The sequence below is a fragment of the Porites lutea genome, chromosome 2, assembly GCF_958299795.1.
Source record: "Porites lutea chromosome 2, jaPorLute2.1, whole genome shotgun sequence".
NCBI classification, from domain to species: domain Eukaryota; kingdom Metazoa; phylum Cnidaria; class Anthozoa; order Scleractinia; family Poritidae; genus Porites; species Porites lutea.
In genome coordinates, this window is record NC_133202.1 from 16,722,862 (window position 1) to 16,777,209 (window position 54,348).

General features: G+C 38.4%; 2 protein-coding genes across 2 annotated transcripts; one reads left to right on the top strand and one right to left on the bottom strand.

Annotated features, from left to right (window-relative positions):
• Positions 1-32,787: 32,787 nt before the first annotated feature.
• On the top strand, positions 32,788-42,777 carry LOC140926682 (adenosine receptor A2a-like). The gene is made up of 3 exons (XM_073376394.1): positions 32,788-33,082; positions 37,655-37,740; positions 41,599-42,777. The coding sequence occupies exon 3, from the start codon at positions 41,703-41,705 to the stop codon at positions 42,720-42,722; it is 1,020 nt and encodes a 339-aa protein (XP_073232495.1). The 5' UTR covers positions 32,788-33,082; positions 37,655-37,740; positions 41,599-41,702; the 3' UTR covers positions 42,723-42,777.
• Positions 42,778-49,881: 7,104 nt separating this feature from the next.
• LOC140926683 (transcriptional enhancer factor TEF-4-like) lies at positions 49,882-51,354 on the bottom strand. Its single transcript, XM_073376395.1, has one exon. The coding sequence runs from the start codon at positions 51,047-51,049 to the stop codon at positions 50,183-50,185; it is 867 nt and encodes a 288-aa protein (XP_073232496.1). The 5' UTR covers positions 51,050-51,354; the 3' UTR covers positions 49,882-50,182.
• Positions 51,355-54,348: the final 2,994 nt, after the last annotated feature.

Here is a 54,348-nt window from a genome sequence, read left to right on the forward strand (position 1 = left end):
GTAACTCTCATATGTTTGCTTTGTCCGATGCTCGTGATTATTCATTTTCGAAAGTACCATATTTGGAACGAGAAGAAGAGATAACTGACCAATCAAACTTCGTAAACAACGTGACGTAATTTTTCTTCAGGTTCCCGTGCCAGCTTAAAAAAATGGCCGACAAACGGGGGAAAAACAGCCGAAAGCCGAGAAAGCTTTCAAAGGTTGAAACCAGGAATATTACCGAAACACTGAACAGGATATTATTGCCTTACCACCCTGGCCAAACGTAACATTATGAAACCCATTGACGGCCTCGCAACTTCTTGAAGTTGTCACTTCAAAAAACGATGCCTCGTTGACCCTCTGCACAGTAAATATATACTGCAAATAGGCTTTTAAAATTCTTATGTTAAAAGTCTAGAATAAACAGTGAAAAATATTTTCGAATAAAATTCATTAGCTGCGTATCGAAAGTGTCCAAAACCTGAACCTGACATCTTCGCAAAAAGTGATGCTTGTAATGATTGTGAGAAGCAGTTTAAAAGCTTAAATTAAACTTAGATGTTGTAGTCACGATCGTGTTTTGCGTGTTGAGCTAATTTTATGACTGAACAAACTCAAAACAATTGACAGAGAAGCCGTTTCTTGCAAATTTTTATTCAAAGTCCAAAAAGTTAATCTTTTACAGCAATTTGGAAAACACTATCTGGATCGTGGATCCATTCACGCAAGTGACATCGGCTAAGCACATGGCAAAATTCAACACAAAATCCATCTCAAATCAGAGCACATTTTGTAATTTTTCTTTAGCGCCGAAGAGAAAAATTTATAAAACGTCTATGAAACATTCAAAAATACATAAATTCCCTTTCAAAAACGTAATTGTCTTGGCCATAGAGTGCAAAATGTACCTGAAAATTATGCAAAAGCTTCGCTGACTTGGTTGCATTTCAAAACAGACCATGGGCTCCGCCGTGAAGAAAACAAGGTTGAATTCCTCGAAGGACGATTTCTTGATGAAAAGCTTCCCTTTCTCCACAAAAAGAAAGCTGAGCATTCTTTTGAACTTTCTCTTTCCATTTTTTGTCTTTTAACGGTGTATTTTTAACCTTGAAATGCAGAACTCTTGTCTTAAAACATCTGCATGGTGATCGCTGGGCAGCCATTTTGTTGAAAATGGATATCCGCCACTAAGATTTCCAAATATGGTCAAAATGAATATTCACAAGCATTGAACGCGAGTTACACGTTTCAACCCCTTATGAGTTTCTGGCATCACGCAATAACCCTCGCAGAACTGGTGTTTTTTTTTAGTAGCGTCCTCAAGTTACGCCCTTTCGGGCGGGGTTAGGATTCTGATGGATAACCCACCGTGAATATCGTCACGAACGGCCCTACTTTGTTCTTTCTTTAAGTTCTTCTTCTTTTTTGCGTATTCTGTGGTGTAACTAAAACCTGTCCACGATATAAAGATTAAGAACATGCGAGCTATGGAGTGAAATTCTATTCGAATTCAATATTAAACTGGTTCATAACCCTTCGCGAGCGGATCAAATCATTTTCAGTCTTTGCTTCCGTCGTCTATGAAACGTTTTACTACCAAGGGAGAACAAACCTTGTCACACTTTCCAGAGAAGCTCTTTTAAATAACTAAAGCAATTCATCAATTAAATAAATACAACAAAGCCTGGATGAATACAAATTTAACCAGAACGCCGACTTTATTAACCTTAGAGTTCTAGGAATTGCTTGAAATATCCTGAGAAACGTATCGCTTTAATTCACGGGATTTTTTAACAATCACTTGCACTAATTCATACTCTTCGCTTACAAAAACGCAGCTTTCTATACAAAACAGGATATCTCCTGGGTTTTACGTTTTCCCCCTTGTGTTTTTTAGGTTTCCTTTTTGAATCCGATTGACTGCAAACAAAGTAGCCTCGATCTCGAGGAACAAACTTGAAATCGGCGATATACGAGAGTTAGTAATACGCAGGGTCGGGGTCAACTTTTTTTTTTTTAAGAATTCTGTTTTTAGGGTTAGGCTTGACATTAACCCTCACCCTAACCCTAAAAAACCCTAACCTAACCCTAACTCTAAAACAGCATTCTTTAAAAAAGACATAGACCCCGACCCCGCGTTTTACTGACACCCGTGATATACATACACACATCCAAAAGTCTCAAATGAAGCTGGCTTCGGACACAGGCAACCCAGGCTTGTCACGTACGCGACCTGAATTAGTCTGCTGCGAAGCCTGCTGGCTTCGCAGCAATTAGGCTAAAACCCTAATTTGCATATTAATTTGGATAATGGGTACCAACAAGAAAAAATTAATAAAAAAATTCTGCATCGTTCAATATTTTTAGCTGATTGGTGGTCTGTTTTGGTGGATAACTAGAGCAAAAATTTCTTTCAAACCAAGTATGATTTTTGAAAAATTACATTTTATATTTGAATTTTTGCACAAATAATAAGAAAAAGTATCTTGTAATTTTTTTCAGTGAAGTATTATGGGCTTTCAGACGGCAAAATATTTTGTTTTTGGAAAGTTTATTGTATGTCCTTTCAAATGAGGTATAGCTTTTTAAGCTATGGTAAATTACTGAGGAGATATAATTTTTTTAAAATGTGTAGTCAAATTGCTGTTTGCGCGCCCGTAATAAATGAGTTAAGTATACATATTTTAAAAGAGTTCACTCATTGCGAACCTCATTAGAACTGACGCCAGTAAGAACTGTCACCTGTGTAACTCTTAGAATAATTAATGAGGCGGGCAGGGTTTCCGAATTTGTTTATTTTAGTTTTTTTTTTTTTTTTTTTCGATTTTCTAATTTATTTAGGTAGTTATTGTACTTAAGCGTCTACAAAGGAATTATACCTCGTGTAAGCTAAGCATTTGACCCATTAATAAAGTCTTATTACTATTATTAGTAGAATTCAACACCCACTGATTGTGCGTATAGAAAAGCTGGTTTTACAGTGTATGATATTCGCTTAAGACATCCAAACAACTGTGTTGTTCTCCTTTTGTGAATTTTATGCTAGTTCACAGTTTAAACAACGAAAAGATTTGAATGACTTAAGCGGGGAGTTTAAATATAAGTCTGACATTTCTTATAGATGTTTTATTCTTCAGTTTCAGGGGAGTGAGACTCGTGTAAATTTAGCGAACGCTCATACTACTGATATTAACGACAAAAAGGAACGAGATATGTTGCGTGCATTTACTGTTCCTCTCGCAAATCTTAAACTCACAAAATGAAGGCAAAAAGTTTCGTCCAATTTGTCGCGCACCAATGTTGAGTTTAAATGCAAGGAAGATCATCGCAGTTAAATACACAACTTAAGCAGCTACGAAAAAAAGCTTGAAAAAAGCTTGAAAAATTCAGGCTTGCTGGCTTTCTTTTCGTAACTGCTTTGTAAGCTGCGTTTTCAACTGTAATGATCTTCTCTGCATTTATTTCTACATTCCCGAATGTAATATATGAAATTCATACACCCATCATTTCATTTTTGAGTTTGCAAGTTTAGATTGTTTGTGGTGCGACACTCTATCTTTCCCAACCGTTCTGAAGTGCTTGCGCACAATAAACGAGACCAATCATATCAAAACAGTTTCTTGCCGGACGTTAGGACTCGCGTTTGTGAAATCTACTAAAGAATCTTACAGAATTGGAGAGCATTTAATTCGACTCTTGCTTTTCGTAAAATTCATCCACGAATACGCTCACCACGCATGGAATCCTTGGAAATCAGAACTGAAAGAGCATTTGTCAACACCAAACACAAAGTTCGACAAAGCCCTCTCTTTAATTTGTTCGGCGTAACCGTGCTAAATACTTCCTAACGCGGCCGTTAAAGATGTGTTCAATTATTCTACTCAAATGCAAAAAACTGAAGGAATACAATCACGTTTGTTTCTGGCCTAATATTACATTGGCTTATTAAAATCTTTTTAAACGTTACGTTCCGAATAAAGTTAAAAATCGAGAGTGAAAATCATTGAAGTTTGTCCGGAACGTGTAGATAAGAAACTGAGCAAAATGGCGAGCCACACCCCATGATTCCGAGAAAGAAGATAAAGGACGCCAGCAAAAGGAACGGTAGGAAACTACAGAGCAAATTTCCTTTGCATTTTCATATCCTAACCTGAACAAGAAGAAACAGATTGAACAAGACTAAAATAACTTACCGACTGAAATGCAAAGAAGAAAGGCGAGACCAAACAGGATCTTCATGTTGCAAGTTCTGTGCAATTGGAACTGAAGCTGAGGGGACACTTCAAGTGGACGCAAATATCTCTGAACGCGTTTTATTGAAACACAGACGATGCTATCCACTACCCTACTTTTAAGTAGGGTAGTAAAAGCGCTTGTCAGTCTGTCAATTTTTAGTCTATAATGACCAATAGAAACTCAAGTCACTCTTAAATGTGATTAAAAATTGCCAATCATAACCAGGATAAACCCAATCAAAGAAGATCGCAACTGGGCAGTGCAACACGGTTATTTGAGCTTTCCTATTATTTACTTAGTACAGCACGTTGTGATTGGTCAACTATTTTCGCTTCATGCTTCCCTCGTGTCCTTACATCAGTAAAAAAGAAAATTCGGACCATACGAAACAGCACTGTCGCAATAAACGATCAATGATTACTCCTGAAGCCTGAACTCCTGTGATTATTAATAGTCAATGCTCTTCAATTAAATGAATTGAGCGCTCTACGAAATACGTTCTACCCAGAATAAAAGTATTCTTTCCTTTTTCTGTATGTTTTCCACTGTTTCTCCATGTGCTCCTCTGTTTTCTCCTGTTTTTCCACGTTTTACCATCTTTCCCTATGTGGCCCTATGTTTTCCTCTGTTTTCCTATCTTTTCCTTTGTTTTCTCCTGTTTACCTATGTTTTCCCATGTTTTCCTATGTTTTTCCTATTTCCCTATGTTTCACCCTGTTTTCCTATGTTTTCCTTTGTTTTCCTACGTTTTCCTTTGTTTTTCCATGTTTTCCCCTGTTTCTCTATGTTTTCCCCTGTTTCCCTATAGCTGTTTTCCTCTGTTTTCCCGTGTTTCCCTATGTTTCCTCTGTTTTGCTATCTTTTCTCCTATTGTTGGTTTTCACATGACGTCACTAAAATTCAAACTACAAAACTATCGATCCTACTGAGATTTTACTTTCATGGTGTATTAGAGCAGCTGAAAACTAATTTTCAAACAAATTTTCGCTTCAAAAGGGCTCTTGGTTTTGTAATAGAGTACGCTTGAATTTCTAAGCTTTTGCGTGACGCAGCATTTACATGACGGCCGAGAGAGCTGTAATGTAGGTTAAAAAAGCAAGTTTTTTCCGGGAATTTTGCTTTCTAAACACTCCATGTATTAGGAAAAGTATTACTTTAATGTTTATAAGTTCCTCTAGGGGTAAATTTACGCTTTTGTAGCAAAACTCGGTGACAGATGTTTCTGTTGGTTTCCGTCCGCCATGTTGGTGTTCATCCGGAAGGGCACCAGCATGGCGTCTCCATACAAATATCTATAAATTTGGGTAAATCATTTCTTCGGATATCTCGTATATACGAATTATTTCTTCGACCTAAATCTTGGCGAGGGTCTTTGTACATTTACGTCTTTACATTTCCCAGATTCTGGACTTCATCTATTTAATGATTTTGATTTTGATTTTGATTTTGATCTATTTTGAATCGCGTGAAACTCAAAACCAGCAATTTTATTATGTTTTACCATGTTTTCCTATGTTTTCCAGTGTTTTCCCCCGTTTTCCTACGTTTTCCTATGTTTCCCTATGTTTTCCCTTGTTTTCTGCTTCTCCCTGTTTTGCCATGTCTTTCTATGTTTTCTCATGTTTCCCTAAGTTTTCTCCTGATTTCGTATGTTTTTCTATGTTTTCTCCTGTTTTCCTATGTTTCCCCTTTTTTCTCTGTTGTTCCTGTTTTTCTCTGTTTCCCCTGTCTCCCCGATTTTGTATGTTTCCCCCTGTTTTCCTAAGTTTTCCCCTGTAGTTTCCTCAGTAGTTCAATTCCATCATAATAGCTCTTTCTCTTGGATGAATATTTGTGACTAATTAGTATAGGTAATAGCATGATTTGTAGTGATATTTGGCATAAATACCACGAGTGATATTTTGAAATTGTTATACGTAATTTCACTCGCCTATCGGCTCGTGAAATTTGAGACAATTTTGAAATATCACGAGTGGTATTTATGCCAAATATCACGTACAAATCATGCTATTATTTATTTATACTACTACGCGCGAAGGGTTTGTAATTTTCACATGTAGGTATTTCAACTGAATCTGAAATACCACTGCTCTAAGCCAATCAAATTGCAGAAATTTTTCATGTAGTGGTATAACATTCGTTAGTACACATTATAAACTGTTTTGTTTTGGCTATGGACCGGGGTATATAGTTATTACTTCATGGTTGGTGAGTGCGTACGATTTTTATTCACGAGTTGTAAACATAATAAAATGCAAGGGGCGACAGGCCGCACATCAATACCTTTTATATTTTAACTCTAACGAGCATGTCCTTTAGGGATTTTCCTTTTTTCGTAGGAAATGATAGGTGGTTTTTTAAAAATTTGGGGACGTAACCGTTGGTTTTTTATAAGATTCCATTTTTTCATTAAAACTTTCTTTTAAAGTAGACACTGAAGGCTGGTACTGTGTCAGAAACGGCAATATTTCTTTTTCCTCTTTATTGTTGTGTTTCAGTCAGACTTGTGGGTGCAGACTCCCTCTCTGTGAACTTTATATCTGATAGAAGGTTTTCTATCAAAGTTTGTGGATAGCCTCTGTCAATCAAGCGTTTTTTGAAATTTGAAATATTTTCCTCAAACATTTGGAGGAGTTTGTTCGTAGGATTCTCAAGGCTTCTCCTTTGACAAATCCTTTTATAACACTCGGTGGGTGAAAAGAGCTGAAATGTGTGTACTGGAAGGTTTCCGTTTTTTTAAAATGTGTCCTTTACATCAAGGATAGATTTTTCCTCGAATCTTGTGCCTTTGTATACAACCGTGTCTAGGAATATAGTCTCAGTGTCAGATATTTGGGCCGTGAATTTGATAGTTGGGTGATGTAAGTTTGCTTGTTCGATGAAGGCTTCGATGTCTCGTTTACTGATGTCCCATAGGGAAAAGATATCGTCAATGTAGCGTTTCCAAACTGTAGCTTTAAAGACGGTTCTGCTTAGAATTGTTGTTTCAATATGTGCCATGAAAATATTGGCAAAAGAAACTGCTGTCTTTGTGCCCATTGTAGTACCATGGGTTTGTAAGTAGTGTTTTCCATTGAACTGGCAAGAATTTTCTTTGAGGATTAGTCTAAACATTTCCCGCACGCAATGTGTAGGAATAGGAGGGCTGTCTTTGTAGAAGTTTCAAAGTAAAAACTTGCAAGGGGTGACAGGTCGCACATCTTCACCGGCGTCTTGAAAACCTCAGGTTTGCATATTGCTCCAGTAAGGAGAACTCTTTCAAAGATTTTACACTTTAATATTTGAACGGTGATATAGCTTCTATATAGCAGACCAAGATACGGCTCGGTACAGTTTAAATAAGGCGCCACTTTGATATGTTGCTCAGTGCTCACAAAGTTCCGTGGGTTAAAAAAAAGAAAAAGAAACTTGAAAGTGCGATGAATAACAGTGTAACCTTTTGTAACGTAAAGTTTGCTTAGTCTTTGTTTGGAATTTATTCGATGGTTTGAACTACTAGAGCTATTAAGTGCAAAGACGTGTTAGAGTTTTTGCCAAGTGTTCCTTCGTCTTGTATCATTTGTGTATTTTGCGCGACGCAATAATTAGCTGTAGCTGTAGTGAGTTTAATTCCGGGTTGTTTGAGAAAGTAAACAAGACGCTGATTTATTCATCGAAAAAAGATACATCCAGTTGGTGAACTTTATTACTGAACTCGTACCTCAAAAAGTCAACAAAAAGAAGTAAACAGCTGGCATAGTCATGAAATTTTATGGTAAAAAGCTAAGAAACTCTTGCCACCCTGTCACGGCTGAGTGGCTAGGCCATTACCGAGTTTCCCCAAGCCTCTGTTTCAAAACAAGACTAAGTGAAAAGAAAGAGATATGAAAATGAGTTTTTATTCTGATGAAGATGAAACCCATTATCACCCCTCATAGTATTGGCTTTGCAATCGGTGACACCGACACTAAAAATTGCTTCTTAAAATGCCTTATTTTCCAGATTAATGAGGAAAACTTCACATTTGTTACTTTCAAGACAGATGATTCTATCAAATGGAAGCTCATGTATTCAATAATTTCTTTTTGAGGTGAGATTTTACTTTTCAAGTAACAAGGGCCATCAAATTAACAATCAGTGCGAGAGACTGACATTTTTTAGTAGCCCGGTTTTCAAAAAACCAGGTATACTTAAGTTTTTGTTATCGGGAAAACCTACTCCTGATTTTAAAAATTATTTCATTTCAACGAGTTTCGCTATTTCACTTAATGTATCTTCGAGTGAAAGAAAAAGAGTTGTTATGTTGATGGGAAGTGTCCAAATTTCTCCATGCGGCGTTGTTTGCAAACGTGAGGAAGGTTATTTTAGCAAATTTCAGGTTTAAAATTAGGCCACTTTAAGACTCCGACAATTCGTGTATATTAGGGTCATTCATTTTTTCTGAATGTTGAAAAATGAAAAATGAAAATCTGGGTTCAATTTTCATTTTTTTAAAATTTAAAAATGCTTTTAATTTAATTTTTTTTTCAATTTTCATATTTCTCTAAACATAGAAAAGTGAACATCTATGTTTAATTTTTTCTATTTTTTTTCTGAAATTAAAATTCAAATAATAAAAAGCTATGTTTGATTTTCATTTTTTCGGAACATACAAAAATGAAAAATCTGTGGTCAATTTTCATTTTTTTCTGCACTCAAAACGGAAATGAGACTAACACGGAAGTAAAGAAAAACAGCCAATCACAATACGATTGCTGGTTTTTAGTGTCACGCCATTCAAAACATATCAAAATAAAAATCAAAACCGTTCAATAGTTAAAGTCCGGAATCTGGGAAATGAAACGAGGTAAATATACAAAGACCGAGTTTTGGTACAAGAGCGAAAAGTTGTATGAAAATTAGTTTTCAGCTGCTCTTATACATCATGAAAGTAAGATCTCAGTAGGATCGATAGTTTTTGTAGTTTAAATTTTAGTGACGTCATGTGAAAACCAACAATAGATTCCCGCCCAATTGATGTCATTTGCTTCTTTAAAACGGTTTCGATTTTGCTGTAATGAAGGAATATTATATTTTTTTTCATAGGAGAAGGAGAACGAAGAGTAGAAAGTCGAGCTAAAAAACGCAGGGTTACAGCGGAGAGCTTGGCACAAATATTTCGAGTAAGTCATACCGCAGATTATTGTAATAGAGCTGATGCATACTCACGGACCCCACCCCATCACATGAAACTGGAAAGTAATCAAAATAGTTGACGTTAGAGTTCCGGCATCATCAGCCTTTCAAGTTCTTCCATAGTTGTCAGATGCATTCCCCGCGAAAACACTTGGCAAACATTAGCTCAATTACAATAATCTGCAGTATGACCTACTCGAAATATTTGTGCCAGTCTCTCAGCTGTCACCTGCGTTTTTTTCGCTCGTCTTTCTACTCTTCCTTCTCCTTCTCCTGAGAAAAAAATATAATCTTCCTCCATTGCAGCAAGAACGAAACTGATTTAAAGAAGCAAATGACAGTAACTGCGCGGGAATCTATTGTTGGTTTTCACATGGCGTCACTGAAATTTAAACTACAAAACTATCGATCCTACTGAGATTTTACTTTCATGATGTATTAGGACAGCTGAAAACTAATTTTCATACAACTTTTCGCTTTTGTACCAAAACTCGGTAACAGATGTTTTTGTTGGTTCCGTCGGCCATGTTGGTGCCCATCCAAGTGGGCACCAAAAAAAAAAATATAATCTTCCTCCACTGCAGCAGAAACACTTGAACAAGATCGAAGCTGATTTAAAGGACCAAATGACAGCAATTGCGCGGGAATCTATATCGTGATTAAGGGTTGTTTGTTGTATGGCCTAAAACTGCTTTCCTTCGATTTTAATCCTATCCGTTTGTTTTCCTTTTATTTTCGCGACTGAAATAACACTCCAATGCGTTTTTTTATAGCAAGATTCGGACATGTCGAGAAACAACAGGCAAAAAAAAACACTCTATGGACTCTATGAGCTTTGTATTCTTGACTGATTTGGAAAGTATCCAAGCCTCGTACCGGCAGTTCCGCATTTCTTGTAGCCATCCCCGAAGTAGAAACATCTTTTTACTGCATTCACGTAAAAAAGGATGATAGGAGAAATGTCAGCAAATAATATGAACTGTTAGGAAAAAACTTGAAGAGAAGGGAAGAGTAAAATACTCCTTTGTTTTTGCATTTTGGGTGAAAGCATTGACAACCGGACAAACAGTAGTTTGACAGTTTGCATTACAAACAAATGAACGAGCCAGCCATAACACAGTCCCTGGTTGCTGCACCTGGGGTTAACTGTCACAACTGGGTTAATTTATACAGATCCCTGCGCGTTTATTTTTTGCATGTCAAGTTGTGTTAAGTTGGTGTACGCTTGCTAAAGAAAATTACTGATATTTCAGTTATATCATTTGCGGTCGCTTGACCCATCTTGTCAACTTCTGTAATGCCTTCAGGCTGTGTTTTATATCATAACCTTGACTAACGTGGTAGAAAAGCCACCCCGCTTCATTTTCTTCAGTATCTTAACGGACCCACGCCTTTTCATACACCTGAATCTGACTATGCTGAAAGAATCCTGAAAGATTCGTTTTCTTCGATTTAGAAACGAGATTTCACCTTTGTGTCACTTCCTGCTGTAATAAGACTGGGGACAAGAGGGAAGCACGAAACAAAAACAAATTTGGTAAAAATAGTAGACGAACTACAACGTACCGTACTAAGTAAATGATGGTTCTAGGAAAAGGCAACAAAACGTGTTTAAGAGTGACATGAGTTTCTATTGGTTTTTAAAGACTTAGAATTGACAGACTGACAGGCACTTCTACTACTCAACTTAAAAGTAGAGTAGTGTATAACATCGTCTGTGTTTTGATAGAACGCGTTCAGAGATATTTTGCGTCCACTTGAAGTGTCCCCTCAGCAGCAGTGGAGAATTGTACAGAACTTGCAACATGAAGATCCTGTTTGGTCTCGCCTTTGTTCTTTGCTTTTCAGTCAGTAAGTTATTTTAGTCTTGTTCAATCTGTTTTTTCTTGTTTAGATTAGGATATAAATGCAAAGGAAATTTGCTCTGTAGTTTCCCGCCCGTTCCCTTTACTGGCGTCCTTTATCTTCTTTCACGGAATCATGGGGTGTGGCTCGCCATTTTGCTTCTCACTTTCTATCCGCACAATCCGGACAAACATCAATGATTTTCACTCTTGCTTTATAACTTCATTCGGAACGTAACGTTTGATAAGAGTTTAATAAGCCAGTGTAATATTAGGAAAGAAATAAACGCGATTGTAGCCTCCAGTTTTTTGCATTTGAGTAGAATAATTGAACACATCTTTAACGGCTGTGTTGGGAAGTATCTAGCACGGTAACGAGCCAAAGAGAGGGCGATGTCGGCTAGGTAGCGTAACTTTGTGGAACTTTGTGTTTGGTGTTGACGAACGTTCTTTCAGTTCTGATTTCCAAGGATTCTATACGTAGTGAGAGTATTCGCGGATGAATTTAACTAAAAGCAAGAGTCGAATTAAAATGCTCTCCAATTCTGTGAGATTCTTGTCAACTTGTGTAATGCCTTCAGGGTGTGTTTTGCATCATAACCTTGACTAACGTGGTAGAAAAGCCACCCTGCTTCATTTTCTCCAGTATCTTAATTAACCCAAGCCTTTTCATACACCTGAGTCTGACTATCCTGAGAGAATACTGAAAGATTCGTTTTCGTTTTCTTCGATTTAGAAACGAGATTTAACCTGTGTGTGACTTCCTGCTGCAATAAGACTAAGGAGACGAGGGAAGCACGAAATAAAAAAATATTTGGTAAAAATAGTTAACCAATTACACAGTGCCGTACTAAGTAAATGATGGGGCGGTTTCTAGGAAAACGCAAAAAACCGTGTCGCATCACGGGTGGCCTTTTGAGTGCCCAAATGCGACATTCGTTGATTGGGTTTATTCTGGCTATGATTGGCAATTGTCAATCAAATTTAGGACTGTCTTGAGTTTCTATTGGATATTATAGGCTTGACAGACTGACATGCGCTTCTACTACCCAACTTAAAAGTAGGGTAGTAGATAGCATCGCCTGTGTTTTAATAAAACGCGTTCAGAGATATTTTGCGTCCACTTAAAGTGTCCCCTCAGCAGCAGTGGAGAATTGTACAGAACTTGCAACATGAAGATCCTGTTTGGTCTCGCCTTTGTTCTTTGCTTTTCAGTCAGTAAGTTATTTTAGTCTTGTTCAATCTGTTTTTTCTTGTTTAGATTAGGATATAAATGCAAAGGAAATTTGCTCTGTACGTAGTTTCCCGCCGTTCCCTTTGCTGGCGTCCTTTATCTTCTTTCTCGGAATCATGGGGTGTGGCTCGCCATTTTGCTTCTCACTTTCTATCCGCACAATCCGGACGAACATCAATGATTTTCACTCTTGCTTTATAGCTTCATTCGGAACGTAACGTTTGATAAGAGTTTAATAAGCCAGTGTAATATTAGGAAAGAAATAAACGTGATTGTAGCCTCCAGTTTTTTGCATTTGAGTAGAATAATTGAACACATCTTTAACGGCTGTGTTGGAAAGTATCTAGCACGGTAATGAGCGAGAGAGAGGGCGATATCGGCTAGGTAGCGTAACTTTGTCCAACTTTGTGTTTGGTGTTGACGAACGTTCTTTTAGTTCTGATTTCCAAGGATTCTGTACGTGGTGTGAGTATTCGTGGATGAATTTAACGAAAAGCACGAGTCGAATTAAAATGCTCTCCAATTCTGTGAGATTCTTTAATCGATTCCACAAACGCAGGTCCTAATGTCCGGTAAGAAACGTGAAAATAAGTGTAACAAGCAAAAACTGATACAGCTGTTTTGGTATGATTGGTCTTGTTTATTGTGCGCAAGCAAGATTAGAGCGGTTGTGCAAGATGGAAGTGTCGCACCACTAACAATCTCATTTTGCACACTCAACATTGAAACCTTCATATATTACAACTGCGGAATGCAGAAATAAATGCAGAGAAAGTCATCACAGTTAAATGCGCAACTTAAGCAGTTACGAAAAGGAAGCCAGTAAGCCTGAATTTTTCTGGCTTTCTTTTCGGAACTGCTTAAGTTGTGCGTTTGAATGTGATGATCTTCCCTGCATTTAACTATTTAAACTCAACATTGCTGCGTAACAAATTGGACGAAACTTTTTGTATTCATCTCGTATCTCAAATTTGCAAGAGGAACAGTAAATGCACGCAGCATAACTCGTTCCTCATTGTTGTTGATGTCGAATACTATGAGCGTTCGCGTTCTTGGTGTATATCATACACTGTAAACCAGCTTTTCTCTACATACAATCGGTGAGTGTTGTTTCTAGTATTCATTTCCGGTATCTATTCATTAAAAAAGGTAAGTCAGTACTGAAGTATTATTGCATTATTGCACGGACTTGATGTCTCTCTGAAAGTATTCGGAAACCGAAAAAAGGATGCGCATTCCAAGAAAGCACGCGGTCAGTTCCTGTTATTTTAGTGATCTGAGTCACCTGAGCGCCGTCCTTACGTAATATAGAAAGCGTTTATTTGATTATCGGTATAATACGATAGCCTGACTACTATAATATCCCAGACTTAAATTGTAGTTTACTGAATGAATGTAAAATTAAGGAATTTGTAGATCTTATGCAAAAGAAATATATCTCGTACTGGAATCATACCCTTCAACATTCACAAAAACTTAACTTTTATTACAAAATCAAAACGAATTATAGCTCCCCTGCCTAGCTAGATCTAACAAGAAAGAACCCTTTTAGGAAACCATCGGTGAAACTGAGAATAAGCAGTCACAAACTTAGGATTAAAACAGGTAGTTACGACAATATACCACGTGATGAAAGGCAATTGTGACAGAATTGAAGATGAAACTCACTTTTTATTAGATTGTCCAAGTTTTTCTTCCACAAGAGAGATGTTCTTCTCTAAACTAGAGCCTACAATACCATTTCTACGACTACAATCACAGGAGACCTTATTATCAAACCTATTGAATTCTACTGACTATTTCAAATTTCATTTATATCATCTTGCTTTGAACTGAGAGACAAACTTGTTTCTGAAATAATTAATCTAATTAATCCTACTGGTTGAAAATAGGTAATGATTAATATTTATAGAGGAGATTACATTGTTTCGAGGAGATACAAAATTTCTTCGAGTGTTGAAAATATATTTCAAAGGAAAAAGCAACGGTGATCTTTTCTCATGTGAAGATAACATGTTATTTTCAAGTGTGAAAATATCATGTTTTCGCGCGAAAGCTCACTAGGTATTTCACTGGTGTTTGTATAGTAATTAAAGTTATTTTGAATATTCAATTTAAAAAGGAATCAATAATTAAATTCAAGTAGCTTTTGCAATACTGTAAGGCACGGTTCAGACGCTGATCTTTTCATGAGCCGAAGCTAATACATTAAATTAAGTACGTGAAAAGCGTCTGAATCAATTAGGAACGCCCGTTTCAATTTGGAACGGCTCAGCCGTTCTTTTCGCCTAGCCCGGCCCGGAATTTCGCCTTTAGAGAATGGCTTTGATTCAGACGCCGAATTTTTCATGTAACGAACCTAATGCATAAATTATTATTACTTATTTTGCAAGCAGTTGACTGAAATGAACATTTTTCGCCTTTTGAACTTAGCTGAGCTGCAATTAAAATCGGCGTCTGAATCAATTCAGCCAGTCTAAATAATTTGGGTCCGCCTTAATTCCAATTAGGTTCGGCTTATGAAAAGTTCGGCGTCTGAACCGGGCCTAATACTTTGTTATAATCATACAAATAAAGCTTATTGTTGTTGTTGCTTAAGGTGTTTCGATACAGTTTTTCAGACGCTATACCGATATTTTTCAATCGCCTTGAAAGTAGTTTTTTCCTTGTCCGATCGCTACAAAATTTTCACCAGTAAATGGATATGGATTGAAATTTGTGAAAATGTAGTTTTCAGTAAAATCGATATTACTATGACAACAATAAACAGAAAACTTTGAAATTGATAAAAGACGAATTTTATATGATCTAGACCAGCTACTGAAAATCCAACACTAGGAACTTAAATTTCACTATACATACTGAAGTGTTCTCCGAGAAGACACAACATACACTCAAGATGGCGGATGCAAATGAACACACTTTATTCCAGTAGGCATGCGCTAAATATAACCGCTGACCTGATGCTACATCCCCCTTTTTTTTAAGAAACAAAGAAAACTGAAATTACTGAATTTAACAAACAAACGTAACAATAAAAGAAAGAAAACAAAAAAAAGAAACATGAGACAATGCTGCAACAAGAGCAATGTGTCCTTTCCTGAAAACTGGAAACAGAAAGCTTAACTGAAAAGCTGTAAAGTGTCTGCTTTGTATCTAATACTTAACATAGTCCTTAAATCTCTGAGGTTCCTTAATTGTCCGACCAGACCGCGTGGTAGTAGCCGTAGACATTCCGGTTGGCGGTGTTACAGGATTCTCGTGGGCCACTCTAACAGAGGATGGCTCAACTTCCGTGTCTGTCAGGTCCTCATCATTCGAGACTTCCGGTGTAGGGGTGATTTCTGGGATCTGAGACTCTTCAGTTCTTAATAAATGTCGACGGTTTCTTCGGTACTCTCCACGCTCTGTTTCAACCTTATAAGATCTGGGTGAAGGAAGAACCTGTATAACTCTAGCAGGTTTCCACTTGTTGCCTTCTCTAACTCTTACAACCTCACCATCCCTCAAAGGGGGCAGTTCCTTTGCTTTTCTATCATGCTGCAGCTTCTGCTTTCTCTGCCTTTCTTTTAACTTAGGGAGGACATCTTCAGGGTCATAGAGTTGAGGTTTCAACAAATCCTCAGTCACTGGAATTGAGGCTCGCAAACGTCTTCCCATTAGCATTTGTGAGGGTGACAGATTAACTTCCTCCAGGGGTGTATTTCGGTAAGAAAGGAGAGCTTTGTATGGGTCACCAGCTTTCTCCAGCATTGCTTTAACTGTCTTGACGGTTCTCTCTGACTGGCCATTGGATTGTGGGTAGCCAGGACTTGAAGTGATGTGTTCAAAACCCCAGTCTTCTGAAAACTTCCTAAATTCTGCAGAGTTGTAACAGGGGCCATTGTCAGAAACGACAACTGAAGGGACTCCATATCTCGCAAACTGGGATTTAAGAGCTGTAATTACTCCGGTGCTTGTCATTGACGGGAGTAAAGTCATTTCTGGCCACTTGGAGTAATAATCGACAGTAACGAGGTAGTTCCGACCATTCTTGTGCAGAATATCTGTGCCAACCTTAGCCCAAGGCAGTGGTGGAATCTCGTGCGACTTCAATGGTTCAGGCTGCTGACTTGGTCGATTTTCTAGACATACAGGACAGTTTTTAATCTTCTCGGTTATCTCCACACTCATCCTGGGCCAGAACAATACGTCCCGCGCTCTCGCTATTGTCTTGTTGATACCCAGGTGTCCCTTATGCAGTTTCTCAAGCATCTCTCCTCTCAAGCTACTTGGTACAACAATCTTTTGTCCCTTAACGATCAGTCCCTGGGCTACTGTTAATTCATCACGGTAATTCCAAAACTCCTGTGCATTGGGTGGGACTTGACCTTTGGAATCTGGCCAACCTGACAAAATAACTTGTTGCAGGTCAGACAAAATCGCATCTTCCTTAGTTGCCTCAGTGAAACGGGCCAACTGGTGGTCAGAGATAACATCCTCTACTAAGTTTATGTCCAATTGCTCAGCATTCGTCAGCTGTTCTTCCAAATGGGCTCGAGACAAAGCATCCGCTAAATGTAAGCTGTCTCCACGCTTGTATACCACATTGATTCCTGGAAAGCGCTGGAGTTGGACCAACATCCGTTGCAGCCGTAAGGGTGCTACGTGTAAGGGCTTCTTCATAATTGCCTCCAAAGGTTTATGATCTGATTCAACGGTGACATCACGACCCACGATGTACTCTGCAAATTTGGCACAGCCAAATACTACTGCCAAAAGTTCCTTTTCAATTTGGGCATACCTTTCTTGAGTGGGCGTGAGTGCCTTTGAGGCATAAGCTATTGGTCGGTCTTCCTGAATCAATGCTGCACCCAGTCCAGTTGAACTGGCATCAACTTGTAGCGTCAGGGATTTCTTTGCATCATAATATCCTAAAATAGGGGCGCAGACAAGCGATTCCTTGATTGCTTTAAAACTAGCTTCCTGCTGCTCTTCCCAGTGCCACTCAACATCTTGGTGTAGTAACTGTCTTAATGGTGCAGTAAGGTCGGACATGTTGGGGATGAATTTACTGACATAGTTGATCATCCCCAACAATCTTTGTACACCAGATTTGTCTGTTGGCCTTGGCATCTCAACTATGGCTCTGACCTTCTCTGGGTCTGTCTTCAAACCGTCATGGGAGAACAAGTGGCCATGGAACTTCACCTCTTCCTGTTGTATGTGGCACTTTGACTTCTTCAATCTGAGATTGTTATCTTTGGCACGCTACAGAACAGCCCTCAACCGTGTATCATGTTCCGGCCCAGTTCGACCATGTATGATTATGTCATCCATGATGACTTTCACACCCGGCAGTCCTTCAAAGACTTGCTCCATTCTTTGTTGGTAAACTTCTGGAGCAAACTTAATCCCCATCGGCATCCTCAGGTATCTATACCTTCCGAAGGGGGTATTAAATGTCAGGAGCTTGCTACTCTCCTCGTCTAACTGGATCTGGTAGAATGCTTTTTCTGCATCCAAAGTTGAGAATAGTGTGGCTCCTGAACAACTAGTTGTGATGTCATCTACCACTGGCAAAGGGTAGTGTTCTCTTTTAATGGCAACATTAAGATCTTTAGGATCTAAGCATACACGAATAGACCCATCCGGTTTATCAACACAAACAAGGCTGCTTACCCAATCGGCAGGTTCATTCAAGGGAACTTTCTCTACAATGCCAACATTCTCCATCCGATCTAACTCTTTCTTCAGTGGGTCTCGCTTGGAGTGAGGAACTCGTCTGGGTGGGTGGACCACAGGAGGAACAGAGGGGTCCACACTTATGTGATATTTCCCTGGGAGGCACCCAAGTCCTTGGAATACTTCAGGGAACTCATCAAGAATACTGACACTTTCAATGGCATTTATGCGCTGGATTAGGCCCATATTCTCACAGGATGATCTACCCAGGAGGGGCATGTAATTTCCATCAACCACTTGAAAACATACTTGATACCTTTCCCCACTCACCCAACAAGGCAGCTCACACTTTCCAACAGGTCTAATACAAGTTTTGGAGTAACTTTCTAATCTTGCCGAGGAAGGTTGCAAAGGGTTTGTTGTAATTTTGTCATATGCGGCTTTGGGCAAGACATTGCACTGGGCCCCAGTATCTAGTTTAAAGACTTCTTGAACAGTTCCAAAATTGACAGTTTCAACCCAGTCTTTGTCTCCTGCATTGACTGCTCCAATGAACATAACTTCAGAGTCAGAGTCACAATCATCAAGAGAGTTTACCTGTTTCTTTTGTCCATCTGAGGTACGACACATCCTTGAAAAATGGTTCATTTTCTGGCACTTGTGGCAGCGTCGCCCAGCAGCAGGACATGAATCTCGGGCATGTCGAATACTACAACTCCTACAGGGCATTCCCCATTGAGGCTTCTGCCCTTTGCCGTCTACTACATCCACTTTCTCAACTTTGCTACCCTCTTCTTTTATGCTCTTCATGTGCTGCTTGCTTGTTTCTGCGATGCGAGCTGCTTGCAATGTTTTCTCTAAACTCTGTTCTCTCTCCATCAACCTTTCTTTGGAATGCGGATCCTTAAGCCCCAGGACTAACATGGATGTAATCCAAGATTCTTCTTTATCACCGAGGTCGCTGTTCTTAGCTAGTGTTTTCAATGCGCTACAGAATTCATCGACTGTCTCTCCGTCTTGCTGTTTCCGTTCGATAAACAAATAGCGATTGAAGTGCCTCGAGGTCAGTGGTGCACAATGAGCTTTGAACTTTCCTTCGACGGCCTCAATTTTATCCCGATCATCCTCGGAATTCCACACAAAATTTGAAAAAATTTCCACACATTCCTTGCCAAGCACGTGGAGCAACGTAGCGACTTGAATCTTCTCATCCTTTTGATCGAGTCCGCTCGCAACTTTGTACAGGTCCCATGACATTTTCCAACGCCGCCATGCTTCGGCTTTATTCGTCGCTGTAGACAATATCAAAGCTTCAGGCGGTTTCAGGTGCTCCATCCCACTTCTGACACCATGAAGTGTTCTCCGAGAAGACACAACATACACTCAAGATGGCGGATGCAAATGAACACACTTTATTCCAGTAGGCATGCGCTAAATATAACCGCTCACCTGATGCTACACATACCTTCATGACTAGTACATTTTAGATTGAATTTATCGCATCTTTTGAATGTAAAACATTAACGATACTCACACTGAAATGTACTAGTCATTGCATCATTCTGACGTTACTTAAGAATAATTTGAGTCATTTATAACGTTTTTATTAAATAATCTATCACGGCTATTGAAAATTTAAGGTTTGAAATATATTTTCGTTTTAGTCGAATTCAAACATACAGAATTTTTTTACTTCTTACTAAACACCAAACTTTAAGTTCCTATTATTGGTTTTTCAGTAGCTGGTCTAGATCGTGCAAAATTTGGCGTTTATCAATTTCAAAGTTTTTTGTTTATTCTTGTCATGGTAATATCGATTTTAATAAAACTTACATTTTGACAATTTTCAATCTATAGTCAATCATTGGAGAAAATTTTATAGTAATCAGACAAGGATTAGATCACTTTTAAAGCGATTGAAAAATATCGGTATGGCCTCTGAAAAACTATATCGAAACACCTTAAATGTTGCCACTTTCCTTTAGCAACGCAGACCAAACTGAATTGTGTCAGTCCTCTACAAGTTTGTCCAACATTTCGCGCGTTTTTCCATGAGAAATGCTTGTCTGAAGAAATGAGGTGATGGACAAAGGTTCAATATCCATTTAATACCAAATGGTTTAAGCGTCGAAAAACAAAAATATTGAATTGTTACTATGGGATAGTTAGGTGTGTCGGCCTTCGAGATTCAGGCTATTAATTCTATTTTCATATTTGTTTCTTTTTTCCAGGTTATGCCCTGAAATGCTACCAATGTTTCTCTGTTAAGAGCTGGCATGACTGCCAAGACAGTAAAATACCGGTAATCTGTCTGGACGGTTGGGACCGTTGTGTTAAACAGAATGTAAAAGGTGAGATCATCTCAGGCGAGCCGAACTCTGAACTCTTTGCCAAAGGATGTGCCAAGTCATCTGCATGCAGCGCGAAGAACTGCACACGGGACAACCCCTCGGTGAACATCACCAAATGCGAACTCGACTGCTGTAAAGGAGACCTGTGCAATGGAGCCGAAGCACCAATGCTTAGCGCCATCATGCTGTTGTCATGCGCTATTGTAGCTTTTGCTCGATAAACTTGAAGTCAAGGAACTGAAATATAGCCTGCCGTAGTGAAAGAAACAACAGCTCTAAATAGACATAGATTTTTTTAAAAAATGAAGGGTTTTAACGGATGTTGTTAATTTTGAATCCCATTTGAGAGTTGATCTTCAGCTTAGTTCTATTTTGTTTTAGTTTTCCTAATGCAGTGAAATAAAAAAAAAAGATGCTGTTTCCTCTAATTTCCCACTAATACTGAATTTTAGTGTAAGGGATGCGTAAAGTGGGGTGAATCCGATACGGAGTAAGAAATTCACAGTTCATCAGGCATTTACAACATGATGACATTATCTCAATATATCAGGCTTTTGATGGCACTGATTATAACAATCACTTCTCTCGAGTGAAATGGCGGTTGGCAAAAATATTCTTTTAACATCTCTCTTCTATGTCGAGCTTTCAGCAAACCTAAGGAAAACACTGATTCGAGTAGTGCCTTCTAACAGGGCTAGTGGTCTTAAAGGAATATTACGGCCCATACAACTAACCTAACAATTTTCACAGGAAGTTTTCCGGGTGCATAAAAGCCATATCATCTAGAGAATGGAACAGGTCCATTTTAAAAGGGTGTTACTAGAAAGAGTAAGGGATTAACGAGGAAACTAACAAGGATTGCAATTATGCTAAACATTTGTGTTTTACTCCAAAGAATTCCTGATCCCAAGAATTATTCAACATAATTTAGTTGCGTGCCAGTTTTTTTTCGTCCAAAAACGCCAAAGTTAGCTTTCCTTTTCCTCCGTTGGCGTTCGATCCTTTTGCTCTGGCTATTATTGCTCCTTTCCTCTTCCTTTGCTACTGAGAGGCCGTCCACACGTATCTAGGCTCCATTGCCACCGCTCTCTACCGTCCGAGCGCGGGCTCATTTCCCGAACAGCGGCTGGTAATCGAGCTAACACATGGTATGACGTCAGATCGTGACAAAATCGTTACTCACTTTTCATGGCCCCGCAAACACTTCTTCGCTTCAACAATTGTTCTTCAAGTTACTGTTTGTTGTCGCCGTGGCGCAGGTTCCATCTCTTCGAATCGTCATGTCCCTCGTTGGTTTCATTGTACTGTTTTCTTCGAGGCACCCCTGGCCTTTCTTCATGTCGTGAAATTTTTCTTTCGTTATAACCTTTTCCTCAAGGCGTCGCAATGGGCTTGTTTCGTCGTTACGTCATTTTCATGTCCTTACTTCTTCGGTTCTTCTTTTCGTCGACGGAGCTACATACAAGACAGCAATAAGCTAAGTCAACTTTTCCCGCCTTAGTTGCACGAGGCTCACACAGGCCAAAACAATATGGCAAAGGAGGCTCTTGCCAAAATTGAGAATAAAAGTGAAGAACAGCAGTCATACTCCCAAAGGCTGATTTAGGGGCTGGCCGAGGGGACCGCGGCCACCCCTTTTTCTTTGAAATTATTGTATTATTTTTATAAAATGCTCTGAAACATAAAAAGTATCTATATAGCTGACAAGTATCCCGGCCATCCCTTTCCGGATTTTCTGGGTCCGCCCCTGCATCCCCTTTTGCATCCACACGATCCTTTGATACAGGCTCTCGAAAAAGACCTGAACCAAGTTAATATTCGAGTTATATTCATTATTAATAGATTGTCGGTTTTCTGGAAAGATCGAGCGTTAATTTTTGAGTGCTTGCTTTCTGATTACTTGTAAATATGAATTGATTGTTCACTCTAAAAAGCGGGCATTTCCTTCCATCTCTGGAGAAGGCAACAGATTACAAGCTCCTTTAAAGAAAGGGAAACGAATTACCGATAGAAAGCTGTTTTTATAAACCAGCAAAAACAATCATGAACGCGTGACTTCTGCTTATTCTCGGACGCAGAACAAGACAAGATCCTCTCAGCGGAAAAATTAGCAGTGTTTAAAAAAGCAAAGCTCGGCAAGAAAAAAAAGGTTTTCCCCAAACAAGAATGAAAACTTTTAGCATTGTAAAGATGTTCTTTAAATAAAAAGTGTTCAGATATGATTTGCTCTGTTTACACTTAACTGTTGATAAATGAAATGGCTATTTATCTGTTAAAATAATTAATGCTTTCTTGAATATCATTGTCCACTTAAGTGCAAATTAAAAAAATTTAACTTTCTTTGGCACTGGCATTTGCTTCCTCAGAGTTTTGTGGCCTTCTTAGAATTCATTCACCACAATTCTACAATATCTAGTGAAACACTACGATGTGAAAATGTGATGATCATTTTTGAATTTAGTTAATTTTCCAATGAACTTACCTTTTTTCTATGCTTTAATACATACTTTAATACGTATGTCAAAACTGGCATTCATTTCAATAGAAGCGTTTCCTTTTTGCGGATAATTTGTTTGTACGGTCCAGTTTTTATGTACTAAATTAAATACTAGGAGAGTGGGGGGGTACTCCGTATAATGGCCTATGTATATGGGGAGACACCGCCCGAAATAGGTTACTTTTTCATGCTTCAGGTATATGACGGGGTAGGGATTTTACTAAATGAAGTATATGAAAGGGTAGGGAAATCTGTCATTTCGGTCTGTAAAAAGGCCCAAAAGGATAACAGCTGCATTTTATGGCTGTGAAAATGTCGAGAAAACATTCTGGTCTTGTGATTTATTCGTATTTAAAAGAGAACGCGATTACAGCAGTTAAAAGAAATGCAGAGTTTCGAAAGGTTCTAAACTAAATATGTAGCAAAGTCGACGAAAGGAAAAACGGACGACACGAAGACATGAAAACGACGCAACCACGTAGCAACCGTCGAAAGGGAAGAAGACAATACGATCACACGAACGAAGGACACGACAACTCGAAGACATGGAACCGACGCTACGAAGATTCCCAGAGGAGTCCAGTGAATCGGTTTGAATACGTGTATCTGTGTAGGTGGAATTTTTTTTAAAACGGATCAAAAATGTTGTGGATTAAAAAATATCAGGATACGTGTTGAAGGGGGCTGAATGTGATGTTTGGCCGTAATTATCAGGCGCAAAAAATCCTGCCTTTTGGCTCTTTTCCACCTCAAAGTTGTTAATTTTTCTAGGCTCGTTTTCAAAAAATCCGATTGGATAAAATATGCCACAACCATAAAAAAATGTAGCTTGATGGTTATGATAACTTTCATGTTTTGTTGTTGTTATTGTTGATGTTATATTTTTCGCTAAAACGTTTACGCCATTTTAGGAATGAGTTTGCTGGCGTATGTAGAAGTGTCATTACCGTTCTAAATATATATGTTGCCAGCTTAATGCAATAATTTAATCTGCTTTCAGAACAGTAATAGCTGGCTGAAAGCATATTAAATTAGTGCATTAATTAAGCTGGCAACATATATATTCAGAGAGAGTCTGTTATGAGCTGTTGATTACTTTTCAACTCGCATAAAAAAGGAACACTAATGGAAAAGAATATAAGTTACATTAAACTAAGTCTTGATAATAAATTGTTAGTTTCGTCTCCATATATGATATTCAGGCACTGTTTTGAAAGGTTGTTTAGTAATTGAGAAGCACGATTTGATGGACGAACTGTTGTTTGATGCTGCGAGGTAGGTCACTAAGCAATACAATGTTATCACCGGCCCTTAATCGTTAAAAATCGTTGAAATCCACATGTTAGACCTAAACGGGTCTAGATATGGATGTCAAACAAGACTAATAACCTATAATTGTTATACCCTTTTAATACGTAAAGGTAACAAAAGAAGATTGATTTTGACTCGTTATGGGTACTGATAGACTGATTTGGCATGTCGATAATTTTCTAAAATTTCTTTGAATTTTACTTACAGTCAGTCATGTAGCCGAGCTTTCAAATGCAGCCAAAATACAGTAAAAACTCAACTCTTATGAATGGCCAAATAATACTTGACAGTTAACCACCGTCATGAAACATCTTGTTCTTTACTTGACAGTTCTTGAAAGCTGCCGTATTTTTTGCGTGCTGTACTGGACAGGGTTGTTCAAAGCTAGGTTATGGTAACCTAAGGTTAGTGTGAAATTTTAATTCAGATATGAAACCTTAAAAAGAAAATTCAGTTTAATTCTTTTTGTCCACACTTTGGTAACTGGATGAAATAAAAAGAATAGAGAAAAATATGCGAGAAGATTCTTTAAAGAAAAGATAAAGAAGCCTGGATTAACTTTAACCCCGGGTTAGCGCTAACAACTGGGCCCTAGGAGACAACTTGTAAAAGTTCAGTAAATAAAGCGGCTCGCGAAACAAAAAAAAATCGCGTTCATTTCAATACGGAACTCAGATTGGAAGTAAATCCATATTCCTTGATAGTTTTTTATCTTTTCATTCATCGATGTTAATGCCTAATCATCCAGTTTTGTGCCTATACTGGCTTATGGCAAGTAACGCACTTGCTAAAGCTTAGTTTCTTGGCCTCATTATTCCACGCGGCCTAGTCCTACAAAATGCATTGATCTAGAAGACCTGGGAAGACGTCATACCGACACTAGGTAAACGCCCTGCCTGGTTTTGATAGTTTGATAGGTTCAGAAAACATTCACAGCATTCACTGTTAATGTCGTTTACAATTCTCTACACTCTGCCAGCAGAACCTTTCTTTCCCTGCTTGATTTTGGCGTACTCGTTACTATCACATTGCCCATAATACACAATATTTACCCCCAACCTTTTGCGTAATTTTGTATGTTACAGTCCTTCCAAGGGAAAGCAAAAACAATGTTTATAGCGAGGTGCATTATGGGCAATGTAAAAATGGCGAATGTTACAATCAACAATTCAACAATGTTATGCACCTATCAATGTTAAGCTGCAGGGGGGGGAGGCCGGGCATAGGCGGGGGATTTGAACTCAGATCATTTTTTCTGTTCAAATGCCCGACCCCAGGGACGTTATCGCTGGTCAAAAGAGTGCAAATTCCCCATCCCCCTCCCCTTCCAGAAAAAGGTCAAGGCATTGGTCAAACAAGAATTAAAATAGGGATATACAGGAATTATAAAGTTGTAAAAAGCAAGAAGCAACAACTTCAAAATGTAACGTCCGTTTAATAGAAAAATGTCATGTAATTTATCTGGAAAGTATATAAAAATTTGAAGATTGTCTCAACTGATACTATTGAACAATACAGCAAAACAAGGAAATTCTGGTATCTTATCATGAAATGTTATGCTACAGATAACTTTTATTTGAATTGACATCCGTTTATAACTCATGGCCATTATTCATATTTACATCACCAAGTAAGACTAGTTTATTTCAACTTCAGTCCGTAACACTTTTCTGATTTTTAATAGTACCAACAGACCTATGTCCTAAAGTAACTAAAAAATGGAACTGCATACTTTGTAAACAAACCATGAATTAACATCTCATAAATATGTATTAAACAATTGTATTAAAAAACAAAAAGAATATCGCAATATAATCAATCATGGCACTGATGACATAACAAAACGCAAAAAACGGCCCGATGGGCTCTTTAAGCGACAAAATTTCACAGATTTCTTACCTTCTTCACGGAAACCGAAGCAGCCTCCATTTTGATGTCTGCTGGTTACCAGGTCTCAGTGCGCCGAAAATCCAAGATGGCGTCGGTGGAGCTCAGGCCACTAACGGTTAAAGTCAAAAGTCCCGACCCCCGGGACTCGACGAATGATCAAAAGTCCCTGCCACGGGCAGACTTGTTACGTCAAATCCCCCGCCTACACCCGGCCTCCCCCCCCCCTGCGGCTTAACATTGATAGGTGCATTACTTCGTTTACTATTCAGTACCGCTAAGCACATGTCCTCTAAAGGGACTAATTTTAACTACGAGTACGCAACGTCAGGAGCTTGTACTCGTTATCATCGTCGATCCTTGAATTCTCTATGAGCTAAATTGTTAACGGCGAACTGAAAACTCCAATCCTTGACTCGGTCACTGTGCTATATTTTTTTGAAGCCACCGTCCCGAATAGCTAAAGTCCTCATTAGTGGTTGGGAGTGTAAGGCAGCTTATGAAAGTATTTGATTTTTTTTTTTCGTAATGCTATTTTCATACTTTCTCAAGCACCGACAAATACAGAAAACTCATTCAGCTAAAATCCATTCAGTGCCACTTAATGCCATGTAATGGATAACATTAATTTCTTGATGTGAAAAGAATAAGAATAACATCGGATAGACGGATCGATTTCCCTATTTACCTCCCTCAAAAAGACTGCGAAAAGCTCAGTCGAAGAACATTATCCGCTGTTGAACAGATCTCAATGCAGTAATTCCGGAATATTTACTGCGTTTTATAATGGACCATTTCCGACTTTATCAAAGGTAATACTAAGATGTTAAAATGTTGCTAATAGCAGTTAAAAAAAAAAACAATCATAGGGTATACCGGAAAAAGCTTTTATTTACAAATTAATTAATTAATCAGTGGTTAATGAGAAGGACGGACACCCTTTACCTACTCGTTACAACTTCCGGGTTAACCGACTTAACTAAGCCCAAATGAGTTTTCTGAATAATGACCGCAAGTTCGCGATTCGCTAGCTCCGAATTCCAATAATAGCGGATATTGAAACCAGCCAGAACTCTGGTCAAAACCGGGTCGCGACTCTGAGGCGTTGCAATGCGTCTGTACCCACGCGTAAGGTCCTTGACATATTGCGGGGTTGGGGTCATTGTCTTGGTCTTTTTCAGTTGACTGTTGCCGGAAACATTAGGGAGTTTAAGAACGACGTCGGCGACGGAAACGTCTCTTAAAAAGGTGACTTCACGCCGTCTCAATATTTATCGCTCTTATCCCACGTCGTTCACTTTGTCAAACGTTGGTGAATTTCTCTGGAGTTGAACTCTAAATCCGAGTATCTGAGTTTAAGAAGATTGTTGTGTTGTGTTCACGTCCTCAACAAAACGTGAAATTTAGCAGTTTCACGTCGTAGATGTGCAAAGACGGCAGGGAATTGTACAAAAAAGCGTGAAAGTTTTGTTTTGTTTTTTGCCGTTCTCGTTGCATTGCCGTCGTCGTTGTTTATACTCGTCAATAATCTTCAGATAACAAACGGTATATTGCAATTAACGTTGATAAATACCTAAACACAGACAATCAATAATAATATTCACTAAAATCAGTACAAGATATTTGGGCACAGGTGTTTGGTTAACGTTAAAAGCTTTAGTGGAGAATCTACACAAAATATGTAGGTTGCCTAGCGTGAAGTCTGTGGCCTTTTCTGTTACCCATGCCCTTGTACATTTCGTTCAAAATGAGAGACAAAGTCTCCAGGGACAAGAGAAATGGAGAAATCACAAGTAAAACTTTAACATCTAAAGATGATGTTACACGAGACGATTGGCAACGACGATTTTTAGCGCAACACTGCGTTGCAACATTGTTGCGAATGGTTACAACATTGTTCCAACATTGCAACTCTGTGTTGCGCTAAAAATCGTCGTTGCCAATCGTCCCTTGTAACATCACCTTAAGTTTTTAATTCCTTTCGCAAGGACTTAAAGGTGATGTTACACGGGAAGATTTGCAAGAACGATTTTTAGCGCAACACAGCGTTGCAATGCTGGAACAATGTTGTAACCATTCGAAACAATGTCCCAACAATGTTGCGACGATGTTTTGCGAATCCTATCGTGCCACATCACCTAAACACCAATTTTTTTTTTTTTTTTTTTTTAATGAAGTGCACATTGAGAAACTTTTATCTTTTGGAGTATTCGTTAGGGCTATCATAAGAAGAGTTAGAGGTCTTATTGAGTGCTTTCGCGGATGGTGTTCACATCAACAAAGAAAATGCAGACATCCTCGGTAACAAATGAACGGCATTAATACGTGGAAGAAGAGATACTTCACATAAAATATTTACTGGATCCGAGAAGAAGCTCTTTGATACCACACTATTTCGTCACATAAGAAAACGAAAATGCTCCTCCTGAATTTTTCAGTCGTCATTATAAACACCGCTGTAACGCGGACAGCTTGCCTATGCTCTCGTAATACGTTATTCTCCAAATGAAAGACAAAATATCGTCAATTCAACATTTTTCTTACGTCAAATCTTCTTTTGTCTCTTTCAGAGTTTCTTCCTACGAAAACAAAAAAACAGTATCATCTCCTACCAGCAATGTTGATTGTTGACGTAATTATGTTCAAAACAATATTCCCCAACACAATAAATTCATTTTTCTTGGGATAAAGTCTTATGGTAATAATCTAGGTGTGTTTCTATTCCAGAATAGGGTCATTCATCAATCAAATGCACTCTTAATCACATCCTTGTTACATGTACAAATGGATGGTTGAAAAGGATTTTTTCTGGGGCCGACAAATCACAGCTGTCTTATGAGCCCTCATAAGTCAGCTAAAACCTGCTCGAGAAGTCATAATTTAGTTCCATTTTATCTTAAAAGCTTTATTTCTAAATAAAGAAACTCATTATATGTCAGTTGTTTGTTTGAAAAGATTTGAAGTAACCGGATCACGTTTTAATATTCAAATATACAATTAACGCCTCAGAAAAAGGTTGGATTGTGATTCAGTCTGAGATTTATTTTGAAAGGAAACAACCAAAACCTTTAATTATTTTTCTTGATGTTCTTTAAAAACATTCAGCAAAAACATCGTGAATCTCGTAAAAATATTGGTGCAATTCAATTTACAGATATATTTATCCTTTGTTTCCGTTAACGTAGACTAATAAATTGATATTTAGCTCTTTAATTTAAAAACTGCACGGAAGCGAAATAGTTTTTACATTAGCAATACCCCACTGCTAGAGCAAACGGATTTTCCGGCCCTTTTAAGATAAGGGGAAAAAACGTCTCTTCTGGAGCTTACTAGCAAGGGTAGCTTTATAACTTAAATTTAGAGCAATAACTGTCCATCTCAGCTGTTATAGCTTGTTCCGGCTGTCAATTTCTTGTGCAAACATTGTGAAGTCGGGATCAGTTATTTGTGAGGAGTTTGTGATCAACCGAGTGAAGAAAGGTAGGATTTGTAAGAGAGGGTTTTGCTTCCTAGTAAATTTGAGAATTATCATACCATGTCATACCATGTCTAAGTTTTCGCGTGATGAAATACTGCCAAAAATAAGGGAAGCAGAGAGACATCACACTAAAAGGCAAAAGGGCACACGTGAGTTCGAGCAGAAGCCGTCGATCGTGAGGCTTTCAGAACTTCGGTTGGTGATCCGATCTTCATTTTTAATTCTTTTCGTTTTCCTTAAGATCACATTATATCGTGGCATTAGACATAAGAATACGGAAATTAGATATTAAAGCGAACTGTCGATATTTAGATTGATACATCTTCTTTCGACAACCGCAAAGTGAGAATATATTAACAAACAAACGGGTCGTCAATATTGAGGGACATTAATGCTTATCATTTTACTTTAATATTGTCATGTAGACTTTGTGTTGACCTTACCTTTAGACGAACTTGTCTGGCCTGGATCTTATCTAATCTTCTCTTATCTTACCTTATGTTGTCTTATCTTAACTCAGTTTAATTTTCTTTTAACCTTCTTTTATTAGTCTATCCTAACCTACCTTATTTAATCTTATCTCATTTCATGTTAACGTATCTCATTTTATCTCTTTTCATCTCATTTTATTTTGTCTTAACTCATCTTATCAGTCTGTCTTATCTTTTCTTATGTTATCTTATCTCCTTTCCTCTTTTGTTATTTTGGCTTATTTTAGCTTATCTTATATCATCTTGGCAAATATTATCTGTCTCATCTCTCTCCTCACATATGTTTCTTTTCATCGTGTTATAAAATCTCCAAAACCTTTTTTTTTTCTGTTAAGTATGTGCGTCAAAACTGAGCATCTTAAAACTCAAGAGGGGTGCAGTTTGCAATGGATCCCTCGCGAACAGATTTCGGAACTCGGAAGTGTTGTTTCAACGCCAGAATCATAAAGTATCGTGTGAACGGCGTATTTACTGATTTGCTTGATGATGAAGTATATCACCAGAGTTTTCTATAAGTTAGGTTGTAAAGTCTCAAAGATTGTGCCACCGTTTGCTCCGATTTGTAAACGGAAAGGCAAACAAGAAAGGCAACGCTTTTCCAGTTCTGACATTTTTTTATATTGTGACAGTCATCCAAAGTGAATCCACCTAATTTGTATCATTCCTGAAACACCGACCATTGTAAGAGCGAAGTAATGATCTTCAGTATCAACCGAAAGACTGGGATATTATACTCTAAATTCAGAAATTCCGGCGAATTCCGATTTGCGGTAGTTACTTTTCTGCCGGAAATAAATCTGCGATTCCCGGCAGGTTAGTTCCGACAGTAATATTCTCTTTAGGGAATTATACGTTTAATGTCACTACAATGTTACTTTGTACCTAATTTTCCCTTTTGGGTTTTTTAAATTGAATTTTTAAACTGGTAAAAATTATGCACTAAACTAAATATATTTTTAAATACTGAAATGCCTTGTTATCGTTTTTTTTCTTTTTTCGCTCGGTTGCGGAATCACGCATAAAAAATTTATCGTGGCCGGTCAATGTTTCAATCGGAACGCAAAAACGTGCCTTGAAATCAATTAAATCATCTTCTTTTGCAAATTCTAAAGTATCTTCCACGAGCTACCAGGCTGACAGTTTTCCTATTGAAGAAAGAAAAAAATGAAGCAAAAGAGAATGTATTATCTCTATATATAAAAGCTTACTTTAGGTTAATCAGCAATTTTTTTGTTGACGTCTTTTTCAAAGTGTTGTTTTTTGCTATTTTTAATGTATTTGTAGAACTTTGATGGGTTCCATATAGGCCAATCCTTATTTACATTTTTTGCCTCATTAGCATATACTTATACTGAAAGAGCACAAGAAGTTCAGTTATCTCTGAAAAATTGAGCCCAATTTATAATAAAGGTTTAAAAAAGAGAACGAAAGAGAACTATTTCCTGCTAACCTTCGTAGTCACGTTCTTAATTTCGTTATAATAAGATAACAACCTTGCTTGTTGCTGAGAACATCTTAGAGAAAGCAAACCAATACATGAGGTCATAAATTCTAGACATATTTATTCTCGGTTTCCGGTAACTAAGACAATCATTTGATATTTTCAATATAAACCTTTGATATCGGGAATCTTTGTCGAAAAAGATGGCTGCACTTGTCAGTCACTTTATATTTTCTTTTTGACAGTCAACTCGTCAAGTAGTTCATTTGCGACCCGTAGGCTGAAAGACCATTAATAAGTTTTCCATTCAGTTTTTTATTCAGTTTTCTACATAACTCTACTTGGCTATAATCGTATTTCATTTTTGGCGAAAACCAACCAAAATAGGTCCTAACTCTATTATATTTTTGCACTTTTTTGCTTCTTTCTTTTCTATTTCATTATTTTTCTGTCACTGTTCGTCTCTGTTGACCCGCAGTGTCCGTGGGTAAATTTTTGGGAAAGCGATTTTCTTTTCCTTTAGAATCAACCGATAAAAAGCGTGTATAGTCCTTTTGTGTATGACTGCTGGCAGAACTGTTACGAATTTCTAAAACTAAGAAGGTCAGCTAAGCTCCATATGTTGTGAACGTGAGTCTCTTGCTTTTATATTTGCTTGCATGGTGAAAAAGCTAATTGTGTCAGATATGTCAGTTTTTGTACATTACCCCGACGCAGTTGAAAAGGACCCCATTCGGCAGGAAAATATTAAACACGGAGGCGACGCAGTTGCCGAATGATTTTATTTTTTAGCTAAATTTAACGATGCTTACGATCTCAGCACAATTTTTTATCGCCTTTTCAGTTCGAACTAAGAATCGTGAGATGAATAAGTTTTTCTTACAGTTATTTATAATACACTGTCAATAACACCTTGTTATACAGTACCTTTAATGTCATAATAAGATTGTATATAATCCGTCATATAACTTTACCTTGCAGTCCAATATTAATGTATAATTGCCTTCAGGCCAGACATTTTCCGCTGATGTTTATTATTTTTTTCATTTTTTATTGAACGCCTGCTATCCATTAACATTCAAGTTCACATCGCTTTAATTACTTACGTAAATACACTGTCGGCGAAAGAAATTGTAAATTATGGTCTTCTAATTTACTCACCAACACGCCTTTGAAAACTGTAGTCAACGTTTATCAGAGAGTGCAAGAGATGTAACTGACTTGTTTAGCTATTAACTGAAAATCTTTGATAACAATCTACAAACAAACATAGAAACAGCTTTTATAGAAAGCCCTTTTCAAACAGAAAAAATTGACGAAAGACCGCGAGAGATTTATCTTTTTCGAAACAATCAAATAATGCTGTTTTTATTTGATTTTCAAATTAGTACGAGATTGAATATATATTTGTCCTCCGATAATGAAATTCTTTTAAATTAATGCTGTTTTACTGAGGAAGAGTGCTGAGCGACCGTATGGCAAAAAATGAGTTCGTTATAATGGTGAACGGTAAGTTGTTTAAGGTCTTTTACTATGCACTTCCAACTTAGTATAACTGGTGCCGGGAACATCGTACGTTTAATGGACCGGGCTCTTCGTTATTAAAGAGTTGTTTATTATCAAGATTCCACTATACAGTTAACCGTCGATGAGTCGAACCTTTCACGAGAATTCACGTCGAAAAGTCTGAGTTATCGGCGAGAGTTCGGGGTTATAGGGGGAACAAATTACAGGTAATTTAAACATAAATTTCTTGAACATACTAAATCAAGCGATGTGAAATCTTTTTTTATGAAGAAATAACCTAAAGAGAGCGAAAGTTTATAATAAACGCCTTCATAACTCGAAGAAGGTTGGGTTATCGAGGCTGATATTCTAAAACAAAAAAAGATGAATTAATGGCAATAGAATAACTTCAAGTTACTGGAGGGTCGAACCAACTAAACGGGGGTATTGCCCGAGTTCTTTTTTTTGCCAGTCTTGTATCTAAATATGTTGAGTAGGCGAAGCACTACGTCTCGACAAGTCTAAGAATGGATGTTTGAACCCTTTTCATCTTGTAACAGTAAGTTGCAGGATACCAGATTTGTCTTGTCAAAGTGCACATGGGAGATGTCGCATAGCTTTAATATACCTTGTACAGTAAAAAAGTGTTTACAGTGCATTTTGATAAGCTTTTTATTCAAAACAGTATTTTCATGGGTAAATGGAGGAACGACAAAAAAATGATGATAATAATAATAATAATAATGTTTTCTCGCCACTGGAGGGGGGATACTGAGCCTTTGAGGCAGACGCCTTGGCTTTTGTGTCACTTAGAAATGAAAACCCAAGAAGTCGTCTGCTCTTGCAGGCTAGATGGGGGAGGGATTTGTTTTAAATTACTTTCTGGGGAAACTTCCACCTATAAAGAACGACAAGAAAAATAAACAATGTCTGTTTACTGAGGCTAATTTTCATTTAAAAAAAAAAAACTTTCCTAGCCTTTGGATTTGAAAATAAAAGTAACTTGTAACAAGCATGGAGCTCTCTTTCAACAAACTGAACTTAGCTGAAATTGTTGTCTATCGTAGTTCCGCACAACGTGCTGATTTTGTGAGATCGATTTTTTTTCTTAATTGTTCTAATCCATTTAAACTGGTGACGTCTTTTGTCAATTTGTGATCGGTGTTAAAGCTTGACTGTGAACATTCAACTGCGAGGAACTCTTCAAATGCTTTTATTGAACGTAAAGCACGAAATCGTTATTTCACAAGGATATCTATTTTAAAAATGTTTTATAAAAAAAAGGATGAATTTAAAGTATGAAGAATTAAATAGAGGCATGAGAACTATATATAACTCCTGTAAAGTGACGTGCTATTTCTTACGTAAAAAACGTTTTGTGTGACCCCGCAATTTCGGCTGCATTAACGATAGAAGCACACACTGTAAGTGCTGACTGGTGTGGACTTTGTAAGTGATTTAACGTCATTCCCTTGAGTCACAAGTACACTTAGATATACAGGTAAGTGTTGCTGCGTTTGATGCAACTAGGCCCAGCCTAGTTTAACCTGCGAGCAACCTTTTCATTTAGGGGTCATCACTGGCTACAGGCTGTATAGTTAAGTTGTGAAATAGGAGTTTTACCTGTGCGTTTATCGCTGAGACCTCTCCGTAATTAAATCCAGCCGATCCTGCAGGTACCTCGATTATGTACCCAGTCCAGTGTTTTACAGGCTAAGATATGGGCCTGTAGTTCTAAGACTGCAGACCAAGAAAGGAGGATGTCGTTTACCGATATACCGTGGTCCCTCGTCGAAAATTCTGGATCAAAGCGGAATTTTAAAAATGTTTGGATTTTGGGGGAGGGGAAAACCGGAACACCCGGACAAAAATCTATAAAAGCAAGGACGAGAAGTAACAATTAACTTAACCCACATGTTGCGTTGCCCAGTCAAGACCACTTTAGAAGCTGGGTTCTCTCAACTCTGCCCCGCCCGTATTGTTATTTCCATCAAAACAAATAAAGATCGATGGTACACTCTACAATGCGGGAGACTTCGAGGAATAATTTGGATAATTGCTTCCTCAATGTAAAAACAAACCATTAACGTTAAGTGAATTTGACAGGAACGGCAATCGAAAAATGACTATAAGTAATCAGTTAGTTATTCTGAGCTTATTTTTAAAAAGGTCTCGTTTCTTCAAGCAATGAAAAACACGGATTGTTTAAAAACAATTCGGACAAAAATATATTTTCTAGGAACTTAAGATTTCTCATTTCTGCATCAACGTGTGTCGCAGTAGGTGAGGTGGAAGGTTTTTCGAATTTTTATATTGGTTCTGGTTCTTATTTTGTCGCTTTTGATGTGTTTGTTTCTTTGTGGGCTTCGTAGAAAAGTATTAATTGTGTACAAAGTCCATACGTCCTTTCAAAAACCAGTCTTAGGATATTGATATTTCAAGGGAATTGTAGGGTGCACCTTTTTCTGTTACTGTTTTTGTCTATTTTAGCTGTTTTGCGGTTTTCAAAAGAAGCCAATTTCGCACTTTTACAGTTAACCTCAGACCTCGCTTACACGGGTCCTCACAAACTTTCGAAGAGTCAAAAACTTACACGGCCCGGAATCCGCCTTTCGTTTACACGGGACCCGTGGAACCAGGCAATTTTTTAAACGGCAAACAGTTCTGCAATGTGAAACAGAATTTGCACGGTTCCGTGTAAAAGGTTCAGGGGTTGTACTGGTAAAAAATTCGCCCCGTTCAAAAATGTCCGAACCAGTGTAAACTGATTGTCTCAGAGCAAACTTGTAGGGTTATTATGTATTGACAACTGATCGAGAGAGAATGCCAAGAGACAAATTCAACTGATTTTTTTTTTCTGTTTCAGTTCTTTCCGAACATTTTAAGCTGTTCTCTTTCTCCTGACGTGCATTGAGAATGAACCGCACTAAAAACATTTTAAAATACCAATAAAACAAAGCATTAAGACAGGCATTCCTGAAGCCAAAATTTAGGCGACATTATGCGGCTACAAAATGTTTTGTTGAAGTCGTTTTCGAAAGGTGGGTAAATTGAAATGGAAGGAAGGAGATCAATAAAGGTTATACGCGTAAACCATTTAGTCGGCTAATGGGTTTAGGGCGGGGCACCCTTTTCTAGTGCCTTCTAGCTGGTCTTTGTCTTGTAATTATTCTCTAAAAATTTCAATTTCCAAACATCCTCAAATCTTAAAGTTGTCTTTAGTTTCCAGTACTTTTAAAACCCTTTAAATTTTCATGATTATTGTGACAAGGACCACAAAAACGCTGTTGAGGCAATTTCTTCTAAAGAAATCGAAACGAGATTTAATAGAACAACTGCTGAATTTACTTTATTATTGTTTTCAATACGGCATTCAATGAAATGCGCACTTAATATGATTCAAAAGAGAATCCAAAGGACTGATTCAAACCAAAAACTGAGAATTGTACAGGGTCCTTATGGTGCGAGGCGGTATGATTTCGGCATTATTTAATGTCGGGACTACAGTTTTATATGCATAACTGGAAGAGATCAGTCAAAATATCCAGTTAAAAAAAATAATACGTACTGATGACGTTTTCTTTAAAATGATAACTAAATTAAGAACAAGACTTTGCTCTTTTACTTATTTATGACGAGTGAACTTTATTGCCATCATCCGGTTATCAGGAAATTGTTTGTTTGTTTGTTTTCACTTTAGTGTTTAACATCAAAGAATGTTACCTTACAATCCAGTCCCAGTTATACTTGACGTTTTCTTCTCTCAAAAAAGAACATTATTTAACAACAAGGGCTTCTCTCATCGCCAGCATTTTCGGTTAAAAATGTAAATAAAGCAAGTAAAGCATATCTCTTTTACAATTGTGCTGCATAAATGCACTTCAATTATTTCACAGGGTATTCACCGTTTGCTAACAGAGATTTGATTATTTTCTTCATTTCGATTATTATAAATAGTGCTTTGTTAAACAAATGTTTTCTGAATACACTACCTTTAATATTTCAGGCCTGTAGTGTTCCACATTCACTATAATTATTTCACCACTTCTTGTAAGTACGTGCGCCATATCATATAATCTCAAAACTGTAAGATTGTTTAACAGCTTAAGCCCGTTATCAGCGTCTTAATACCCTCTACAGCTGTTCTTTTTTTCAAGTGTTTTCATTGCTGAAAAGGTTAAGCTTTGAATCAGCGAAAAGATAAGCCGACAGAAATGAAAAAGTGTTTTGTATGGAATTAAACTTTTGTTTTGATGTTAAACCTACCTGACTGTCTGAGGTATGTCGCAGTGAATTGTGAATCAGTTTTCCGTGTATTGCGGGATTAAATTGTATCAAGGTATTACTTTAGTCGGTGTAAAACTAGCTAATGTATACTTGCTTTTAAACGCGACATGCACGCGTGAAATGGAGAGGAATTACTCATAAGCACATTAATGCTTACCACCACATAGCTAAAGGTTTGAAAGGTTTTTTCTTTAATTTTTCAATAGCCCTCTTCATCTTAAAACTAAATCATTAACCAAAACTCTTGATCAGTTAAACTGAATGTTTTTTTTAATATTGTTTTTTCAGCGAGTTCAGGACACTCCTGGATAACGAAAAATCGACAGTTGATAATTGGAAGTATTTTAATTGGTGAAGTTTTTACTTCAGTCAAGGTAAGAAAAAAATCTAGCGACTGTATTGAAAAGTTTAATCTAATTATTGTGTTGACAAATTGTTAACTTTTAAAGCCGGGAGCAAGAAGAGTCAGAAGGTACAACCCTCATTTACTGACGTTATACATTTATCATCCGAAAATTTCTTTTATAACTATTGGCTTCCTAATCAACATCGTTTTGTGAAAAAATTCCGGGGTACTTTTGTGATGACAATAAGTTAGAGTTCACTGATTTCTTTTGCCAGTTTTTTTATTATTATTTTCGACTGGCTGGTAAACTATAACGGGACAAATATATGCATGGCAAACGCCTCCACCAAGTGATATCACTCGCCCGCCCACTCAAAATATGATTGCAGTGTCGGCGCGATTCAGTAATAAGGAAACGCCCCGTTAGGAGAGTGTTTTTTCAGTTCTTTCTTCTGAAAAAAAAAAGAATAGAAAAGATAATCGTCATCGACAACAGCAGCAAAGACAAAAACGCGGGTCGAGAAAAGTTTAAAATGTCCAAGCAAACTGCTTTCGCTCGCGGAATTGCTAAAAAGAGGACAGAATTGAAAGCTGATTGAATATCAATAATCCCATGGAATATCGTCTGGTGAAACAGTTTTTGAATGATTCTGAGCACGATCAGACCTCATGCATCCTTTATTCAAGACAAAATTTACAACTTTCAAAACCTCCTCACTTTTAAAAGAGGCCAGGATGAAAACCTCAATTTCAAGTCGAAATAAGAAATAAGTTATATAATAGCGGAGCTCTCGCGCGCGAAGCGCGCAGCGGAGCACTATGGGTAAGAAAATGTGGTAAACTACCCATCCGAGGAAACTTGGTAATCACGTTACCGTGCACCGACCGCCCGACCGTCCGTCCGCACCACAGGTATACCAATGTAAAATAACTCAATCAACAGGTATGGCAACCCAAATGCAACTCGAGGTTATTTTGCCGGGAAATCGCATAGCCACCCGCGTCTTGTAGAGCAGAAACAACTAAAGAGTCAATGAAAGCGATTAAAATGGAAATTAGAAATTGTCTCTGTATCCGTGTTTAGATTAGATTAATTAGATTAATTGTCATGTCCACAAATTTGGAAAATAGAGCAAGAGAAATACAGAGAAAAAGAGAAAGTAGGCGGCAGGCCAGCGAAGCTCAACGAGAAAAAGGGCAACAGAGATTTAGAGCGAGAGATAAAAAACAAAGGAGACATTTTTTTGGAAGAACAACATGAAAATTTTGTAACGGCGGTGACAAAATGAGAAATGCTAGCGGCCACCAATGCAAGGTGAAAATGAGCGGCAGTGAAAAAAATGTGAACGAAAGAAATGTGTAACTAAGAAGTTTCTGGAAGTTTCAAGTTGTAGTCGTGCAAAACAACTGCAAAGAAATGTACAAAAAAAGTGTGCTGCACGTGCAAAGTTGCTTTTTTGCTCATTAGACCTATTGTTGTTTTTCACCGTTCTCCGGCGTTTCCTTCGCCGCTTAGCATTACATGATTTTATATTTTGTTTGAACAAACTATAAATATTATCGAGAGCTTCGCTTTTAGCCCTGGCTAAATCTGTGTATTATATTGGAAAACATAAAATTATTTTCAACAAGACTTCTCACTAAAGCCTCGTTTTGAAAAAGAGGTTTGGGGCAACGCGGACCTATTCGATCCACTTTATTGTTCATGTTACATTGCAACCTGTTTTACTCTTCATCAGGCGGGCATGACTATCAGAGAGCACTGAGAGAGATTCACACGCTTTTCTTCCCAAACTTTAACAAGCCTGTTTTTAGCGCACACCTCTACCACGCAGACACTATATAGCTAGAACCCAGTGAGCGAGTGAATACAGGTGTCACTTACATCACTGTTGGCGCACTGGCAGTATATATAAACATATGTAAGCAAAACAATAAAAAAATCGAAGCGGTTTCTTCGAGCCAAATCTAAATCTCAAAACTTGATGATTACAGTACGTGACGATTGCTTTGACAAACATGATTTATTATATATATGAGCCATTTCTTGTCCTGCCATTTTAAACACTACATCTTTTTCCTTTTCTTTCAATTCTGCCGCTGTAATACAGGAAAGCCATTAGCCTGCAGTGATTAACAATGTAGTTTAGCTGTAGTTTTTTTAACTTGTAAACTCTTGTAATTGCCTTGCCTGATCGATCCAATAGAAATGAGAAAGGTTAATTTAAGCCCTATAAAATCTTGTGTCTTTTCAGTTTGCTTGAATTGTTTTTTCGGCCACAATTGCCTCAGCATGGAATTTTTTTTATGCCGTGAAATTCCATACACGATCAGTTCGTGTTCAGTTTGCACAAACACATTTTTCCCAGGTTTCTTCACAAATAGTTAAAAAATCACGGCTTGATTTTGTACATGAGATCGACACGCAAATTGACTCAAATTAAAAAGATACAGGGATTTCAATTCAGCAATAATTTGATTGTTTGATCTAAGGTAACTTCCTTAGTCTCATAGGTAGCGGTCGGGACCCAAAATGATCGTGTGTCTTCTTTAATGTGATCTGGCTTGTCTGTCCGAGAAAAGAAAACTGAAAATCTGAAAACTAGAGCAACTATATGATTTTTGACATTCCGGTATAAAAAGGAGTGTTCTTTCGGTGGCAGCAGGAGCCGGTTAGAGCAACTTAACATGTTTTACACATTTCTCCTTGTAGAAAAAACATTAAACAAGGCATTAAATCATTAACGATAGACACTGTGGTAGTAACGTGAAAAGCCTCCTTGTAATTACCAGCGTGCAGACGTCTCCTATTCAACAAAGGAAACATCAGACGTCTGCACGCGGGTAACCCTTGGACTTTTTTAAGGGAAAGGTCTCGGTATAGGCAAGTTGGATTATTGCCTTCTTGATTTGATTGAACTGATTCTTCAGTATTGTAAAGGTATGATTTGTTTACCATTACAACAAGGAGCCTAAAAGTGTGACCTCCTTTAATTAACCCACATTCTTTCATGCAAACATGAACCAATCAGAAGTCGAGGACAGTTTTCAGCTGGCTTCTGATTGGATGAAATCTGTGCGAAAGAATGTAGACTAAATCAAAAGTGGTGGAACTTTTCTATGAAAAAATTTTCCAGACATCTTGGCTTGCATGAACCAATCTCTCTCCCTCCTCCATCACCCATCACATTGCTAATGGCCCGCAGCCGTCCCTAACTTCACGTCCTTCAGTAACTGGCGAGAGTAAAAGGCATGTCCAAACGTTTTGAAATAGGCCATTTGCACTAAGAGGTCATGTGACATAGTTTTCATGAAAATGAAAGTTATATGATTTTGCCTTCGAAAAACGATTAGTGGGTCGTATCTTAAGCAAAATAATAGTGATATAGTTTTTCAAACCCGCACCATTTTCTTAAAATGAGTAAGTTCCTCGATGGTCACGTGACCAAAATGTTATTTTTAAAATTATGAATTACTTCTTTCTGAACACAAGCTTTCCACTTAAACTTCAAGGAGGATGTTGAAAAAATGATGTGGTAACGTTTACAGCAAATCTGAGCGTAACTATCAAACGTTTAACAAGATATAAGCAAAAAGTAGTTTTGGCCGCCATATTGGAGGGCAAGAGTATGCCCTCCAACATGGCAACCAATACAAATCATACTACTTTGTTGAAAAATCAAAGTGCCATAAAATATCTCCCTTAAATGCGTTTCCTCTCAGACTTTGGGTGTAAGCTAATTTTTATGTGCTCTGTCAATTTTTGGCATCAGCAAGATTCCAACTCATTGTTTAAAGGAAGCATTGGTCACATGACCTCTTAGTGCAAGTGGCCTATTGTAGAAACAAATCTTACGTATGCTTTTGACTTTATTTGTTTCTTTAGAAAATTTTAATCCAATATACAGTTACCCGTGGTCTTTGTCTTTGGCAAGCTACGATTTAAGGAGAACTGAAGCGAGCCATAGTTGCCTGTCCGTGTGAAGTACGATGGGTCTGGCAGCAAGTCACTGCAAAGGAGTCTGGGCCCCAAGGGAAGTATCCCTCACCACTTTATCCACAGCTGCAGTGTTTGTGGTGTTCACAGTCATTGGCAACCTGCTGATTATCCTGTCCGTCCTTTTGGACCCGAATAAGAATCTTCGCCGCACTCCTTACATCTTGTTGATTTTAAACTTGGCTATCACAGATTTGATCGTGGGTGTCATGGCAGAACCGCTGTCCATGGTTACCCACTGGAGAGAGGCGCATGGTCTTTCAATCTCGTTCTCGAGTTTGTCGCAGTTCGTTTATTTCATGTGCTGTACAGCGTCACTGCTCAGCCTGGCCATCTTAACAATCGACCGCTACCTGGCCATTACGTCACCACTGTGGTACAGAGCAAACATCACCAACATTCGCGTACTGCAAGGATCCATTGCTATCTGGGTATTGTCAGTGGCTTGTAGTGGTTTGTTATTCGTCATCGGATTCGTGACGCTCGCTTTCGTGTTCGCCAACTTGACGCTGTTTTGCACAGTTTTCATCCTGGTGTTTTCGTATGTGCGCGTGTTCTTGACTGTAAAACAGAAGGTCAAGGAACTGAACAACTTACACCAAGGCGACGAGGAACGGAACAAGGCCCAAGAAAGAAACATGCTTTGGGAGAAAAAGCTGACCAAGACGCATTTAGTGATGCTGGTAGCTTTCCTGGCGTGTTATGGCCCAGCATGCATCATGATCTACATCATGAATACGTGCAGTAGCTGTAGCTGCGAGGTCATTCATTGGTTAAGAGACATGCATTTTGTGTTAATCACGCTAAATTCTTTGATCAACCCTTTCGTGTACGCCTTGAGGCTCCATACTTTCCGAGAAGCTTTTCGCCACTTTCTTCGCCCTTTTCGGAGGTGTAGGAGAAGCGCAGTGGAACCTACTGGTGAAAACTTAAAGCGTGAAGGAAGTGAAATAACTCAATTCACTCAAGCAACTATCAGAGGTCCGCTTGCCTCAGAATATTCAACAGCCTAATTGAATAAACAGCTGCCGGAACAGAAAGAAGTTAGGGACAAAGGAAAAGTACTACTGAGAAAGCCCCATCTTTATTCAATCATTTATTCACACCGCCATTTCAAAATAGTGATTAGTGAGCTCAAAGCCAAAGCGAGCTTGTAATGCGTCTCCTAATGGAAACTGGACTGTCATTTTACGCGGTCATCCGAGTCACCCGTAGGTCTAGCCGTTTGCAGGGCAAAGGTTGCACCTTTATTCTGTGAAACGAAGAATTCTAAATGCCGTTTTCACTACACGCGGAAATGCCAGTAATCTTACGTGAATTGGAATGATATAATGATTCGGGATAACAGTAAAATGACAGAATATTTGCCAACTCCGTCTGAATATAGTAACGACCTATCAAGATTGAGGTATTCCCGTGGAACAACGTTTCGTCCTACACTTATTAACAAACAAGTCTATCCATAAACAAACTGGAAGTCAAAAGGGCTGTAATATTTTCTAGCTAGTATTGAGGGACGCTCGGGATGATTGGCGTGTGCAGTGCGCCACCATGCGGAGCTCTCGATCGTTTTCGTAAATTCGGTTTGGGAAGACTCGCAATAAAAGTAACGTATGTCACTGGGTCTATTTAATAACTACAGTCAAACGTCCCTGATGGGAGCACCCAAAATGCGAAGATTTAGTGGTCCTTTACGCGATATGGTTGCTTACGAGAAGCGAACTAAAAAGGGTCTATTCCAAGAAGAGCTGCCGACACGCCTACCCTCTGGAAGGGAATTTTAAAACTGCATATAATTTCAAAGTTACAATATGTGTAGTTCTTTACTGTTGCTGAAAGTTCTTCCTATACTCTTAGTAATGAAAAAAAAAAACATACGACAAACAGAGATCAAACTAGCCTGCTCCTTTATTAACCAACTTTTTATAAACTATTTCAGTGCTGAGCCAAGCTTATAAGCGGAGATCCCACAAAAGTAGAAGTAACAATTTAAAATAAGCAAGTTTTTCATGCTCGTGTCATGAACCCTTGATGTACCTTAAAACGTGCCTATAATCTAACTTAATAACTTCAATGGAAGAAATGAGAAACATATCCGTCGGTGGGACTTTTGCGCACTTTAGCTGTTTTATGCGAGTACATTCCAACCTCCGGCGAAAATTAGGGAGCTTAAGCAACAAAGACGGCGATTGCTACGAAGACGTCTCTTAAAAAGTGAATTCGCCCTGCTTCAAACTTTATCGCCCTTATTCCATCTCGTTCAAGTCATAAAATGCTGGAAAGATTTTTCGTTAATTGAAGTCTAAAAGACTGTATCGAACTTAGAAAAAAGGAAAAAAGTCGTTTTCTTGTGTTCACGTCCTCCACAAAACTTAAAATTAGGCACTTTCACGTTGTAGTCTTGTAGTGACGGCAAAGAAACGCACGAAAAAGTATAATGCAAGTGAAAAGTTGTTGTTTTGCCAATCTAAATCTAATGCCTTTTTTTGCCGTTCTCGTTGCCGTTGCCTTCGTCGTCAGATATGAAACTGATGACTTTTACGCTATTTAGTGGTCGCTAACAGGAGATAGTCGGTCACGAGAATTGATTTACAATGGGTATGTTCTTATGTTCAATTTCTAAGCTACAATATGTCGTAGTTTCATGCTGTCACTAAACGGGCTTTGCATACTCCGAGTTTCAACGAACATATATAGAAATCAAACCCTTTCACAAGCAAGAGGTTTAAAAAAACAATGAAAATTTATAAAACCGTCAGGTCAAAAAGTGGTCGCGGACGCTTATGAAAGGTGGTCGTTGATAGGGCGTCGACTGGGAAAAATTTAGTGTTTGAACACGTGGTACAGAGCTTACGAGAGGTGGTTGCACATGGACGGGTTGGGCTGTATAAACTCCCCAAATCTGGGGCGGCGCAGGGGGGCCATCCACAAATTCCGTTGAGGCAAATGAGATTACTAGGGAGATTGAGATTCACGTTTACGCCAAACGGCAGACGTGAATTTGAACCACGTGACCAAGTTTACCCCTTACTTTCCGTTTACTCTTTATTGCTTCTACACAAAAATAAGTAGTCTTATGCCAGTTTCAACAATAGGAATCGTTCGGGACTGTTTTTATCTGTTTATTTTCTATTTTGAGAAATTCTCGACTTGAGTCTGACTTTTGCCGCTTGCGGTAAACGTGAATCTTAATCTCTCTACTATCGAAACAGGTACACCGCGAATCTCAGCGGTACGCTGGACAGTTGATTTTAGCGCCAGACGTTTAAGACTTAAGTCACGTGGCTTTGTTTGTCAAACCAAAAAGGTGAACTCACGTGGTGTCATTCCCGAGCGTTCGGTAGGCCAAAGATAGGTTAAGTCAAATAATCGTGTACTCTGTCAACCAAAAAGGAGAAATTTTCGTCCGCGAAAAGTCAGTCGATGAAAGTTCTTTCGGTTACAGCCTCCTAGCGCCATACAGTCAGGTAGGGAATTTAAGATCCAACAACACGGACGACAACGAGAAAGTAAAAAAAAACAATAGGTTTAATAAGCAAAACAACAACTTCGCACGTGCATCACACTTTTTGCACATTTCTTTCCCGTTTTTGCAGGACTACGACGTGAAAATGCCTCATTTCTCGTTTCATAGAGGACGTAAACAAGCAACGACGACATTTTATTTCTCAGTTTCCGAGCTTGAATATGGTCCCTTAAAATTCAGCTTCAGGAAGGTTCGCCTACATTTGACAAAGTAAGTGGTTACGAATAATCGCTATAAAGACTGAAAGAACGCAATTCGCTTTTTAAGCTCTGAACTTCGCTCTGAACTTCGCGGTCCACCTTTTTCGGTAGTAAGGAGTCCCCTTACCCTCTCTTGTTAGAAGTATATAATGCTTCGATTGAAGTTAAGAATTTACAAAACAAGAAACAAGCCGTAAAATGTTTTTTTAATACAAATATTTAAGCAAAGCGTACTTAAAATGTAAAGCGAAAAAAAACCAGTCTCGTCTTTTCTAACTCGTTTCCTGGTCAGTTTGATGAACCTCCCAAAGGCTAGCAGCAAACGGTATCTAAGTTATATTTGCACTTGCCTGCGTGCAGACGTCTCCTATTTCCTTTGTTGCACGCGGAAAAGGGACACGTCCCTTTTCCGCGTGCAACAAAGGAAATAGGAGACGTCTGCACGCAGGCAATATTTGCACCTAATTACAGAAACGTTGTTATTAATATGAAAATCAAAAAGATAAAGAACGAATAGGAATAAATAAGCCAACTTAGCCAGATTATGTCTTTCGCAGTGTACGGCCTTTTGAGCCCCAAAACTGGCGTCTCCAGTTTTGAATTAGGGTGGTTTTGATTTTCTTTTTTCTTTTTTTTTTTTTCAACAACGTTATTGCAATTATGTGTATCTTTTGACAAGACTTAATAAGATTTAATAAAAGTTATGAAGGGATGCTTGCTTTCAACATTTTACCCTCAAATTAGGCAGGATAAGAAAGCTGAAAAACCATGAAAAGTACTGTTCAATAGTTTTCAGTTGAATGCAAATTATCTTAAAACTTAGAACCATCTTATACTAATTAATTTCTCCACTGCTTCAGTCTTGAAAATGGGTACAATAAACGCGGAGTACTAAACACTGCTTGGAGTATCTTTAATAAGTAAAAGGAATCTTTTGCCATCGCAATTTTCTCGGCACTGAGCATATACTGGCTAGAGGGTTGCTGAAAGCTAGAAAGTACTCTGGAATAGTTAAATCGGGTAAAACTAAGGGTAAAGCATCAAAAGCAAGAGAATAATCTCTCACTTTATAAAGTGAGTTATGTTATAGGATAATAGTTATGATTACAGTGGGTGTATTTTTTTTTCCAGTCTTAGAGATCTTAATTTTTTTTCCTCGAAGATATTAGCCATATGTAGTGTAGCTACACTAAAATTCGAGTTTAAATAAAGGTTATGTATGTATGGTCATGTATGTAATAATTGGTGAAAACTTGCTTATTTCTTAGAACCTGCGCTGACTTAATGCAAAAATAGTTCTCTGTATACAAAATTTTACATAATGTACAGTCTTTACAGCTTTACTGGAACCCTTAAACTAACAGGTAACATTAAAGTTCTCTGTTCCGGAGTCAACTAGAAATGAGAAGAGTTCCGATTAGTCCACTCCAATTTCATCCTTAAGGTTCGGCTTTTCTTGGCTAGAGAACCAATTATCTACCCAAAAAGCCACTTGTAAACAAGGCTTTTGGGGGGAAGAGGGAGGCGGCACTGTTTTAAAAACTGACCATTATAGTTGAGTTAATTCATTGTCACCACTTGCGATGCAAATGCGCTGAATGTTTCCTTAACCTCTGGTTAATTAAACTAATACACGTGCTGAAGCCACACTTTAATACATTTGCGAAATTTCCTATTCGGCTTTTCAATCTATTTCGTTGTTATCGCTCAGCTGACAGATAAAATTTTAAAAGTAGCAATACATACAAAAATAAAATAATCCTTTATATTGAAAAGACATAGCGAATCTGGCAAAAAACGAAAATGGCCAAACCGGGGGCCGGTTTCTCGAAAGTCCCGGTAACTTTACGGGCCCGAAATCAAATATTCAAATCGAAATATAAAGAATAAGAGCGCGGGTCCTGGCTAGCAAACTACTCCATTTTGTTTCATTAACTGACAGTTTTATGGTGTTGAATGCAAAACTATTGAAGCCTCGATCTTTAATGTAAACGGAGACAACTTACCGGGCCCGTTAATTATCGGGACCTTCGAGAAACGGGCCCCAGAGCCCCAGGGCCTTCTCGGCGTTCCAGCTAGCCAAGCGCGCTAAACGGATTTTAAAAAAGTGGTGAGGTGGCATTATTGTTGTATTTTTAGAAGACTTAACATTACAGCAGAACAAACACTGCCACTATCTGCTGAAAATAGCTTCTGAAAATTCCTCTTATCTCCTCTTATCAGCTGTCTTACTTCACGAACTCGTTGTGTATTGCTTAATGACATACGCGATCAAATAGACCTTGTCACGGTTTTCGACGCCATCTTGACGAGTAAGCAAACGCGTGAAAAATTACAGTGTTTGTATGAGAATCTAATGTCGAATAATTTCCGTAAAACAGCTGTTCTGAAAAAAATATCAATTGTAAAATAAAGCTATAAAGCAAAGGATTGTCCTAAAACATTTTGGGGGCGTACCTGTGCTTAAATTTCTCCAGAGGCTTGCTTTAGATTTTCCAAATATTTGTCTGTAATTTTCCCGGGACTTTCTTACAGACAAATGTATAGAAAATTTTAAAAAGTGGTTGTAGGTCTTCTAGTGCATGTAACGTCCACAATTTTTTTCAGGAGAATCCTTAGGAGTGAAGCTATAGTTTACAAATCATAATTTTTTCAGAACAGTCGTTCTACGGAAATTATTCGACATTAGATTCTCATACAAACACTGTAATTTCTCACGCGTTTCCCTACTCATCGAGATGGCGTCGAAAACCGTGACAAGGTCTATTATAAAATAGCTAGGATGTTTAAAATTAAAAACTACTATGTATTCATTGTTCTTGTCTTCGTGAACCAGCCCGGTAAATTTATCTTCTGATGCTTAAATTGGAAAACTGATGAGTGAACTTCGTGGAACTTGGCCCAGTCTGTAAAAGATCTTTTTAAAAGCCCAGACAAGAGCTTCATTCCCTAATAGCAATTACGTTGGCACTTGTTCATAAAACTCGTGTGAGTTCAAACATAAACATCACAGAAGTTAAGGTAATTAACTACCCTCGCGAAATTGGCATGCTATATAGTTGTTCAAAGCGCAGTCAACCTCAGCTCCCTAAACTGATGTTCTAAAAAACCTGATTAAGGGCTTATTTATACAAGTTTCCTACATAGACTTTGCACTTTAAAAGTCTGCCTGGACAATGCACGATGGTGACCAGCGCGCATGCGCTACTGAGTAAAAATGCATGAGCGGATACTGAGGACCTCCGTTGGAGCGAATAGGATATCTATGAGGAAATAAATTGTCTATTTTCAAGGTCGCGTGTTTTTTTTTTTGTCGTATGGACAATACCCCTTTCCTTCAAAATGTGAAGAAAATAAATTAAAGGAAAGTATCTATACGTTGGGGAGAACATGAGCAAAACTTTCAACAACATAACTAACAAGTTGAAAAACACACACAAACACACAGACAACGGAGGAAAGAAAAATGCGACAAATATACATTACTATACATTAAAAGAGTTTCGCTAGTAATCTACTTCTAATTTTTTGAGTCTGTGCATGGAGTTGCTTCATTGCCAACTTGTGCGAGCAACAAAACGTCATTTTTTCGGATAAATTTTCCTCGATAGTCTTGTACCTTGGTAAAACTTCAAATGAAACCCTTCGTTTCTTAGAAGAAACAACTGATAAAATTTGTGGTTTCTGGGGCTCGAGTTGAAGGCTATCTGAAAGAAAACAACATGCTCCAAAACTGACCGGAAAGAAATTTTTTTGAAGAACCGTTTCTACGAAGCTTTACTGTTATGTTGAACTTATGCTCAGAGGTAGAAGAGAAAAAAATAATGCGACTTCCCCAGGTTCAGTCTTGTTACCATCAGAGACGGTCAACTTAACTTTACAATGTTATGGTTTAGTTAGTTCATTGGAATGAATATGGCCTAACAACTTCAACAAAAAAGCCTTTCTAGTCAAGAATCAAGAGGAAACTGAAAATACTTGAATAGAGCGGGTGGATAAACTGGGTACCCTGAGAAAAGTGTGAACAGAGACAAACGAAAACAGTGAACCACACAAGACAAAAGGTTCGGTGAAAAACGTAAACAGTAAGTTTGTTTTGGAAGAATGAATTAGTAAGTTACATGAAAAGGACAGCCCGTTAAACATACCCGCGACATGTCAAGCGTGTAGAGCAAAAACGGGTGGCCTACAACGATACAAAAAATAAGCTAAAATTGTATATAAAACGGACGCAACTTTGAGTTATATACTTCTGGAAAGTAAAAAGGAAGAGAATAGTTTGTACGATTTATCCATGTCATTTTTGTTTTTTTGCAGTAGCTTGGTCTAACGGTTGTGAGAGTAGTCAGGTTCATTTGATTACAACATTTGACGATGAAATAGACCCGTAAAATCAAACAACTTTCTGATAAGTGGAAATGCGTTTCTGTCAGGCCGAATAAATTTGATTCTTTCTTTTGTCTGGGTTGGCTCGGGTAAAAGATAAAACAAGCTTACTCAAATAAGTGCAAAATAAAAATACGAAGTTGCGTGAGTTGAATGGAAATTAACTTAACTTGTATTTGACAGGTTTCTACGCAAAGGGAACTAATAGCTAGGCGGACAACGACGATTAAGGTTGTCGTAGTTTTTATAGAGCCCGCTAATAAGCAAAATAAAAGACTCCATAAAACAATAAAACATAACTTGCTACGTAGACTGCAAAATATACGTATATAGACATTCTTTGTAATTACCGGTAGAGATTTCACATGCCCGAGAAATCGATCGAGGGACATGTTTGATCCGCATCGTAAACAAGGTAGTCGTCAAAGGTTGGAGTCTCGGGCAAGGAAGAAGCCGAAACGCCCAGAGCGCACGTCGAAATAACTGGCTCGTCTTTACATCTCGAGCTGTAGTTTACTTCCTGGATAGCTGTGCGCCAAGCGCTTTCATTGGCGGACTGGATGTTATACCGCGCAGGAAAATCTTCAGTTTGTTCTCTGTAGTTCAGTTCTTGGGTTATATCCGGTACTTCCCAAGTTAAACTGCTTTGAAAAGCGTTTTCGTGGAAGTTGGCCGGCTCCATTTTAGGAGGCGTACGGGGTGGAGTAAACTCTGACATCCCTTGGTGGTCTCCTCCCAGGGTGGGAAACTGGAGCTTCGGTGGAGTGCGTGAACGCGGCGGCGGGATCTCACCCATAACTTGTCCGTGCTGGCTTAGACCTGTGGATGCATAACACTGTAAAAGGGCTGGCGGTGGGCCCGGGGGAATATCAGAGGTTTCGTAATTATCTCCAGCGTGGTGAACAACAGGAGACAAGATCTCAGCAGAGGACATGGTCATCATCTCCTGTAGACCGTCATTGATGTATGTCTTCTCTTTAATTCTGGTCTGAAATTGGCGGATCTTTTTTCGAGCCAGAACTTGAATGTGGCTTGCAACTTGTTTTCGAGTGCGAACTTTGCCCGTTTTCATGAGTATATAACGTGCTATAAGTTCGTTGCGACCGTACATCTTATCTTTTGTTGATAACATGATCTTTTGTCTTCCGCATGGCGGGTAGATGGCGAGAGCTTCTTGAAAACTCGTTTCTATTTCACCCGTCCATAAGCCTTCCGCTTCGGCCGACATATTTTAGTCAGGGTGGGAGAAGCTCGTACAATGGATATGCCAGTCGATGCTTTACTCTGGCTTGACGCGTCTGTACGAGAAAAGACTTCTTCCTGTCATAGACACAAAAGCATAAACGCAAAGTTTAACTTTTCCGTCGTTGTTAGCACTCAGTGCCGCTGTTACTTTGGATAAAGAGAGAAACTTGACCACAGAGAAGAGTTTGAATTGACAGGCTATCCTAACACTACTACACTACTCTATAGGATAGCCCGCCGCTCTCTCGCTTATCCAGCAACTTTCTCTCGTCTCTGGACGCACTGTGTTAGCCAAAAACCAACAACACTCGTATATAGCGCTGGCATTATTCATTATTAAACAGCACTGTGTAGATCGTTTGGCCTAAATCATTAATGCTCTCTTTGTGGTTGGAAAGAGCATATGTCGCCTGACGCAGTTCAGTAACACCGACTGCCCTTGTAAACGCTGAATATAAGAAGAACGTTGTATGAATATTTTGATGCGTTACACATTTAACTAGCATTGTTACTTAGTATGTAGGAAAACTGGTTATGCGAGTGGCATTTAAGGGCGCAGGTTCGCCAATATTGAATTATTCGTCAGATTTATTTTTCAGCCTTTATCACTTAAGTTCTTTCAACAACAGGAATGCAGAAAGAGGAAAAAACGCTTAACCTAAAACGCTTTATCACAAAACGCGTTCAAAACCCACAAATCCAAGAGTTTTGTTCATGTTATAAAATAATTGGTACTCCGACTAATTTTCTGCTTCATTAGCTTTGTCAATAAGTTTAGCAGGTGGGGTCGTAAATAAGTCAAGAGTCAAGAGGTGCAGCTTGATCTATGATCGCACCAGTTGTTTGCAGTTGTTTTGCTCCAAGTAGTTCGCACTTGACCAAGCCCGCGGGGAACAGTACATTTAGTCATCTTATAAGGTTTACAAGCCCTTTGCTAATGAGGCACTTGACTGATAAATTCCCCCCACACAAAATAGCGAGTTAACACCACTTGAAGGTTTTAACCCATAGAACCATGTATCAACAATGTTAACTTGTCTCCATTCATTTCAACTTTATGGTTCAACCTGTCGGCTTTCTTCATAAACAAAGGCCTTGCGTGGCTGTGACCAAAGTTTTAACACCGGTATTTTGCAAATAGATATATAGGAGTTCACTGATTGGCTAAGCATCGTGTAATACCTGGATTACCACCCCTAAATAACCTAAATGTCCCGGCCCCCCAGGGAAGGCAATATGACTTGTATTTACTCCCGGTCTAAGGTCCGTTCAAACGATTTCCTCATCCTCTCACTTGCTCAAAAGCGTGCTGACATACTCCATTAGTTTTCCACTTTCTTAAGAGGCGTTAAAACATTACAAATGACGAAATTGCACTTTTCAATTTTCACGCTACCAAAAAAAAAGTGCTTCAGATATTGCTCCACGATGCCCTAGCCGCTTCCAGGCCCTAAGGTGGCAGTAAAAAACAGCAAAAAACATAGCAGTAAAAGTATTCCTCACTTTTAGAACGCCATGAACAGGCTAGCTCAAGGCAAAGAAAGGGTGTCGGAGGAAGACGATCTACTTTGAAGGGATTTTCTGTGTCTCGTTTGGACCGGTCTCAGTAGAAAATTTGCCATTCCATATCCGATTTTTTTAAAATTTTCGTTACCAGTTTCAGGAAATTTCGGTTAAAACCTGAATGCATCTGTTTGATCATCTAGCTGATCGAGGGCGCGAAATTCGTCCTTAGAATAAATAAGACAACTTATAAGACTCGTCCGAAAACGCGTTCCATTACCTCCATTTTTTTCTGAAGACTCTGGGCCCAGTTATTCGAAAGGTGGATCACCTTATCCACTGGATAAATCTCTATCCAGCGGATAACGCAATTGACTTCCCTAATACAGTGAAACCTCTATTAAGCGAACCCCCAATTAAGCGGACACTAAGCCGGGTCCCGAAATTAACGTCTTATATTTCACTTTATAACGAACCTCTATTCAGCGGACACGTATTAAGCGGACGCGGACACTAAAATAAGTTGTACTTGGAGCTACTTAGCTAATTTCTACTGTTAAAAACCTCTATTAAGCAGACGCTGGACTGAATTGACAATAGTAGTATTGGATTACGTCCTTGAAATATGTACTGAAATCAGTTAATGTTTTGGCATTTACAAACAAATTAAAGTCGGTAATGAAAGGTAATGAACTTGAACTCTCGATAGCTTCTTTAACAACGTGCAACTTTATCACAGTACAGAGTAACCGTTGAAATTTAATCGTTAACAAACATTGCCAATTTTTACAAACCTTATTAAGCAGACACTTATGAAGGTCCCGAAGGTGCCCGCTTAATAGAGGTTTCACTGTGCTTATCACTGGATAGCGATTTATCCGGTGGATAGCGCTATCCAACGTTTGAACAACCGACTCTCTAAATCTCTAAAGTTAATAGGGTAAAGGTAAGCCAATACCGGTCCCCAGCTCCGCAGACACTGCCCAAAGAGCTGTTGAAATTGAGTTTCCTGTAATGACTTTGTTTAGTGTTTGTAAACGAACTGTAGTTGTAGCCTGGCATTATGATATATTTGTTTTAGACATAGACCCTAACAAGAATGCTTCCATGATGTAAAAAACCATCAGAAGCCTAGAAAACCCGGCGCACAGACAAGCTGCCAAGGAAGATTTGACGAAAAAAAAACCAACAAACAAACAAACAAACAAACAAAAATGAAATAAAGAGAGAGAAAGTAGTTACGTGGAAATCAAACTAAAAATTGGCGGCAAGGCTGATCGGACAGCTACAGAATATATGAATGGGTAATTTATTTGCCCAACATTTTGGTGTGACGTTCATCAGCCGTTTACAAGCGTGATACTTTGCCCTGAACAGATAGTGGTCGATATAAAGATACAAGCTCTTAGTTCGTTGTTCGAAATAATCATTACCGTAAATCCTCTCCATTTAGCGCCACTCTCAAATAAGCCTCCCCCCTTTTCAGGGGAAGAAAGTTAATAAGCCCCCCCTCCCCTTCCCTAATTATTCTTCGCTAATAAATGATAGACTGTATTAAGCAATCAGGACTGTAAAACGTCGTGTGGGCTGATCCGGAATGGTTTATTCACCAACTGGAAGTTTGGATTTGATTCTAATCCTCGGCTGCATGACCTACAACCTTCTTGTACTTGAGCTTTTCCATTTTGTATACTAGTTCTTTATGGAGAACTGATACCATCGTCTTTTCTAAATTAAATAAGCCCACCTCAAAAGGGGGGGGACTTACTGGAGGATTTA

Coding starts and splice junctions, on each gene's coding strand:
- LOC140926683 (XM_073376395.1), bottom strand. CDS start 51,049: ATGTCGGCCGAAGCGGAAGGCTTATGGACGGGTGAAATAGAAACGAGT.
- LOC140926682 (XM_073376394.1), top strand. CDS start 41,703: ATGGGTCTGGCAGCAAGTCACTGCAAAGGAGTCTGGGCCCCAAGGGAA.